This window comes from Haemaphysalis longicornis, unplaced genomic scaffold, assembly GCF_048455015.1.
Source record: "Haemaphysalis longicornis isolate Haplotype H1 unplaced genomic scaffold, Haemaphysalis longicornis Haplotype H1 scaffold_20, whole genome shotgun sequence".
Lineage (NCBI taxonomy): Eukaryota > Metazoa > Arthropoda > Arachnida > Ixodida > Ixodidae > Haemaphysalis > Haemaphysalis longicornis.
In genome coordinates this window covers 2,237,248-2,309,336 of record NW_027526296.1, presented here as the reverse complement: position 1 = coordinate 2,309,336, position 72,089 = coordinate 2,237,248, and the positions used below count along the sequence as shown (strand labels likewise).

General features: G+C 47.7%; 1 protein-coding gene across 1 annotated transcript; it reads left to right on the top strand.

Annotated features, from left to right (window-relative positions):
- The first annotated feature begins 15,754 nt into the window (after positions 1 to 15,754).
- On the top strand, positions 15,755 to 33,522 carry LOC144172356 (facilitated trehalose transporter Tret1-like). Its single transcript, XM_077701111.1, has 5 exons — positions 15,755 to 16,025; positions 18,784 to 19,007; positions 23,860 to 24,137; positions 25,356 to 25,628; positions 33,174 to 33,522. The coding sequence occupies exons 1-5, from the start codon at positions 15,755 to 15,757 to the stop codon at positions 33,520 to 33,522; spliced, it is 1,395 nt and encodes a 464-aa protein (XP_077557237.1).
- Positions 33,523 to 72,089: the final 38,567 nt, after the last annotated feature.

Sequence of the window (72,089 nt, the reverse complement as noted above, 5' to 3'; positions counted from 1 at the left end):
ATTGATCAGATCATTTCCTTTGCGTTTTCTGACATTTCACATTTACGATTGATTGGTTGATTTATTGATACTTATACCTCCTTTGTAAAGGGGTGCGTGCATGCGTACAGGAACCTAATCAAATAACTGATACTGTTTTAACTTGAACACTGCAATAGTGGCAGGCTCAACCTAACTTTTTCCATTCGGGTGAAAGAGGCAAATAGTAGCCTGTAGAAGACCCCTAGCTGACCAAGAAACCAGAAGTAGCACGGAGACTACTCGAATACAGGCCTCTAGACACATATTGTCAACTAGAAATTTTATATGGTTTGTGCAAACGCACTGCTCCCAGCTTGCACGTTTGGCACACATGCTCTAGGAATGCCCTACTATACAAATGAGAGACTTGAGCATTGCAAACGGCACATTTATTATCACCAGCAAAGAGTAATGGGAGACTGTGCTACAGCTTCTTAGTGAGGACCCAACATCCAGCACTGGGCCGTTCAGAGGGCCGAAGGCGCATCACTAGGTGCCAATACATTTTGGACGTCGTCTAAAGCACACTGGGCCAATTAGATCCCTTGGATACCATAAATTACTTCCTCCTCCTCTGGTACAGGTTCTAGCTGCCCTAAGCTATATTCCCCTTTATATTAGTTTATTCTTTTTCCTTCGGCATCCAATCTTTATTCAGTCATTTCTTCAGCTTCGCTTCGTAATTGACTGTGTCAACGCTACATTTAGATTCTAGGCTTCGTGAAGGCGCGCATTGCCCTCGTATGAATTTCATCGGGCAATGAAAGTTGACTCTGCCACACGGAAAGCCCTTGTGGGTTTGCTTTTCTGCAGGACACCACAGCTGTGCAAGAAAGCCTAATGCGTGCATGCCTTGTGCCAGGGTCGTTCAATTTGTGCACACGCAAAGCAAATGTGTTCTGACAAGGTGGTGTGTGACAGCCTAAATAAACCGGAACTCATGCGAAATTTATAATCTGAAAACGATATTCGGTCAACATAGTTGTATGGATTACGAATCAAGAGTTATCAGCAATGATAGCAGTAATTGTACTGGTCATACCAGCCATCATGTCTAGCCTCTTTTAATTGACTTATATATCTAATATTTTACATTTTTAACACTTTGTCTACCAGTTTCTCATCAAGCGCTAGTAGATGAACACTCAGGTAAGTCCTGACTGCCTGAGTTACCATTTTTTCTTTGTTTAACGAGCTATGTATACACACTAAAGGAAAGGTATCGGTACTTGAAAATATTCAATTCAATTCATTGCTTTTAATATTCGTGTTTAAGGATATTGATTTGGTTCACAGTCAATTTTTACTGTCCGCATTCGATTTGTGGTGCCACAGTTTGTGTTTCGTACTAAAAGTACATTGCGCTCATACCAGCCTCTCCAGGCGATTGGGGACGGCCGGACTCCGAAGCAACGGCTCGTCGCCGCTAGCCGATCTCGGAGGCCACGTACACCACGCACTTTGTGCACTAGTTCACAAAAGTGTCGTGCAAGTGCAGCCGGACACTAGCGCTTTTCGTGCAGCGGCCGAATCGAGGGCAAAAGTGCACAAATGTCGTCTGCTGCGGTCCGTGTTTGCGCGCTCTCGTTGTTTTTCTTTTTTCGAAATGACATCACCCTGCACTCACCTTGTGTTTGGTACACAAATGCACGATCTTATTACACGTGACGACCAGTCTCGTCTAAAACGGGAAACGCTGTCGTTTCTACTCAGTTTACTGACACAAGTATCATGCGGGAGTCGTCTGCTACAATGTGCACCAAAAAACGCGCCAAAGCACGCTGCACCAGTGCAGAAGTGTAGAACTCGTGCAGCACAGTCGCACAGTTGTTCTATTCGATTCAGCCTGCACCCCTTGAACCAGTTCACAGCGGTACAAAGCGGGTTCGCCATCGGCGGAACCAGACCTGCACTTTTTTCATCTGCTTCTGCACCTCTTCGGCAGGGAGTGCAGACAAAGCCATGAACCCGTCCTGCACCCTTCGGCACCCCCGGTGGATCGAACGGCGCGGTTCAGGTGCCGCGAGCTGCACCGCTGAAACGAACAGCGAAGTGCGGCACCGCCTAAACTGGTTCACGCGGTGCAGGTGAAACGAATAGACGCAGTGTCAAATCGAGGACCGAAGTGCAGGTGGCGCTAGCTGAACTGGCAAATCGAGTGCGAGAGTGCTGCACCGCCTCAACTGGTGCAGAAAGTGTCGCCAAATCGAAAAGACCAAAACTCTGTTCAGCCACGGCTACCGCGTGCTACATTTGGTTTTCCCGCTTACCTACGCTAACTGCTCTTGTCCGCGCACCACTACCAAATATACAGACCCCTGCTTGTAAACAATTATCTCTCTCATCGTTCACATTCGGCTACCGGACGGTAAAGATCTGATTGCGGCGTCGGTTTACTACCGTCCGGTTAGTGGTTCTCAAACGCATGTTCCGCATAATTGGCTGCAACACCTGGTGTCTCAGTTTCCTTGAACTCCATTGCTCATAGGTGGCGACTTCAACGCCCGCAGCACCACTTGGGGCTACGCTTCTGCGGATGGCCGGGGAACTCGGCTGGAAACCATGGTTGACGATTGTAGGCTTCAAATTCTTAACGACCCTACTCTGGTTACCCGCATTGGCCCCCATCCTTCCCAGCGGAACACCTCCACTAATCTCACCATTGCGTCTCACGGCATCGTTCGCGAATGGGCCCCCTACTTCACAACGTGGGGTAGTGATCATTTCCCAAAACTCATTACATTACACGGCAAACGCTTTCACACGCGCCAACGGCTCACACGTACGGACTGGGGGGCTTTCCGCGCACAGGCTGTTCTCGCAGGTCCGATAACCCTCTCGACGCTCATCAATGCCATTCAAACGGCTCGGGATAGTACCCTTGAAGATATTGAATGTGACTCCTCAACACCACCCTCAACGCTCATATGGCCAACCTATGGAAACGGGCGCATGCACTCACTGCTGGTTATGCCCACAACGGGAAACGCCATTCAGACCTTCTAAAGCTACGGCGCCAGTACAAGTTGATCCGGGAATACCAGCGGGTACTATCAAATGAGCATTGGCACAGCCTCTGCGACAAGCTAGGGCAAGAAAGAGGGCTATATAAATTGTGTGGCCTTTATCGGGCCCCTTCTAATAAAAGGAAACAGAAATCTTCCCTGTTTGCCTCTCTTCCCTCAAAGATCCACCAACAACGATCGAGCATCAGCTCATCACGACTTTCTTCCCTAACGCCTCCCTCGATCAGCATCCGCCTTTACCACTAATCACCATCCCAGCCCCCTCCGCGGACTTTGACTCGCCCTTTACTCTTGCCGAACTTCAGGCTGCGCTCTTCCAGGGTAAACAACGCTCGGCCCCGGGACATGATGGCATCACGTGGGAACACCTTCGTAATCTAGATGACTCCACCATTACCGCACTCTTGGACCTTGTTAACGATTACTGGGACATTGGGGAAGTTCCAGAACAACTCAAACTTACGCATATTCATCCAATACCAAAACTGAACAAAGACTCCACTAATATATCTAATCTCTGACCGATCTCCTTAACCCCGGTGCTTTTGTAAACTCATAGAACGCCTCATTAATAAACACCTTCAACATCATCTGGAGTATGTCTCACCATGGTTGCATCCGCCGCAGACGGCCTTTCGTCCAAATATGAGTACCCATGACTATCTTTGGCTGCTACGCCGAGTCTTCAATCACACCACTCGGGCGGTTAACCCTGACTACGTCATTGTAATCGACTTACGCAAAGCATTCGATCGTGTTAGTTAGGCTGCTATTCTCGAAGAGCTAGCTCATGCATTCCTTAGTCAGAGGGCCCAAAAATGGGTACGCAATTTTCTTGAGAACCGGCCCATTCGTCTTAGCAGCACGTATCCGCAATGGAGCCCCAGGACCTACTACTTGGATAAGGGCGTGCCCCAGGGCTCTATCCTGGGGCCTGTGGTTTTCAACCTAGCCATGGCCCGGGTTGCTCGTACGCTCAAACGGGACTCTAGCGCTCGGCTTGCTATATACGCTGATGATCTCACGGTTTGGGTAGAAGCCGCTGACTTTTCCAACCCGGATCACATGTTGGACGAACTTCAAGGTGCCGCTAACAGCCTCAATGAAATCCTTCCGAAACTAGGACTTGGGATTGCCCCGGAAAAGACGGAATTTCCCCTTGTTCATGGTCGCCATCAGCTCCCACCGGATAACGCAAGGTCATCTACCTCGGCGACACGCCAGTCTCCCCTGAAAAAACAAATTCGTATTTTAGATGTCCCGTTGGCCAGCAACAATAGCGCTAAGTGTTGGATCAGCTAGCTTAAGCGCAACTGGAAACCCATGCTTCGACTTGTTTCGCGCATGTCGAACAAGTATGGCGGAGCATGCCAGTCAGCCTGCCTTACGCTTACTCGAGCAGTGGCAATGAGTCGACTTACGTATGGTGCACCTGTCTATAAGCTGAACAAAGTGCATATGCAACATCTTTACTTTCTTCATCGGGCCGTTCTTCGCACCATTACCGGACTTCCGCGCCATACCCGCACGGAAGCCCTGAATCAATCAGCCCCGGTACCCCCGCTCGAACTGCTCCTCGAGGAAACCCGACAACTGCACGAAGATCACTGTTCCTTGACCTGGCAGGGTGCGGCTCTTACAGCTTGGGACTCGCAAATGGTGCTCCACCAGACCCTTCCGCAGCCTCCTCCTCCTCCATAGAAACGGCCATTAGGGGTTGACAATCTGCAACGCATAGGCATCCACAGATTCCCTTCCATAGTTCACCATCATGCTGTTTCTCGCACTCTGGCGGCTAAACTCCCTGATGAACGAGACATTTACACAGATGCGGGCGTGTCTGCTAGCCGTATGGCATTGGCTTGGCGAGGTCCAGGTATACCTAGTTTATATGGCGCTCGCACTCGACAAATATCGACAAACTTCTATAATGGACGCTGAGCTACATGCCATCCTCGCAGCCCTCGACCACTTGACCTACGAGACGTCTGCCCCATTACCACTCCGCATTCGGTTCCTGAGCGACTACCAAATGGCGCTACGTGAGCTCCAGAAACCCGTCTCCGATCACCCTTTGGTTCATCAGATTCAACATATGATTAGTCTGCTTTCTCACAATGGTACCTCTGTACATGTTGCGTCGATAGCGGGACACATGGCTCAGGGTTCCGGCAACCAGGCTGCCCATGAGGCAGAGCAGGAGAGTCTTCAGGTAACTCCTCCACTGGTTGACAGCCCTGCTCCCCCGCTCTCCCTCAGGCAACCGCTGGATCACGCTCGCCAGGTTAAGCACAACCACGACCAACTTTACTTGGTCGTGGGCACAACCTCCTTGCCGCTGCCACTCCTGTAGGTTTCCTGCATAACGCCCCATCCCTAACTCGTCCTGCCGAAGTTTTAAGTGCGATGCACTTCTTAAGCGACCCTGAACCTGCGTCCATGTCCGCATAGCATACCCACGTGGGGCATTGGCCAGGAATCTCCTCGTCTTCCTTTGCAAGGGGGGGAGATGGGGATTGGCCACGAATCTCCTCCTCGTCTTCCTTGACAACGGGGGGAGATGGGCGCGCGCTGCCTGGCCGCTGACGGGGGATTGGCCAGGAATCGGGCAGGAGAAGGGCTAATGCACCCGCTTAAAGGAGTACTGACACGAAATTTCAAAGCTGAGATCCGCTCTAGCAATCAAGTACAACGACAACACAAATAGGTGTCTGTGAATAAATGCATCTTTCTTTCTTTGTAGTTGTGTGTGTGTGTGTGATCTCTCTTTCGCGAACATTACCGAACCGCGCAAATTCAACTCGTGCATTCGCACTTTCACATTCTTCCCCTCGGGGAAATGCGGGGAATTTTTTTATTAACAAATTTCGCGCGAACGCTGCATTGACTCCCCACACCACACGCAAATGGCATCACCCGACCGGCGATCCTCCGCCCTACTGCCCATATTGCAACACAGCTACAACAGCAAACCTGACCCACCTTATTTGGTACTGCTCTGCGTACCAATCTTTCCGCCCCATCCTGTTGAATGCCCTACCCATTCCAAGCGAGATACCCCCCCCGACACTCAGCGACCCCGATTTCCTTGCTGCCCTTGGGCGCTTCGCTCTCAAGAGTGGACTCGCAAAAGTAGTTTAGCCGTGGTCTACCGTAACCCCTATGTGTGCATTCAGGAACTGACTATTCCTCTCCAGTATCTTCAAATGAACATCACCTCGTGACCACCTCGCCCTCCTCTTTCCCCCTTCTCCCCCTTCCGGCCCCTGGGCCATCGTTGTGTTAATAAAAGACTTTCGCTCACTCACTCCCGCCACAGCTTTGACGGTAGCGTCTGCTACTGCTTGGTACGCCATTCTGCCTCCGCGCTAAATTTTTTTTCTTCGTATTTCATGTGTTTCTCGTTCCGCTTACTTATATTTCGCACTGTTCTTGTTTATAATGGTACTATTAATTCACTTTAGTGTATTTTAGCTTTACATTTCGTGTGCATAAACCCATTGAGCTTTTGCGCGTTTCAAAGTCACGGGGCAGCCGCTTGAAAGTGAGCTCGCGTAAAGTGAGTGGAAAATGAAGACGCGAGTGGAAGACGGGAGCTGCATAACCGAATACGTCAAATGTGTCGACACAGGACATTGTTTCACCTTCGGTTGCTCCGAAGGGCGAAGCTCTCCGTTACCGTCGACGTCTGCACTAACGCAAGCGAGCTCGCCCCTGCACGTGGCTGGACCTAGTTCGTGCGCAAACCGAATTGACAATGTTTTCCACAGAAAAAGAATTGGTGTAGCGCGAAGCTGTTGCCGATAACGTGAATACCTCCTCGGTGGACAAGCCTGCTACTTCGCGAAAGATTGATTTGCTCAACGTCAGTCTTACAACCGACGACGGCGATCGTGGTATACCGAGTTTGTCATCATGAATATGGAAGTTCTCCGCAATCGTTTGCGTCTCCAAGGTGCAGAAAGTCAGGGACAGCGTTTTCAACACTTTTGAAGTTCGAAGAGAGGCAGTATGGTCTTGTGCTGAAGCTTATTCTGTGAACGTTGGAGAGAGAGAGAAATGACTTTATTGAGATTCCTGCAATCGGGGACGGATCAGGCCGCGCAGGGCTTCACCGTCCGGTAGTCTTCTCCGCTCACCGCGGCGTCGGGCCGACCCCGAGGACTGCGTCCGGTCGGCGCGGGCTACTCGGAGTGCCACCGCGATCGCCCCTAGTTCTCGCTCCCGCGGGAGGAGGCCGAGAGGAGTGCGGGTTCCCCTTTCGCCGTTGCTTGCTCAGGGCAGCCTCGAGCCGCTGTATGGCCCTCAGCTGGCTTTCGCGCTCCGAGGAGCGGATCGAGTTCGTAACGTCCGGAGGGAGGATCGGCCTCCCGTCACTCGGGTCGTGCTCGTCGCATCCCCACATCAAGTGGGCCAAGTCCGCATTCACACGCGCACAAACACAGCACACCGCGTCTTCGTACATGTCCGGGCACACGTGGCGCGCGAGCGCCGGCGTTAGCACCGTCCCGGTTTGCAACTGTCGTAGAAGTACTGCCTCCCTCCTCACGAGCCCCGGGTGGGGCGGAGGGTAGGCCTGCCTCTCTGTCCTGTACCAGCACAGCGTCGCACCGTACGTAGTCAGGGGTTCTGCGTCGTTGTCCTCTTCGTCGTTGTTCGAGTCTTCGTCGTCGTCGGCGTCCGTCGCTGGCGCGGCCCGGCACGCGGCGAGATCACGGGCCGCAGCGTCGGCTGCCTCGTTGACGTTTCGGTGGCCGTTGCGGAGCTCCCGTCCCATGTGGGCCGGGAACCACCATACGGTCGTTGCGATGTTCGTGCGAGCTCCCTCCCCGATGCCGGAAAGGATGCGCATCGTCGTCCTGCACACCGTGCCCCTGGCGAAGTTGGCGATGGCCGACTTGGAGTCGCTGAACACCGTCCTTGTCCCGGGGTGGAGCAGGGCCAGCGCGATCGCCACCTCCTCCGCCTGTCTGGCGGACTTGGCGCGCACGCTGCCCGAGCTCAGCAGTTCTCCCGTGGCGGCACGCACCGCCGCCACCGCGTAGGCGTCTTCCTTGTCGCGACGTTTGGAAGCGTCCACGTACACGGCGTCGCTCCTCTCGTTGTACTCTTTGGCGAGCGCGCACGCCCGCGCCATTCTCCGTTCCGGGTTCCGTCCCGGCGCGACGTTCTTCGGGAGCGGCGGCACCACCAAGCTGTTGGCGATATCGTCGCGCAGCGGGACCACCTTGTCCTCCTCGTTGAAGGGGCAGCTCAGTCCCACGCGCTGCAGCAGCCTTCTGCCCGTCCGGGTCGACCCCAAGCGTTCCAGTTGCGACGTTCTCTGCGCCTCGCTGATCTCCGAGAGCGTGTTGTGCACTCCCAGAGACGCGAGGGCCGCGTTGCTCGTGCTGTTGAGTAGGCCCAGGGCCGCCCGGTACGACTTGCGGATCGCCGCGTCGATCTTGGCTCGCTCCTGGGTCCGCCAGTCGTGGAATGCTCCCACGTAGGCCACCTGGCTTACCACGAACGTCTGCAGCAGGCGCAGCAGGCTCGCCTCTCTCATGCCGCGCGCGCGCGTTGCGAGTCGCTTGACGAGGCGCGTGGTGATGCCCATCTTCGTTACCAGTCGTTCTACCGTGGTGTTGTTGAAGCGGCGGCTCGCGTCGACGTGCATGCCGAGGACGCGGATGCTCGTCGCTTCGCGAATCGCCGTGCCGTCGCTCCCTCGCACCACGATGCTGCGCTCCGCTTCGGCCGACGTCTTCTTGCGGTAACGTCCCGTTGGGGGCAGGATCAGGAGCTGCGACTTTTGCGGGGCGCACCGGAGACCTGTGCCGCGCAGGCTCTCCTCAATGCCGTCCACCGCCTCCTGCAGCGCCGACTCGATGTGGCCGTCGCTGCCTCCCGGCACCCACAGCGTGATGTCGTCGGCGTAGACGGTGTAGCGCACATCGGGCAGCTCGTCCAGGCGACGGGCCACGCCGATCATTACCAAGTTGAATAGCAGCGGCGAGATCACCGAGCCCTGCGGCGTGCCGACGCTGCCCAGCTCTCGCTCCTCGAGGTGAGTTTGGCCCACCTCCAGCCGGGCCGTGCGACCGGTCAGGAAGGTCCGGATGTAATTGTAGGAACGCTGTCCCAGGCCGAGCTGGGACACTTGGGCCAGGATCGCCGAGTGCTTCACCTTGTCGAAGGCGCTCTGCAGGTCCAGGCCCAGGATGGCGCGGTTGTCCGAGGTCGGTCTCGTCGGCGGAGCCAGCACCTCGCGCTGCAGCAGCAACATCGCGTCCTGCGTTCCCAGCCGCGAGCGGAAGCCCAGCATCGGGTCCGGTTACAGGCCGTTGGTCTCGAGATACCGCTGCCACCGGTCGTTGAGGACGTGCTCCAGCACCTTCCCCACGCACGACGTGAGGGAGATGGGGCGCTGGCTCTCTATGCCCGGCGGCTTGTTGGGCTTGGGTATGAGTATTGTCTTGGCCGTCTTCCACTGCCGCGGGAGGCTGCCGGCTCGCCAGTGCTCGTTGAAGTACTTCGTGAGCGATGTTATGGCCGCGTCGCTCAGGTTGCGCAGCGCCTTGTTCGTGACGCGGTCCGGGCCCGCCGCCGACCGGCAGTTGAGGGCCTGGGTGGCGCGCCGGACCTCCCACTCCTCGATGTCGCGGTCGAGCGAGGGGTTGGGCGGGCCGGCGTACTCTCCGTGCTATTCTCTCGCGGTCTCGGGAAGGTAGCGCTCGTTGAGGCGTTTGTGCTCTTCCCGCTCCCCGAGCTCTTTCGTCGCCGCGTACATGATCTGCGCGAGCCGGTGTTGTTGGTATTCCTTGCTTTGGCTTTAGTCCATGAGGTGGCGGAGGAGTTTCCACGTGCCCCCTCGGTGGAGCTGGCCGTCGGCCTCGTTGCACAGCTCGAACCACTGCTGCGCGCACAGCTGGCGGCTGTACTTCTCGATCTCTCGGCCGAGCGTAGCGATTCGCTTGCGGAGGGCGCGGTTGTGCCGCTGCCGCTTCCACCGTCGCTGTAGCGAGCTTCGAGCCTCCAGCATGTGCGCGAGCCGGGGGTCCATGCGCGTGGTCTCCTCGGACGTCTCCGTAACGGACGTCGCCTTCTCCGCGGCCGCGACGATATTGCGCGACCACTCCTCGATGTCCTTAATCTCGCCCAGGTCTTCGGTGCGAAACTCGTGCCAATTTGTGAGTCGGTGCTTGATGCGCCCGTCTCCGGCGTCGCCGCCGTCCCTGCCGTTGGGTCGGAGCGGGACGACGACTTCGACGATGTAGTGGTCGCTACCCAGGTTCACTCCCGTGTTCCTCCAGCTCGCCGACCGGTCGTCGGGCAGGTGAAGAAACGCCAGGTCCGGAGTGGTGTCTTTGACGACGGATGTGCCGATGCGCGTGGGATGTGCCGGGTCCGTTAGGAGAACGTAGTCCGCCTCGGCGGCGTCCTCCAGCAGTTCTCGGCCCTTGACCGTCGTGGCCGAGTTCCTTGTGTCGTGCGTTGAAGTCCCCGCACGCGACGACGATGGCGCCGTCGCTTGCGGAGACCGCCCCGCGTGCTCTGTGCAGTAACGTCTTGAACCTTTGTTGGTTGTGCTGCGGATTACTGTACACGTTGACCACCATCACGGTCGTACTCGTGCTCTTGTCCTTGTGCTTGCCCGTGGCCACGGTCAGCTCGGTCGCGCACAGTTCGATCGCGCTGCCGCGGCTGCCCATGAGCGAGTCGTGTTTGATGAACGCGATGCCCTTCCGGACGAAGGTGCACACGCCCTGCGCCGCTCCGCGCCCGCAGGTGCGAGCGCTCGGCGGGCTGGCGTGCGACCTGTAGCCCGGCAGGGACACCGCGCCGGTGTCTTCGGCGTGTGTCTCCTGCACCATGATGACGTCGGGTTGTTCCGCCGGCGTCAGGGTGCGAAGGTGTTGCTGCAGGACCGTCCTCCGGCACCGAAAGCCGTTGGCTTTCCAGTGCCAGATGCGTAGCGAAGTGCGGTGGCGGGTCGTCGTCATCATGGTGGCGATACAGTGACGGTGACTTGGCTGCCGTGCTCTTGTACGACTCCTCTCGTGGGCGCCGTCAGTAAACTGAGTTGTTGTTGTATGGCTTGTTGGAAGACTTGCTGCTGCTGCTGCTGGAAGGCTTGCACCTGCCGCTGCATGACTTGCATCAGCCTGTTAGTGAGTCGTTTCTCCATAACCTCGAGGTCTCTCCCCCAACGGTTCATCTGGCTTTCGAGTTTGCGGTAGCGGTTGTTCAGGCCGGCGTAGCCCACCGACTTGCTGCGGTCGCCGTCGATGTCCTCGACGCACTCGTCTTCGGCGTCGTGTTCGTGTGCCGGGGATTCCCGGCGCTCCGCCACCTGCTTCGGCGGCGGTGCTGGGCGTTCCGTCAGCTTGACGGTGGCCGTCTCTGCGGGCGCAGGCTTGGACCACGTGGTCGCTCTCGGTCCCCACAGTTCTTCGAGCTTTAGGGTTAGCTGTTCGATGGTTACTCGCTGAGCGTGCACGGTGGCCTGCAGCTCTTTCACCATTTTCCTCAGTTCCACGGTCTCCGGGGAGGCACTCGCTTGCTTCGTGTCGTTGTTGCTGCGTCGCGGCGGCGGGCGGCTCGCGCTTCTCCGTCTGGATTCTGAGCGCTCGCGGCGAGCGGACTTTGAGCGCCGGCGACTTGGCGCGGCAGCTGCTCCGCCAGCTGCGCCGGTCGTGATCGCCGCCCAGGAGGCGGGGCCTCTCGACGTGGCGCGACGACCGCGCGATGCGCTCCTGCTCTGCGCGTCCCCTCGCGACGCACTCCTCCGCGCCACGCTCCGGCGCGACGCGCTCCTGCCGCGGCTGCTGCCGCGTGGCGAGGCGAGTTTGGGGAATTAGTGATGCATCGTTGTGGAGTGACTTTTTCCATTTTTTGTTCACGCGCAACTGGTGTACAATAGTTTTCGTCATGTTCGAATAAGCCCGTTTTAGTGAACTTGGTGCCAATGTATTGAGGGAAAAGTGAGCTTCATGATAAAGATTTTGTTACTTGTTGGCTTTGTAAATAAAAGTGGCATTCCTGTCTAAACTTTAATGTCCTTTTTCTCAGCTTCGTGTTTTTCATGCAGTTGCATAGCCTTGCAGGGGTTTTGCGGATGCTATTATGAACGGATTCTGACAAGGTTAGTGTGGTTCTTTTCAGAAATACCTTAATTAAATGCTAAAACTGTTCTTTTCCTGATAATTATGATATTTGAATAATTATGAGAGGTGTCGTCTAGTTGCTGTTGGTTGTTCTGTCTCTTCCCAACTTTCATAATTATTTCTGATCAATAAAATATATATACAAGGATTTGCTGAGTTTCAGCCTGTGCAGGGAACCTTTAGCAAGCATGGCACGCCTTAAGAAATTATCTTACTTAATAACAAAAGTTTTCACAAATCCCCGTAAGAAATTGCACATTTAAACATTTCACGAACATACTGAGTTGCGCAAATACACAACACACAAGAAAGAGGACACGGACAGACGCTACACTTCCAACAGTTTAATAGCAACGACAGAAACGTACAGCCGGTAAAACGCTTGTCTATAACAGCGATTTCAACTTCAACTAGCTACATCTGAAAACTGCCGAAACATACTCGTTCCAAACATGTCGGAGGCAAAAGCGAATGGCTAAGACTTCAGAATTCCGCAGTAGTTTTATTCAAATCCCACTCCGGTGGGGCAGGATACGGCTGAGAGTACGAACGCTGTGTTATAGACAAGCCTTTTACCGGCTGTACATTTATAGATACATCAGGACATGCGCATATAGGCGTGCCCGCAGCTTCAGCGCAAGAATTTATTAAAAACCGCCCGTCAGCTTTGAAGCTGAGGGCCAGAGCGCAATCTTCATTCCACCACGGGCTATTGCCATCTTTTTGGGAAGAGGTAATGAATTGAGAAGACTTAACAGTATCCGAAACGATGGACGTAACTTGAACTGCCCTTCGCTCCTCGTTTCCGGGTGGAAGTGACTGAAGTGCTACCTTTACTTTGTTTAGGCATACGGTGCGAATTGGTATGGCGAATCATATGAGCACGTGGGGACCTAGAAAGGCACATTTTCTCAAATACAATAGGAACGTGGTCACTTCTTTTAGCGTGATCCAAAGTAGACCACGAAGAGATATTGCTGAAGTTTGAAAAAGTCAAGTCTAAGACTGAAGTATTCTTCCAGCGAAAAAATGTTGGTGAAACAGAGTTTTAACAATGCATATTGCTATCATTATTCCAACCACTTAGCCGCCTACCACATGAATCTGTGCGGAGCCCTAAAGAGACATGGTGTGAATTAAAATCACCGCAAATAATAACGTGCTTCCCACACGATGACAAAACACCATCGAGAGGCGAGGCGCAAATGACGCTTTCCGGAAAATGGAAGTTAACCAGAGCAAATACAAAACAGCCTGGCAAGCTAAATGTAACTGCTAGAATTTCACAATCTACAGACATGAATTCAAATGACTTATGGGCTTTATGGCAAAATTGCGATGATACTACAATTAACAAACCACCTCCTCTAGTTAGTCGATCTAAGAAGAATATCCGATAATTCTGGAAATAAAATGGCCGACGCGTAGTCAGCCAAGTTTCCTGCTGTACAACAATGTCTGGTTGTTCTTTGGAGACTATGAAGTCAAGGTCTGTGAGAGCTGACATGACAGAGCGGCAATTCCATTTCCGGGTCATTTCACTGCTCAAGCGGTCGTATGTGGTGGTTGCCCGTTTAAAATATTTCGTTTGAAGAAGAAAGACATATAGCCGCTCATTTATGTTATAAATACTACTGATTCATCGGTATCGAACTTTTTAGCGCTCGTACGTTCGTTTTGGTAGAAGCTATTTTCTAGATGTGCTGACTGAATTTGGTAAAAAAAGACCACCGTCGCCGCTCGTGCCATGCCGAACTGAAAGCCCAACGAAGAAGAAGAAGAAAAAGACAGCGATTCCTGGTGATGCGACGCCCCTCTCTCAGCTGGCTTCGAAAATCAGTACCCAGTAAGCCTCCTCACTTTGCAGTCCTTGGTGAGGATGAATAATAGCGCTTGTTGAGAGAACGCCGATGCTTGTAAGCTTTTGAGGTTGCAGCTGTAACTTTTTCAGCAGTAGATAAACGCGTCTATAGCCGCGCTTCAGTGACTTGCAAGTCTCGTGGTCGTAGCGCCAAACGCGTGAACTGCGTAAGCTCGTAATGTCTCCATCAATTTCCACAGTGTATCAGGAAGAAATTTAGGTATACCTACCACTCAAGCGAGAATTGCAAAAGACAAGGGATGCGTATCTCCCGCGTCTTTTCTGATGCGCTGTGTTACGCAATGCCCGCATTCTATCAGGAACAAAAATGAATGAATTCGCTTTCATAAAATTAAATAATGTTTTGCTGTATTCAAAAAACAAAGTTGCCTGCGCCAACTTCGCTGGACCCATTCAGTTCTGTATATTCTATGCGACTTTCTTCTTCCCGTTCAGATCCTGTGAAACCTTACCATGGCAGGATTTGCCGTTTTAGTGCGTATTTTAAAGCGTAACTTTCTGTCTCTAGCAGCGAACCGTTCTTTCGTGGCGTGCAGGACAACAAATTCCCAACGCGGCGGACGCTGCGGGAAGGGGGAGAAGAAGTCGGAGAGTTTCACTTACAGGGCACAGTGTAGATGGCGCAGCGCATTTACCCAGCTTTGCCCGCGCGGAATTTCCTGCTCCTCAGTGGTGGCGTTGGTGCTACGGCTTTGTCGTCTGCTTTAGCGACGGTTGTTTTGAGCCTGTTTTGGCGCAGCTTCGGGTCTACTGCGCACTGTTTTCGCGCGGCTTGATTAACTTCTTCGACAGCACCACTCGGGTAACCAGCACCCGATGGAAGTAGGTGGTCGTACAACAAACATACGTTAAGGTTTGGTTTGCAGAACGGGAGAACAAAATTAACACACCACATACAGACATCTAGCCGCTAGAAATGCTACTTTTTGCGCACTGCCTGCCACGAATGGGACTCCGTTTTCTAAATTGGTGAAAACCAGTATGGTTGTGTTTTAACAGGCATTACGAAAGGCGAAAGTAGCAACTTGTTCTGATAAAAACGAGTATAAATGGTTCCCCAGCTTCTTTCTCAAACTTACTAAACTAACTAGTTTAAAACGGTATAAATGGGAATCACAAGGCTCACATGCCGAGTAGTTTCGGTGTCTGCACTTGTGTCACATGGGGGTATAGCCCCAAGCTAGCACATCAGCATGGCTAGGTTCCGCTGTCTCACCCTTCGAAAGACGCTCCTCTCCGATTTCTCTCTCCCGATTCCCGTCCGGGCACCAGCGGTGAAGGCCGTCTATCTAGCCCAGCCGTGGCCGAGGCTGCTGCTGCGTTCGGGAGGCCGCCCCCGCGAATTCCGGGTAACGGCTGGCAAAGTCTGTGGTTTTACTCTTTGCAGAGCCACGTGTGCGAGTTCAAGTGATGTCGCATGGGAAACTATTGTTGGTGTCGTTTAAAGCTTTGCTTTTCAACCACCTTCGCTGCGTGGATTGGAGCCACTTTTTTTTACTCTCGCGGTTTCGTAGGACGGAAGCAGAACACCCGAACCCGCCCAAATTCGCAACCAGTCTTCAGGGTAGCCTTATGACATGGAAGCTCGTACGACGCATGAAGGTGTTGAAGTGTTCGGAAAGTTACACTTAGAGGTGAGCCCCGCCCCGGTGACTCCGTCGCCCGCAAACAACGCCGCCATGACCATGCTGCGTCTGTGGCGCCCACGGGTCAAAGGCGGATCGCCGGTCAACGACGTGGAGGGGCCACCAGCCGAGGGACAGCACGTGCACGCCATGCTGGTCGCCTGTCTGGGCTCGTGCGTGGCGGGCACCACGCTTGGTTATGCGTCCGCCGCCATGCCTTCCATCGAGAAAGAGCCCTGGTACACCTTGGCGAAGACTGCGCCCGGAAATCACTTTCCTGCCGACATCGTGCTACTCGCTGCTGCTTTCGGGGCTCTCTGCTCGGGTGAGCTTTTACAGCGAAGATTTATGTTGCTAGGGTTCCGTGCACTGGTCATGCGAGTCAGAAAACGTGCGGCAAAGCCAACTTTATCGCGAGTGCCCAACAGAAAACAGCTGCATCTCTTGCTTGATTAAAACCTTACTCCAAAGATTATATGACCACTGGAAGCAAAGCGACTATACTATTACCAGTTTTATTTACTTGTGTTCATTGGTTAGTTCACACTAAAGTTGTAAATGTAAGAGAATTTTTCCCCGTAAAGGCTGCAACTCTTGTTCATCAAAACTTTGCCAACAAAATTGTGAATAATTTCGCCTTCAATTTTCGGTCTAGGTAGATAGTGCAACAATAAAAACCTTCTTTTCGAGAGAACAGAACACATGTTGCATATTGTGTTACTGCTTCCTTAGCCTCGATATAGATATATAATGAAACTTTACTCCAAAGATTCGCAATCGCATATCAGCCTGATCTCATTTATCCGCTGCACGTTTTTCTTGTGCAACACGGATTTACTGGTTTGGTTCCGAAAATGTCGGGAAATTTTTCGGTATAGGGATTTCTATAAACGTTGTAGCTAAATCGTCAGAAGGGTTACTTTCTTTCAATGATAGTCACACCTGGTATACAGGGCTGACATCGCTTCCCCCTCTTGTGTTGCAGAATTCCGTATGGAACACTTTGGGGTCTCTGTGACATAGCCTTGGTTTCCGTTTTTGTTGTGGAGCAGAGAATCTTTTGAAAGTGCTGGTTTTCTAGTCCCAGAAGAAGGCGAGTGCTAGTTTCCTTGCAATTGCGAGCCCCCCACCCCATTTTTTTATTGTTCAACCTTGCTATGCAGTGCATTTGGAAAGCATGGAACAAGCATAGCCGCACCAAGGTAGCATTCGAATACAGAAATAGAATGACTCGGGCTGCTGAGATGCTCTTTTAAACCCAGCCGCTCCTTCGGGCTGCACTCTGAAAGAGCGGCTGGGTACAATGGAGCTACTGATGAAGCATTAACAAAAAGGAAAAACAAATATCGATTGCAACAAAGGCAGAGACCCTATCGAGAACAATCCAGGGGTGGTATTCTCGTAACTGTCCCTTTTGAAAACGTCCCTTTTGCGTCCCTTTCATCGCGAAGTACTTCCGGTTAAGCAGTAAGCGTTGGCAGTAGGTTTGCCGCGCTTGCTTTACGTCACTTACGGTTGTTTGCTTTTAGCCAATCAGGGCTCGCCAAAAGGGACACTTTTGAAAGGGACGCAAAAGGTACAAAACTCGAAAATACCGCCCCAGGAGCACGACACTCCACCGCGCAAGTGAGAAGTTGTACATGACCGTGCAGAACGGCAAGGTCTTTAGCACGGAGTGATAATCAGAGCACGCTGAAAGAGACCTCCTTAGCTTGACACGTGTACCAGGCCTCTGCTGTGCACATTTGTTTTGCCTTTCATGTTTTGCAAAAGTTTTGTGCTGTCGGTTAGTGTGTCTAACTGAAATTTTCAGTGCGAATGCACTTTAAAGCGATCCTGAATTCCGTTGACCGCCGTCCGTCCACATAGCAACAGCTGCGGGTGCGCGCGCTCCTCGTCTTCCTTGGCAACGGGGGGAGATGGGCGCGCGCTGCCTGGCCGCTGACATGGCACATACCCACGTGGGGGATTGGCCAGGAATCTCCTCGTCTTCCTTAGCAACGGGGGGAGATGGGCGCGCGCTACCTGGCCGCTGACATGGCACATACCCACGTGGGGGATTGGCCAGGAATCGGGCGTGAGAAGGGCTAATGCACCCGCTTAAAGGAGTACTGACACGAAATTTCAAAGCTGAGATCCGCTCTAGCAATCAAGTACAACGACAACACAAATAGGTGTCTGTGAATAAATGCATCTTTCTTTCTTTGTAGTTATGTGTGTGTGTGTGTGATCTCTCTTTCGCAAACATTACCGAACCGCGCAAATTCAACTCTTGCATTCGCACTTTCACATTCTTCCCCTCGGGGAAATGCGGGGAAATTTTTTTCAGTGGTGTGGAATGTGTTCCAGACGCAGGTAATTTCTCTCCCTCTCGGATGCTATTTAAAGAAACCATGAAGGCAAAATACATCTTTGTTTCATTTGAAAAAAAAATCTTGTTTGGCGACTCACTCAGCTCCTTTCCAGCCTCAAACGAAGTTTTTTGACCTGTGATAGTCTTTTGACCGGGGATCTGTTTTGACCGTGGTTGAGAGCGCTGAGCAAGAGGCTATAGCAGTTTGAAGCGCGAGAGCGAATTGATCAACAACTTGGACGTGAAGCTTCCCTTTCGAGCTCTATGGCCGCCTTTCAGGGGCATGTGTAATTTTCCTTCGCAACAGGTTAGCTTGTTAGCTCTGGTTATAGCCAGCTATGAAATTGAAAAGAAAACACAAAACTCACGTCATTTTGTTGCTTTTGCCCCTGGCGCTGCGCAACACAGGTTGTGAACCTGCCGGCGCAATTCTCCTTTCCAAAACTAATTATAAACATGTTATCGTGGAAAATAAGCGCTTGGAATAATTTGTGCAACTAAAGGATGAAGTAGAACGAAACATTCACCAAACTTGTGTTTATGAGGAATGCGATAAATGCTCCAGTTTTGGCGTACGAAAAACAGTGAGATGCTGGTGCACCGTCGGAGATGAATATGATGACTATTAAGGTGAAATCAAGAAAGCACCGTTCTCAGCTCCGTTGCTTGAGATGCGCCAACACCGAGCGCCATTTTGTCTGCTCATGGCCTCTCTAAATTCGCATTTCAGGGCTTCTGCTTTACTTGGTGGGCCATCGACGAACTTTCATCGTGTGCGTCCTCGGTCTCCTCGGTGCTTGGATTGGCATCATTTTTTCCGACACCGTCTGGATGTTCATGCTAAACAGGGCCGCCTCGGGCGTTTGGCTGGGCATCATGACGAACTGCGCGAGCCTCTACGTCACCGATGTTGCTCCGCCCGAGAAGAGGGCATTCTACGGAAGCCTGACGGAGGCAAGTACCACGCTGCAGATAGGCTACTTTTTGCAGACGATGGTAGAAGGCCTACAAAAGCAGCTGAGCAGAGAGTGATCGTTCTTCGATGTGCTCACTAGGCGCATGATTGATGGGCTACGCAGGACGTCCTCAAGGTCATTGAAGGGATGCCGCCACGCTCATTAGGGGAGGGTAGCGTCACTAAAATGCTTTTAGAGTATCGGCACTCTTTTCTCTCATTGTTATGTCCCGCCAGGATTTTCATTGGTCGGTCGCCATCACGTGATATTTGTTTCCATACGGGCGCAGCCATTTTGTTTCTGGGCGCCTCTCCTCTCCACCCCTCTCTGCTGCGCGGACGCTACAGCGGCCGGTCGCACTCTTCCCGTCAGAACTGGCGGCGGTTTCGTTGAGAGAGATGGCAACACTGGAAGCCTTAAACAAAATGGCCCCCAGACGCTTCCGGGTGCACAAAGTGGCGGTACTCTTAACCGTAGCTTATTTAGTGACGCTAGGGGAGGGCTTAGCGGGGGCCCTTAGCCCTGTGCTGTTGCAAAGAGCGGTTTACGGCTTTGTTTTTCTTTGAGCGCAGACGCCAGGGCATTGCTGTGGGTTTTTGAACCTGTAGTATGTGGGACGACTTTCATCCTTATGCCGATCTGGCAAATACAAGAGCAACAAGAGCAACGCTCCACCTATACACCAATTATTACAAATAATTGCACCAACTCCGTGTAATTACTAATTCTAAGCATTCTATGGTTGCTAATCCGGGTTTCAAGTACACTGCTTTCTGGTCTCTTACGAGAAAGGCGATGGACTACCTCGCTCCAGATGAAAGAAAGTGAAATAAGCCCCATTCCCATAAATAGATGAATGCGGACATACCTGCTGGTCGACCTGGCACCCACAATCCAACCCTCACATTGGCTCGAATTCATTAAATAATGTATTTAAAAAAGGATAAAGGGACCGTTACCTGTTGATTCCAAAAATAAATGAATGAAACAAACAATAAATGATTCAGTGATTAAATTACCCAAAGAGCAGAGAAAATCAATTATCCTGAGTTAAACATCCAATAATAAATCATAATATTACGTGGTATTCGCTTTAATCGGTTCTAATGAATCACAAAAGGATCCCATTGAGATCGACGTTTGTATTCCAACTGAGAAAGGTGTGCTTGCATTGTGCAACGTAAATGTGTTACCGCCTCATGATTGACCTATGATATTTATTGGCATCAAATAACAAATTACAGGATGCCGGAGGCCGGGAGAAAAATCTGTCTCAAAGGACGATTTGACCAACCTGCGGGTCCCCGAGTGCAGGCAGCCCAACACAACGCCTGGAGTATCCAATGTTCCGCATTACGTCAGCAAGGAAATAAACTTAACAGCCGCACAGAAAGAGCATTGGCATGGTGTCAGTTTGCCGAAATAATAGGTGCAAAACAAAAGAGATGTACCACTCAATACTCCCCCAAAAAGAGAAGGATAAGCCTGTTTTAAATCGCCATGTCCGGCGCGATAAATGTGCGGCGCCAGAAAACCAGCCGGGCAGTTTGTTAGAGCAACACAGATAGGGTATTCGATACACGCCAACATGGATATAAAAAAAAGAACGAAAATGCTGACAGTTACCGAAAGTGATTATCTAAAATTCGACACTTACTATTGGTATCGCTAAGATGATATCAGTGGAAAAAGATATTTTAAGAAGTAAAAAACTGAAGTGACGAATATTGAACTCCCTAATGCGAAATTAGTACCCGGCGCGAACTGCAGTATACTCGGTCTGGGCGCATAGCTGCTGCGTCTCTGGAAGTGATCGCGCGATCAGCAAACTCACGGCGGCGTGCGCTACTGTGCTGTTATATCGCATCGCGTAGCCGCAGCTTGCAAGCATGTTGTTGCAAATCCCGTTTGAACTTCCCGCGCAAATGTCACATGGTTCGTATGAGACGTACACGGAGGAGAAGCGCATTGCGAGAGTTTCAGGGGGAGACAGTGAGGGAGAGGGCGCCATATTAGCGCGTGCCGCCCTCCCCCTCACACTTTTGTCACACTTTCCTCAACGGTTTCTTTTCTGTCTTCGCTCACTCGGTTACAACGCCGAGGTCGAGGCCGTCGCCGTCGCAGCCGCCAAACCAGTATGGCCGCCGTCAAAGTTCTGGCGCACTGAAAAAGATCACCAGTGAAATGTGTTTGATAGCCGGAGAAGGCAGGTGGGGTTTCGCTTACTCTGCTGTTTTCTTTAGTAAACTCAGGCGTAATTGACATGTAACGACAAAGAATAGAAGCAAAACACCCAGCTTCGGCACGTCAGTTAGGTGTAAAATATAGAGGGATAAGGTTGGCAGAAATACTATTCTGTCGAACGTACCTCAAAGGGAAAAAGATAAATTGTGTCTTGCCTATGCCCAGATGACACTTCTTTTCTGTTGGTTTAGTTGCCCTAACTTCTGCTTCATTCCTCGCTTGTACTACTGTAATCAAGTAATTAAGTGTGCGATTATAAGTACGGCTTGAGAACACCCGCGTCACATCCTGAGGTGACTCGAGTTCTTAGGCGAAATTGCGCCAACCTGCTCTTCCTAACACCTTACTGCGGGTTCATGAGCAGTCTGTGCGTGTGTAGGCAATGAATTCAGTGCAACTAAAAGTTACACAAGTTAGACTACATAATTTGTTCCTTAACGCATCTAGCATAGAACAACCTTCGAGAAGTCATATCTTTTTTCGTGTTCATTTCAAGTGCAATTTACTAGAAGAACAGCGGTATAGACGGCAATAAATTGCTTGCTACTCAGGTAAGCAAGCATTCGGTAAACTGAGGTTTGTAGTTCTATCGGTCAGCACCAGACAAAATGTGACACATCAGGGTCCACTCAATTCACATCTGGTGTTTCTAAACAAATTTTTAGCAACCATTTTTTCACCAACACTTGTATTTATGCGCACTCGATATCACGGGTTTGTCGTAAGAACAAGCGGATACTCGTTAACTTATTTTTTTTTAGATAATATATGTGTCGTTCTATTTTTGTGCGAGGGGAGTTCGCCCTCAAGAAGGGCACGCATTTGATGGACATGTTATCTCGAAACATTTTCATTGTGAGTTTCACCCGCTTTAGGAAGTAGAGACGGCGGTTACTTTTGAGCCTCCTTGGGCATTATTAGCACCTTCTAAGCGAATTAGGGGACCATAAGAATTAGCTAGGAATTTGTTAAAGTCGACACTGCACGCAATTTCCCGCCGCAACACGAATAACACCAACAGAACCGATCACTTATTTGTATTGCTTCACACGGAACAATGATGGAATATCACCGACAAATGCAAGGACATAACCCAGACTTCGTGGGAAATGTTAAGAGTAAATGCGCATTTAATGCAAGAGAGGGAGAAACAACGTCTTTATTTGGCCTGGGGAAACCTCGGGGGGTACCTACTATCGCCGGCCTCCATAGGGGGGAGGTGACAAGTTCGGCCGCTGGCGATCGATGGCCGCTAGCGCGAGCTGCGCAGCCATCTTCTGTAGTTCATAGTCCGCACTGGTCACCGCACTCCTCTCCAAGCGCGGCGGCAGCGGATCCGCAGTGGTTGAGTCCGTTTGCTGGCAGTCCCTGAGCATGTGCTGCATGGTAGCGCGACCGTCACCACACATCACACACTTATCTGTCTGGAATATTTCGGGGCACACGTGTTTGGGTAGCAGTAAAGACAGAATTTTTGAGCAAGCCTTTTAAATGGGTTTTTCTTACATATCATCGTTTAACTGCCCTCCTAAAGGACCGCCGCCACCGGTATACGCTAACACAATATCACTACGGGCTGGAGCCGCAAGCCCGCACATTGCCCCTGCTCTTCAATTCCCCAACCGAAAGCTGTTTTTAATGTTGGGCTGATTATGCAACGTTACGTACGCTTTAAGTTCAGCTAACTACAAGAGCTGCAAAGTCACTCACTATACGTCAAGCCGCGGCTGCCAGTGGAAGTTTGGTGTCAAAGCATGAAGTTAGGCCTAACGCCTAACGACGTCTTTACGCTTCCAAGCAGGACGTTACAGCAAATGCTTGCTGCGCGAGTAGGTCGGCTGGCTATTACTCCCCTTCCCATGCTAGCTCCCTTTGTGGACGCTGTTGTGGACGGGAAAGTACTGTAGGTGTGAGACAGACAACCATGCAGTACACTTTGCAGGTTAGTAGTGCTTCTGCCCTAAAATAGTATTTGGCAGTTATGCACTACCATTTGTGGGCTTCCTTCTGCAAGCCGAGCGACAAGAAAATAAATGAAGCCAGCGGTCGCTTATTGAAGGTGTTACGTCTCAGTAGGACAGACATCAGATGAAACATGAGGCGGGATGAAGTGATCCGTTTACTTTTTTTACATAGCAGCAATAACAGAGCTCGTAGCTGCGCCCCCCACATCTTTCTCTTCGTCGTCAGCGTAAATTGATTGTGGGCCATGGCGCTATGGCGATTGACCGCAGCGTCCCGTGAGAAAGGCATGGCAAAATGGCCAATTTCAAAGAAACTTGATATCATTTTAAAGCCACCTAATTATGTATACGTCGTTTTACAACATTTGTGTCGAGGAATTTGAGCACTATTTATAAGCGAGGACACCATTCACCACCGCCGGTATAACCGGATTGGTACACAAACAGGTGATTCCAAAGAAGAATGAAGGGGAAAAAATAAAATAATTACTCCCACTTCATTATGGTGTGCTTATATCATCAAACAATTTTTTAGTTTATGGCATTACGGTGGCTGTCTTATTCGGAGATACACCTTGGTTACCAGCTCCGACAATTGTCAAATGATCTTGACATTGTGATCTGCTCCGATGATCCGCGCAGGCGGCCACCAGCGCCGGTGCCCTGATCACCTACACAGTTAGCGGACTCTCCTGGGGCATGCAGGCCAGCACATGCGCCATCCTGTGCGTAGCAGCCTTGTCGCTGCAGTACTACGTGGTCGAGAGTCCGCACTGGTACCTGGCGTACGGATGCCGCAAGGACGTCAACGTCGCCACAGCGCGTCTTTACGGCGTTGTTCCGCAGCCCGAGTACCGGTCGAAGGAGGCCGAAGATGCCTGGCAGCTGGTCCATCCGACTAGCGCGCACAAGGAGGCACGGTGAGGCATCGACTGGTTCCTGCTGTTCTTGGAGGTTTCACAAGACCATTGAAGGTCACTGAATCATCGTAATCATCGTTATGATTATGGTCGTCGTCGTCATCGTCATTATTATCGTCATGACTATCCCCTTTGTTCCCACTGCAGAACACAGGCTTCTCCCAATGATTTCCGGCGCCTGCTATCTTGTGTACGTGGAGCTGAATATTTCCTGCAAATTTTCGTAGTTTATCTCTCCAGCCATCCCTACGCCTACTTCTATTCGAACATCGGCACGTTGATGCCGCCTTGTTGAACAACCGGACTCTAAGGGAACCAATAGGGCAACATAAACCTTCGCCTAATACAAGAGATCGGGCAGCTCATCATTAACTTCGGTTTTCTTCAACGTTGAAGTTTCTTCCTTTGCCAAAAACATTTTTAGCTTTATGGGCTGACACAACATCAAATGCTTCTGCCTTATCATATGATCTACAATTGTGTCTGGTGCTTACGCCGCGAATCAGGCCAAGCAGTGGCTCAATGCAGTACCCTGTTGCTTTAAGCCTGTAGCAAAATTGCCTTTAATCGGCTTAATTGAGCCCACCTGAAACCAGGGTGGCCATCGGCGAACATGAATACCGTTATTGATCTAAAGTTACAAAAACGTAATGCTTTTGGAGAGCCACTCAGGGGTAGTGCATATGATGAGGCCCTTGCATAGTCGGCCTCCTAGTTAGGGCGATTTGCGCTCGTTTTTTTAGATTCTAATGCAAGTGCTTCGCTATGGGGCTTTGGTGAAAAATAGAGGGATTTTACTTCCTAGCGAAATGAGCTCTGATGGTGAGTGTAGAACACAGGCCTTATTCACGGTTTTTTTTTTTTTTTTGTTGGCGCAACCAGGCCACCTAAGCTTGCCTTGCTACTATTCCAACAGTAAAGTGTGAAGAAGTAGCTCTTCGGGTACCAACAACTACCTATTTTCTCGTTTGCTTCTCTTACTTTCTCAGCAGATTCAATAAAGGCTACCTTAAAAGTGGTGAGGACGTTCTATTGGCTACTTATTCTGCCAACGCCGCGCAGTTCTATGTGGTCTTCGTGTTCACTTTAAACATTAAAGTGACACCGTGCGAGCACACCACGAAGATAATTCGTAGCCTTGCACGACAACGGTGGGGGAAATTCTATGCTGTTCCGAAAGCAATTAAAATCCTCCCACGCTATCATCCTTTCCCGCAGAATGATGTGCGTCTGCCTGCTACTGCACCTGGCGCACAACATGTCGTGCGCCCCGCTGTTCACGATGCGGGCAATCCAAGTCATGGTGACGCTCTTTGGAGGAGGCTACGCAGGAGTGGCGGCCTTTTTGTTGCTCGCCGCCCACGTGATCGTCACGGCCAGCTTTTCGGCCCTCACCAGCCTAGTCGGTCGTCGTCGACTCTTGTGCGCTTCTGCTCTCCTAGTCGCAGGAACCCTGTTCGCCTTGAGGCCTCTGGATCATCTGGTTGTGAGGTAAGGTACCAGGAACAAGTATTTTTTTAATGCGTAACATTGTTTGCGCGATTAACCCTACAGCTAAAATTGTGACAAGCCGTGAGTTTTACACAAACTGCATATTTGGCAAAGTTAACGCAACATTTCACCGTTATAATAGTGTTTGGAGGTTATTAAAAATACAGGGAAACATGTATAATGACAAAATCAAACAAATGTACCATATACACCACCCTTACAGAACAAAAGTGTATTATAAAAGGCCTTAAAATCAACCAAAAAACAAACGAAACCCGTGAAAGGGTGGCAACTTGTAATGCCGTTTATTTACTTTAACATGAATACTTGTGTATTCAGCTAATTTAGGAAATTTATGCGTTACATTAGCGTAAACCGATATTTTTTAGCGTTGTTAGTGGTGTCGTTATTATGTGTCTGAGAACGCCAGGGCCACCAGTAAAGGTTTCTTCGTTTGCACAGATCCGTGTTCATGGTTCGGAATCCGCCGAGGCGGCAGGTCTGGTTGATTTCAATTGCGGTTGAGCAGGGTGACAGGGCAGTTTTAAATGATGGGGCAGAATTAGGGAGCTAGAGACGCTATTCTGCTACACAGTGAAAACTATAAAAATATTTGCAGTCTTTAATCCATTTTAATGCACGAAGCCTAAAGAAGAACCTCGACACAATCAATAGTTTCATAGCCTCACTAAACCATTCTTTCTAGTTATGAACCATTCTTTCTAGTTATGCATACCAGAAATTTGGCTTTCTGATTCTGACAGGAATATGCGGAGTTTTTATATTATATCAATCAGAGTATTGTGATCTAGCTTGAGATAGCTATGGAGGAACAGCTGTTTTCATATCGCCTAACATCTCGTACAGACCTAGGCAAGATCTGTCCTTCAATACAAATCTTTGCGAATCAGTGTGGATAGAAACAGATAGGTCACTACTTCCATATAACAATAAAAAGGTCTTCATTAGTTGCATCTATCGTTCCGCTTCATCTTCTCTCAGTGAATTCCTGCTTAACCTTGATACTATTGTTAACCAGCTAGCTTTTGAAAATAAGGACGTTCTATTATTTGCTGACCTCAACAGTAATTTACTTGACACCGAATCTAACTCGTCTACAACTTACACAGATTGCTTTACTGGGGATTTGGATTCGAACCTCTGAAAAATTCACCCACTAGACGCGTGCGCAAATGTCCATGCGCGTTATTAAACCATGCGCTATTTAACCTATCGCCCCAACCTTTCCCAGCCGTTATTGACGCAGATATCACCTATAAGTTGCCTATTTTTCTTATTTTTGACGCGGACGTGCCTGAAAAATGCAGTTCTCACTTTACATCCGTATTTGATTCAGACATTTAGAGAAGCTATCAGGGCGACTGTATGGTGTACCGTTATTTCTATGGATGATGTAAAAGTAGCACTGCAGCCCTTTTCTTCCGCATTTTTACGATTTGTGTCATCTAGCACTACTACTGTAAAATGTAAAAAGATTCAGTTGCATAAATATTCCCTGGATTACTAAATGACTACTACAAAGCATGCGAAAGAAAGATAACCTCTACAAGAAAACCGAAAGGCAGCCCTTCAATTCAAATTTAGCCAAGAGATACAAGAAATACTGCTCGCTCCTAAACATTTTTTTAAAACAGGCAAAAAATGTGTTATTATGAGTATAAATTCGCTAAACACGAAAATGACCCCCAAAACGATGGAATCTGTTTAATACCTTTCTTAACACGACTACAGCTAATGCCTCAATACGAAAAATTACCTGAAATGGAACAAACCTAAATAAAGCAACTGACATTGCCGAAGCTTTTTGCGATTATTTTCCCTCTGTCTATAATAATACCCCTCAGTCTCTGAATGCGCAACTCTGTATGCTCCGTGCTAGCCAATCTTTCTTTTTATGCCCGGTTACACCAGACGAAGTGCGGTCTACTCTTGGTACACTAAAAAGCAGGAGCCCAGTAGTAGACAACATTTCTATTCGCCATTTGAAGTTAGTTGTAGATTTAATCGGAAATACACTTACCCATAAAATAAATTTTATATTTAGGTCTGGAACGTTCCCATCCTCTCTAAAGAAAGCAAAAGTTATGCCCATTTTCAAAAAAAAGCGATCGATTATTACTATCGAACTACCGCCGCATTTCCATTCTCTCCTGTTTAAGTAAACTAATTGAGCAGTTATTTTCCAAACGTCTTAATAGCTACCTAACTAAGTTTAATGTACTAAACCCTTGCCAATTCGCTATCCGGTTTAGACGTTCCACTAACCTAGCTTTGCTTTCATTAACTGATTTTATCAAGAAATCAACAGACTCTGGACATTTTGTGGGGTCAGTTTTTTTATACTTTACTAAAGCATCTGATACCATTATTCACGAAATCTTGTTTAACAAATTAGAAACTTTTGGCATAACTGGACCGGCATTACTATTTTTTAAAAGTTACCTACTAAACAGACAATACACTGTATATATTGCCGATACTATCTCTTAAACGTAAACATTTAATCATGGCGATCCCCAGGGATCAATCTTAGGTCCTCTACTTTTTCTTTTATATATTGATGACCTTCCAGACTGCGTTAATCTCGCTCACTGCGTCTTGTGTGCAGACGATACCACAGTATTGTTATCTAATAAATCAATAATTTGCCTTATTTCGAACTTGAATGCAGTGCTGAGCAACGTTTAAACTGGTGCCATTAGAATTACGAACTATCAACCCGGAAAAAAACTAAATTTATGGCATTCAGGTCATATCAAAAAACTATCCTTTTTTTTCGAAATAAAACTTGAGCCTTATTTAATTGCACCATGTGACCGCGTTAGATACCTTCGCATTCATCTCGACCCTAACCTTACATATAAATCGCACTTTTCCAATCTTAAGCAAAAAACTGCTTTTGGTATACGAGCTCGGCGTTTATTTTTCTCTCATCATGCTTTGTTGTCTTTATATTTTACTTTTGTTCACAGTCATTTCCATTATGCCATTGTTTCATGGGCGAACGCGTACTCTTCTCACGTTTCATCGGTTCAACAAAAATAAAAATCAATGTATTCGAATTATAAAGTTTAGTTCATGTCTTTCCTCTGCCTCAGGCCTACTACGTCAGAATAACACAGTATCAATTAATGCACTATTTCACTACAACTTGGGAATATTTTTAGGGGCGAAGCTCCTTAGGGCGTGGGTCTGTTCATCCTCGAAGTATGTATGTAGCCACCTCTAGTTTAGTTCTTGGATTGTTTACTAGATGGCGTGGCTACATCTAGTTTAGTTCTTGGATTGTTTACTAGATGGCGGTACTTGTATATGATGAAAAGATGCGCTTGGATTGTTTACTAGATGGCGTGGCTACCTCTAGTTTAGTTCTTGGATTGTTTACTAGATGGCGGGGAGCGTTGTAATAAAATCCGTTCGCTTTTGGCGCGCGCTCGGAGTCGCCCGATGGATAAGGCTGCAGATGTGCGAGCCCGCGAGGCAGAAGCGCTCCGTGAAGCTGTGCGACGCCGCCGCCAAGATCCTACCGTACGAGAGCGGGAGGCCGAAGCGTGTCGTCTGGCTGCGCGACGACGCCGCCAAGATCCCAGCGTTCGAGAACGAGAGGCCCAAGCGTCACGGCAACGGCGCGAGGACCCTGCCGTACGCGAAGCGGCACGGCTGCGGCGCGAAGAGGATCTCCAAAACGTCAGAGAATGGGAAGCGGCGAGAAAGCGCGCGTATCGGCAGGCAGACCCCGATGCAGTGAGAGCTCGTGAGGCGTCTGCAAAACGCATCAGGCGAGCTCAGCCCCAAGGTGCCGACGCGCGGTTTAAGCGAGACTTTCTAGACGTTACGTTCTGACACAGATGTAGTGGGCCAACTTTCACTGAAGAGTCACGGTTTTACCGATGATTTCCCCTCAGGAGCTTCGCCCACTCATCATCATTCACCCCGTGGATATGCTGCGAAATTTTTTTTACAAATTATTGCACTGTTACCACTGTTATAATTTCATTAATCCTGTTGGTTTACGAAGCAATAGCTTCAAGAGATTTTGAAGTAATATTAATTTATTACCAACTGTTCGTACTAATTACGGTAAGAAAACATCTTGTTTGGCAGCTGTCACATTGTGGAATAATTTGCCTGTTACGGTCAAATCATCGTCGTCTGTTACATGCTGAAAAAAAAACCTTAGAGAGTTTCTTCTGGTTTAATTACGATCCTGCTTTTGTGCGTATTTATGATTGGTATTCGTGTTTGCTTGTGCCGTTATTTCCTTCGTGTCACTTCACATTGTTTGTATACCTTCTTGTCAAATCTTGTTTGTATATCTTCTTGTCTATGTTAGGCTTACTGTTGAGTGCATGTACATTACAGATTAACTTCACTTGTCCTTTTACTATAATGATGAGATGTCACGCCCATTTGCTTCTTTCATAAATTTGTTTGCGTATTGATAATTGAGGGTCCCCTTGCAGTCTGTTGACTATGGGACCCTCGTCTGAATAATATTACGTTTGTCTTCGTTTTTATGAAATAACCTTTCACTTAAAAATACTAAAAATACTACTGAGCACCTTATGATGACCAGGAACAATTCCGTTGGAGCCACCTAGCTTTGTGGGTGCGTAATTATCAGAACAGAACAATTATATCGCTGTGGTTGCATGGAAGTTTTAAGCCACGTGTTCATCTCCTCCGGAAACGTCCCCTCATCACCTCTACCTCGAGTGCCCGCATAGAGCATGGCCTAAACATCTTCCGAGAAAGCTGTCAATAATGTTCCCTTACCAGCCAATTGTCCGCCATGGAGCAGGCAGTGTGAAAGGTCGGGGAGATACCGCCATCAGCGCGACGGCCTTTTGTGCCCGTCTCCAAAGCGAAACGTGGCGGTCCATTTCCCAGTATAAAGCGGTTCCGTCGCGTTAGGGTTCGCCCCTTTAGAATGCACGACTGTCGTGAGACTTGCAGCAACGATCAGATCTTTCTCACCGCGCTCTCTCATTCGTGCAAACTGGAGGGTGAGGCGCGAGGACCGCTACAAAACATTCGCTTGGGTGTTTAACTCTTTCTCGACGTTTGGGCGTCTCGCGAGGCCATGACCGATTGATCCCGTGGCTCTGTAGCTTCAGCTGCATCGCTCGTTCAGAAAAAAAAAATGGCAATGGCTTAGCTCTGCTATGCCAGGATATACGTAGCGTGAGCTACGGTCGAGAAATCCAGTTCAATCCAGTCCGGTCCAATCGAGTCCAGTCCGGTCCAGTCCAGTACAGTCCAGTCATTGCTCCTCGCGCATGCGCAGAACGGCTCTCCAGGAACCACGCGAAACGGCTATCAAGCGGCTTCGGCTCAGCTTCAGACTTGGCTACTGCGGAACTGGGCACTCTGGGCACTCGCTGGGCACTCGCCGGCACCAGTGCGTCTGCCGGGGCTATGACGTCACTCCTCTGGAATGCGCAGACCGGGGAATGATCCAACCCAATTCTCTAAACACCCGTACTCCAATTGGATTGGATTAGAACAATCTAATTTAATCCGATACAATCCAATCCAATCCAATGCTTCTCGCGCTTGCGCAGCATGGCCCTTCAGGGTCCACGCGAAACTGCTCGACCTTGCCCAGTGCAGCTTACGCTACAAAAACGCTGGCTTTTCCCCTTTCACACGCCAGGCATACGATTTCACCCAATAGCCTTCCGAGTGACGTTGCAGCTAGCTTTCTTCGCAAAAGGGTTGCTTGAAATCTTGCTTAAGTAAACCATCGAAGAAGGTCATTAGGCTTGGTTGCACTGCTTTACAAAAAAATTAGGAAGAATCAGTATTACCGGAAATTTGGGCCAATAGGCAGCTCTGGGCATCTGCGATCCGTTCCAGGAGTAGGCACTTGCACAAAAACAAATGCCTCGCTAAAACCACGCAAGGAGAGAACGCTTCAGCAAATCCCAGAATCAAAAGTGATACCGCTCTACTGCACAGGGTACGTGTAAAACGAAATGCGTCTCTTGATAACTGAACGGAAGCAGTACTGTAGCGGAGAGTGCAAACCAATAAATGAAGTTTGCCGAGCATCTCCTTGTTTTGCTGCAAATGGCGCCGAAAGACGACAGTTCTGTGCCACACCTGCACATAATTCCCCATTCTCTATTCCTCCTCGCCATCTTCCTTCACTGTATCACTTCCCCAAGCATGTGAAGTTAGATTCACATGCACTACTTGGTTTTTAATAACGCGGTAGGTTTGTTTAGAGCCCACTATTGAGAGCATTATACTTGTTGAATTAGTTATTACTTGAATTGGTAGAAACTACCCCGTTATAAGCATCCAGACCAACCTTGTATATATTGATGTTCATTGTAAAAGCGAAAATTTGAGAAAAATATTTTGTTTTTTTACGGGCCGAGATGGTAGGTTTAAAAATCGCTGTATTAGGAATTCCACTGTACTGTTTTACCAGTCTCGTACTCGTATTCTATTTACATAACGGGGTTAAACTGCAGAGTTAGGTTTTCTCTGTTTCATGCTAAATAAAAAACAAAAGCGTAAATTTAAACGAAAATACCTGTGAACTAATGTCGGACATGTCATATCATGGTTTTTAGGTGTTTGGCTCAGGGTTTTGTTTCCTTGATTCGGAATGGTGGTTCATACTTTTTAACTGATGTCCCGTTTATAGGGGTTGTGTGGTTCTGTAGTAAAAATGCTAAGTAGCTAAATGCTAAATAGCTTGCTTGGATAACAACCAACGTCTTTCCAAATTTCTCTACAGTGCCGTAACGTTGCAGAACCTCAGTAGTTGTGCTCATCCTATTTGTTCGTCTTGTGGCTTATGGAGTGGTTAAGTTTTGCTCTGTGTTTTATGATTCTGCGTACCACCGTGTTAAACACTCGATGGTTTGATACCTTTAGAAGGGTATCGTAGCACTGTACTGTATGTAACACCTACGGGAGAGAGAGAGAGAGAGAGAGAGAGAGAGAGAGAGAGAGAGAGAGAGAGAGAGAGAGAGAGAGAGAGAGAACCTTCAATATTCGGAAGATGTCATCCCCACAACGATGGGGCTTGCTAGTTCAGATGGGTGTTAATACACAGAGAACAAAGAGCGAAAACATCTCCGGAGTAAAACATCCCTTGTACGATGTTCTGAGCGAGCTTCAGTAACCTTTAAATAGATCTGTTGTTAAGTTTGCACCCCTTTGAACGCAACCGGCGAAATTGAAACGGTACTGCACGCTGTCCTCTGCACAACCATACACGCCAATTTCGGCTTTACAGAAGGTGAGGGGAAATGTGGATTATAGACCCAAATCTCAACGTGCTACGGTATTTCAGCGTTGATAAAAAAAATCTGCTCAGGTTCTGTTATTGTTCAGTGTCAAGTGGCCAAAGCTTGGTTCCCCCCAATGTTCCACGAACACCGGTAGCAGCCGAATTTAAATGTTAGTTTTAGGTAACACTAACCTATTACCAAACGATTAGTTAATTAATACCATTGAAGAAATTATTCACATGAATTTAGACGAAGTGTTTTTTTTTGGCCGCAGTCAGTGGTCACCCGAGAAGCAGGACGGACCTGTCGACTGGCGGGCCGTGCTTTCCGTCTGTGTTCTGGTGCTGGGCTACTCAGTGGGTCTTTGCCACCTGCCGACCTTGCTCACCGGCGAGCTGATACCCCTGCGCCTGCGCTTCTGCGGCTCGTCGTTCGTTTGGGCGTCGCGCTGGTTGATCACCTCATTAATGGTGCACTTCGACGCACAGGTGGTTGCAGTGTTCGGACGTAAGGACACGTTCGTCATGTACGGCACGGGACTCGGACTTCTCGTCGGCGCGGTGGCGCTCCTTATACCGGACACGGAGAGCCGTCCGCTACATGATATTGACCTTGCTAGTTGAGATTAACCAGCAAGTTCTATCGCCATTAGCTGGCAGCGATATTATTTACTTCAGGTCGTTTTTCACAATGCGCTCTTTTAAAGGATAATCGACTTTTTCCGTCTGACTGTCCGGAATGTAGTGCTTTGAACTTATACAGTCTGTTATATTTGAATTGATGAATAATGTTTCCGTTCACAAATAACCTCACCGCATGCTAGACAGTGATATGGAACTTTTATGAATATATTTCTACCGCAATCTAGCGGAGAGATAAACGTGTTATGCTCTGTAATTAAAAATTACCTTCCAAGTAGTTTTGTGATAGGAAGTGAATGCTTTTTTTGTGAGAGTCTCCAAATCGGCACATAAAGGCCTAAAATCTAGTGAATTTTATCGACTAACCGATGACCAGGACAAAAGCGATGCTTTATAGTTTAACGCTGTCATTTTTATTTTATTTTTTTTTGTTTTTTCACTTGTAAGTACTGCCGTTTATCTCGAGTCTTTTTATGGTGGGTACAGGTAAGTAAATACAGAGTAGACTTTCGATAAACAAAACTTAAAGGGAGCGAAAAAATAAGTATCATTGAACAGGAGTTTCGTTTACTAAGAGATGCGGAAAAGGGCAAATTTATGTGCGTCCACACCCTTGGTACCATATCATGGAACTCTAAGCACTAGAAGGTAAATGTAGTTAGCTTTTCAGAAACCAAGAAATCTACAAGAGGTTCAGGTACAGCATTCACAAATTTTATTTGGCAACAATAGTCACTGCGCACTAAAAAATGCATCGGTTTTCGTTCTTGCAAATTGCATCGTCATGATCGCTTTTTCTACGGCACCGAAGCTTTAGTCAAACGTTTCAGATCCTAGTTCTTTGTGAAAAAAAATTCTTGCGTTGAAGTTGGGTATCTTCTACGGTAGGTGTCTCTTCAGATTCGTCTTTGATCTCATCCTTCTTTTTCTCCTCTTCATGGCACACCCCAGCAACAATGCTCTCCCATGTGTTCTTAGTGCAAGCCACAACATTACTATCGATGTGCACATATTCATCAAAGCCCAGTGGCCTTTACTTTAAAGCCCAATGCTCTGTTACCTCCTGCCTCTGAATAGCATCTTCCCTGTCACATTCAGGAAAATACTGAAAGTCGGATGACCGGTCGCCTGAAAAAAATGCGCATGCTTGAAGCAATTTACTATAGTGTTAGCCGTCAGCTGCCTCCAGACATCGGCAATAAGATGAATGGCGCAAAGAATCTCCCTGTTGTGTAGAATCCTCGTTAAGTTGCTTTTCGGGATACCATGCTTCGTAGTGAGCGCCGTCTTCGGGTAAGAGAGGCTTTCGAAGTGAAGAATGATGTCTATCTTGTTTTCTAGCGTAAGCGAATAGTGTGCATGCTTATGTGCCGCCATTGAAAGAACGGAGGCTGGACGTGTCAACTTCGCGAGTGCTTCGAGCCACCCAATTTAGAAGGCGGTGACGCGGAAATGTCGCGCGAATAACACTACGATGGCACGAGCGAGGCGGCAGAAGCTGCTTCCTGTAACCTCGGCGACTTAAATCGATACGCGAAACACTAGAACGAGAACTGCGATGTTACATTGGTGGCGCTAACACGGCTGACTACTATACCGAGACGGGGCTTATCAGCCAACGAAGCTAAAAAACAAACGAAACAGCCGGAAGCGGAGAAAGCTGATGCTCATGACAATGGGCCTGACAAAAAGTTCTTGTTTCAGTTCTACTTACACGGTGACGTGGAATTTTTTGGCCGATACGGAAATGTTTTTTTTACGTTATCTGCAAACCAACCAGCTTACAGGCTACTGTTCCGTGCCAGCGGCAATTCCGTTTTAAGCGATTTCTGTATATCGAGATCCTACTGGGCATACAAACAAGGCTAGCAATCAATAGAAAATAAACTGGCCAACTATAAAAAAACATAAATTATTACAAACGCGTTTCAAATGAAGACAATGGCTGCTGGTTAACCGCTCCGTTAGTGAGATTCTCCGATTCAACAATGATTCGATAAAAAAACGGAATGTTTGTAACAATTATTTCGAGCGTTCAGAGGGGTTGTAGAAAACACGTGGCGGCGTCTTGTATTATAATCGGATGAATATGTTAAAATACGAGACGTGTAAATGACGTAATGTTATCTAATTAATTGAAAGAAGAACTTTAGCCGGCAAATACCGGCAACTTCTGGCGGAAAGTATTGTGAAAACTCGATATTTTGAGCAAAAAATAGGTGTTGCCCACAGTTTTTCTCCAGGTAAACTGCCACGGCAAAGGAGTTAAAATGCCTGGTTCAAGCAACGCGGTCGATAAATTTCGATAACGTTCAGAAAACAAGTTCTGGTGCGGATATGGTTTCAGCAGAATGATGTGTCAATCTAGTGGGATGTATTGAAGCGTTGAGCAACAGAATTCTCTGCTCCATGCAACAAATGCTTTGCTTCGCCACGAAAATCACATTGCATTGACCGGGCACAAAGTTACCACACGTAAGTGGCCGCACTATAACGGTAGATTTGGATTTGCCACGTGGGGTCTTATCAGCAGGCTGTTAGTATACAATTATTGCAGACAGTTACTCTAACGGTTCTGGGCCCAGGTGAAGGCATCTATTTGGCGCATTAACGAAAGCTAAAGGATCGTTCCTCTCTGCAATCTTCCAAGGAGTACAAGGCAAAACTATGGGTCAGGCTAGACCAGTGCTAGCGCGGAACATTTTTACAAGTTCGCTATGGTTTCAGTGTTTTTAACTGTTCCCTATAAGCAACCAAGGAGCGCCAAGAACACAAATCTGACCTTTAACCCAGGAGGATTTTGGGAATGGACTGGTGTTTACTAAACACGAGAGGGATATCCAACGGAGAAGGAGATGGGGGCAGGGAATTTAGGCTCAACACAGATGGTCGTAACGCCTCTATAGGTGCCTTATAAGCGCCGAGCATCCGCACCTGAACAAACTGCTCCTTCACGATGCTTGGGGTCATTATGCTGCTCACACAGCTGAAGACACAACCGTCGCACAAAAAGGAGCAGAAAACTGCACACGTGAACCATGAGCCATTCAACGTGTATAGAAAGTGCTGTCGTTCTAGAGCATCGTCGAAAGGTTTTAGGTAGTGTCTATTATCCCGGCAACCGGGAGAATTACCGTCAGAAATTTCTCACGGCAGTCGCTTCTTATTGGCTAAGCACGCTACGTGGAGATTCAATCTGATAAATATCCCCTAAAAAGCCCTGTTTGCAGCTGCCCCTGTAGCGCCTGGTATAGGAGGCTGAGGTTCGAGTCCGACTTTCGGATGTTTTTTTTATAGCTTTTGGAATTTTTTTAGCCATCGTTATTTTGTTAGTGCTTTTTTTACTGTGGTTTTTACTATATCAAGAGAACGACGCACAGGACTTCTAGAATTGGTTGAACTACGTTTAATACAGATTGTGTTCTGTGTCGTTGGGCTGGGTTAGATTGGGTTTGTTGCAGTTTGGCAGGATTTGGGTAGGTTATGATGCGTTGGGTTAGGTTAGGTAAGGTTCGGTCATGTTATGTTACGTTAGGTTACGTTGGGACGTAGTATTATTCAGCAAATGTTCGGCCAACCAGCTTTTATGAAACTGCCGTGAGAATTTCCCGGAGCTAATTCTCACGGCTGCCGTGAGATTAGACGCAGCCAAGGTTTTAAGCACCCAAGCAGCACCGAGCGGCTGAAGCTTCCGCCGTCCAAAAAATAGCCGAATTCTATAGACCACAATTTCGCCAAGTCAGCCATTATGCTGAAACCGGTGCGCCATCTGGCGGACATTTCTTGGTGACTGTGTTGCGAGTAGACGACGCCGCTATCACAAGCTGTTGTTCCGTGCCGTGCGTGCATATCAGAAGCCACAGCGGCATCAAAAATTGGTAAGTGTCATTTATTCTGTATGTCAGCAGCGCGAAGTTTAACAGTGCTTTAAGGAGAACGTTCAAAGCGTCCGAGAGCTGTCAGGTTAGCCCATGAATTCCGTTCTCAACCCGCTAAGGTGGCGTGCCACCCTACGCAGGCTTTGTCCTTACGTGGGTTGCCTGTGAGGCTATGTTTCGCCGCGCCAGCAGGACGCCCGACTTTTTATCATAAATTGATGTTTATTTTCTTAATTCTTGGCAGATTTCTGTCATTGCCTTTATTTTCGATGTAAAGAATTTACTCATCCGGGCGTCATTCCGCCGTTGTTGGATACAACAACAATCAGCTAACCGCAAAGTGCTCATACAAAAAACGTGCGAAGTGGATCACGACAAAAGTGCCTGCATGCGCGGAGTCTATTCGTGGCACAAATTTCAGAGTCCCAAGAGTGCCGCCGCGAATGAGTCGTCGCATGAATCGGAAAGGATTCGAACCTAGCAAATTTGCGAGGGGAAGTACGGTCGTGCGCTGATTTTGGAAGCGCTGTTTATTCACCCTCATGCTAAATCCTTAAAGGGGCCCTGAAAGGCTTTTTGAGCACACTAAATTGACTAGCGCAATCGTTAGATTGGGTCTTCAACATCATCTGTGCCACGTATTACTCTTTTACGCGCAGCGCAAAGCTCACACTTTTGTTGCAAAGTTTGTCGCTTTTTTCTCACCCTTTCCTTCGTGTTTTTGGACGCCGCCATCTTCACATGTCTACATCATCGATTCCCAGATGTTCGTCATGAGCTAGACATCCTGCTATTGGGCGGCTTTTTCACGCACTTCCGGCAAAGAGATGAGTCGTCTGCTCAGCGTCGGCTCGCCGGCTGATCTGCCAGCGGAGTGCCGGAGTGCTTGCACATTTTACGACAAACGAAACAAGTGCAAACAAACGCTTAACCGTTTGTATTGAATGCAACAGGGCCATAACACGACATGAATATTCTCTTACTTGAGTACGTTCCATGAAGAAAGCGTTGAAGCCCCGTGGCACTTCTTTCTTGCAATCGCCGAGAACGCCCTGAGCCGAATGCCCGGGTTTGACGCATACATTTTATTCAACTTCCAAACAATCCAGAGATGCGTTTCGAACGAACACAACGTCACAACATGCGTTGCAAGTCCGAACCGCGATTGACAGACGATGGGTTGCCTCCTCCTGCCCCTCGTAAATTCGGCACTCACCTCGCGCGCGGTTTGCGGGGACGAGCAGCAAGTCACTTAACTCTGGCGCACAAGCCGAGATGGTTTTTAGCCACGCACACTGCACATACGCCATGCGAGGTTGAGTCGTACGCCGCTTGAGAAAGATAATCCAGACCATGGGAAGCACTATCCACCCGCAGAAGCACAACGTCGCATTTCATCGCGAAACAAAGGCGTCCACAACACACGAACCATCGCCTCCTGTAATGCCAAGCGCATCTCGCACTTCCAAATGGGAGTGAGTAGTATGCCTGCAGTGCCCATATGCCGCGAAGTGAGGCCCCAAGCTGAACCGAGATCACGCAACCGTAACTGACTTCTAGAGCGGTTTGTGCCTTGTTTCCAGGGCAACCGATGTTTGATATTGTCAAAGAAATGGTGCTCGCTCCAGCGCTAGAAAGCTCAGAGCCGCGGAGGAGCATGTTTTGCCAACGTTGCCGCTCTCCACCACGCGTCGCCCCAAGCTGAACTGGCGTTTTGTGCACGGGTTCTGTATCGGTTTAAAATGTCTTTTTCACATGCCGCCGCCAGGAATTACTACCGCCCCAAAATAAGACCCGGCACCAGCGGGGCCACATCTGATACGGCGCTTTTTGGATAAACAGTGCGCTGTGCATCCAAGGGAGCGAGCGCAGGATCCTCTCCGTGCGGCTGTGAGTTCGCCGCCGATAAAGAGTCGCGTGCCGCCGATAGCAAAGTTCTGCAGCAACGTACACCGCGAAAGGGCAAGGCCAGGCCGCCGCACACATGCGGCCAGATTTTTCGTTCGCTTTTCCAGCCTTGAGAGGAGAGCGGGATTCATGGTGTCAACAAAGCTTGCCCGTAGCAGATGGCTGTGTGAGCAGCGCAATAGAGGAAGTACGTCACCGCCGAGGAGCGCAGCATCATGGGAGGGAAGGCTCGCTCGCCGTCAACAGCGGAGAGTAAGTTGAAAGGAGGAGGAAACGCGGCGCGACGATAATACGCGGTTTTTGATTTACGATTTCTCAGCTAATACTCATCGCTTCAACAAAATTCTTGCGGGAGGAGATTGCTAATACATTGCTTTATTTGGTTACATGTACATCCACGCATCGGTGGAAGGTATTTCAGGACCCCTTTAAAGCACATTTCTGTGCTTTGGGGGCATTCTCTGTTCATTTTACTGTCCGGAAGCCAACAAAAATCAACCCGACACATATGTGCTGCAGCACGGGCACGCGAAGTAGTGGGCGTCGCGGTTGCGGGGCACGCCCGGTCGTGTCGGCAATTAAATTGCTGTTGGCGGTTCCCACCCGCTGCTGAAACACAAAAGGTCTTTTGAGCATGTTATACATGTTACGGATGTTTGCAAGCACGTTCGGCGGCGGCAGATATTGTTCTGTGATGCGGCGGCTGATATTCTTAAAACTTATTTTATTTTTATGAGCATGTAACGTCTACGACCTGCACAGGCAAATTGAATATATCATGGCCTGGTTTAAGAACCTACTCACGTTCGCGCACTGGCAGCACGATGCCATGCTTATAAATTTACCCTACCGCGCGATCAGAGGCATTGGCTGAATGTACCAAAACACTGACTTCTGAGCGGGCGTAGCAGGCATTCGCAGGAGACATATTTGCCGCCGCATAACACTATTTCCTTCTACAAACACAGGAGCAACGTATTGGGCACCTCAAGATTTCACGGCCGTTGGCTTGCTCAAAAGAACTTTTGCGTTTCAGCAGCGGGTGGGAACCGCCAACAGCAATTTAATTACCGACACCAACGGGCATGCTCCGCCACCGCGACGCTACTATTTCGCTTTTAGCTCGCCTTTTTCGCGTGCCGTGCTGCAGCATATCTGTGTCGGGTTGATTTTTGTTCGCTTCCCGTCAATAAAATGAACAGAGAATGCCCTGCTGGCGCGGCAAAACGTAGCCTCGCAGGCAACCCCCGTAAGGACAAAGCGTGCGCACGCCACCTTAGCGTGTTGACAACGGAATTTATGGGCAAAGCTGACAGCTCTCGGACGCTTTGAACGTTCTCCTTAAAGCACTGTTAAACTTCGCACTGCTGACATACCGAACAAATGACACTTACCGATTTTCGATGCCGCTGGGACGTCTGATATGCACGCACGACACGGAACAACAGCGTGTGACTGCGGCGTCGTCTGCTCGCAGCGCAGTCCCCGAGATATGCCCGCCAGATGGCGCATCACTCGTTAAAAAATGGCGGCGCCCACTTCACAGTGGAAATTCTTGTCTATATGCCGGCGGAACGCCATCTAGAGAAGCACTGCCCAACGACATGTAAAGGACCTTAAGTCGCACCTGCGACCGACCCTCGATTTCCTCGGATGTCTACCCAATCTTATTCGTAGTTGCGGTCTCGTACGAAACGAAAAATGCTTCGCATTAAGTCGCTCTCAAATGTACTTGTGCTTGATTTACTTTGCATGAAGTAATAAAGAAGCTGCGTATTTCGGATGCCACGCAAGGCCGGAAGCTTTTACAAACATCAATGGCCTTACAGTAAACGCCACTTTTGTTAAGAATTCGCGAGCTGCCGCGCGAGTGTGTCTACTCCCTAAGGTTGTGTTATAAACTCACCTACCACATTTTTTTATGCGGCCAGCCTCAGCTAGCGGTGTGGGTAAGCCATGTGATTGCTACCGCACGTTCCTTCTTCCGTGTCACGATTTTAGGGGCGAAGCTCCTTAAGGCGTGGGTCTGTCCATCCTCGACGTATGTATGTAGCCACCTCTAGTTTAATTCTTTGATTGTTTACTAGATGGCGTGGCTACCTCTAGTTTAGTTCTTGGATTGTTTACTAGATGGCGGTACTTGTATATGATGAAAAGATGCGCTTGGATTGTTTACTAGATGGCGGGGAGCGTTGTAATAAAATCCGTTCGCTGTTGGCGCGCGCTCGGAGTCGCCCGATGGATAAGGCTGCAGATGTGCGAGCCCGCGAGGCAGAAACGCGCCGTGAAGCTGCGCGACGCCGCCGCCAAGATCCTGCCGTACGAGAGCGGGAGGCCGAAGCGTGTCGTCTGGCTGCGCGACGACGCCGCCAAGATCCCAGCGTTCGAGAACGAGAGGCCCAAGCGTCACGGCAACGGCGCGAGGACCCTGCCGTACGCGAAGCGGCACGGCTGCGGCGCGAAGAGGATCTCCAAAACGTCAGAGAACGGGAAGCGGCGAGAAAGCGCGCGTATCGGCAGGCAGACCCCGATGCAGTGAGAGCTCGTGAGGCGTCTGCAAAACGCATCAGGCGAGCTCAGCCCCAAGGTGCCGACGCGCGGTTTAAGCGAGACTTTCTAGACGTTACGTTCGGACACAGATGTAGTGGGCGAACTTTCACTCAAGAGTCACGGTTTTACCGATGATTTCCCCTCAGGAGCTTCGCCCACTCATCATCATTCACCCCGTGGATATGCTGTGAATTTTTTAGAGTAGACATTTGCGACACGTTTGATATTTACGTTCGACGTTGTAACATGGGGCTTTTCGTTTCAAGACAACTATAATGCATTTACATGAGTGAACTACCCACTCTCTCTCCAAGCGAGTAGTTCCTGTTGAATTTAGGGACAGACTTGCACTTTTCCCATAAGCAAACTTAATCACGTTCTGCTAATCAATTTTTTGCTTTCTGTAATTACTCTCCGTGCGTGTACCTTTATAAGGTATTTCCAACCGATGGGAGAAGTATTCATGACGCCGACAATGAAGAAATCAGTAGATGTTTTTTTTTTTCAAGCGCCATAAGATTGCATTCACTTTTTGTGAAATTCTATGATTTCCAAACATTTTTCGCCCAGTACCACAAAGCGACGAGTGTACTCAGAATATCTACCCTCTATAATATTGCAAATTGCATTCATTGTAATAACAAATAAAACAACGCAGAAATATAGAACCATCGAAATAACAATTTGGGTAATCATCATCATCATCATCGACTTGGTTGTGTCCACTGTAGGACGAAGGGCTCTCCCAGAGATTTCCAGCGACGTCAATCGAGTGACCGCTGAGTCGACCTCACTAGGGTGTTGATTCGGGTATTGATAGCCAAATATGGCATTTTGTGTATTCATAGGTAAATGTGGAAATTTGGCTCTTGATAGCCACAAGTGCGTTGAGTAAGTAATAAAAACGGACAAAATTTTCAGTGGAAGTAACGATATCGCAAAGGTTTACTCAACCGAACGCCCTCACCTGATTAAGAATGAAAAGGTCTTGATGATCATAAGGACTTCATTTTATCCAAAACTGGGTTAAAGGAGGAAGCGGAAGTGGGAGCCTTCGTGATTTCTTCTCGCTCAGATGGCTGCACGCAGCCCTAGGGCGCGAGCGGCCTCTTCGGACAGTTGGACGACATTGATCAGTATTTCGGGGTCAGAGCTCAGCAAACAGGTCTCCCACTGCTCCGAACTGGTAACTCATAAGCATGCTCGTAGAGTTGGTGGCTGGGTATCACAAGCCCAAATCGCGTGAGTGTGTGTGGCTTGCTGAGTGCACCACTTGCATTGATCATTGTAAAGGTCAGGATAAATGTGCCTCGGTACTGCAGGATTGGGGAATGCATTAGCCTGCAGCTGACGCCTGGCTACAGATTGACGTTTTTTGAGCGTGGTATGCGCTGCGGGATATTTCTGGCGCTCCATGGGATAGTGTTGAGTGATATCCCGGGAAAGTCACCGGCCTGTGCCTAGCCCCCCGGTCCGAGTCAGAAGCGTCGTCAGGGCAATCCCCGAAGCTCCAACATGGGGCAGCCTCATGTGCTATCTCGTTGCCTTGGAGAGATGCACGGGCCGGTGCCCAGATTATTTGCATGTAGCGCATACGAGTGTCTTGGACGGAGCGTAAAACGCGTAGGGCTGTATTAGAGACCCTGCGAATTTCGTAATTCCGTAGAGCTCTTTTAGAGTCGCTAACGATGGTTCTTGCCGTTGTGGAGGCGACGGCAAGCGCAATAGCGGCCTCTTCTCTTTCATCAGCGTGACTAGCGTAAATAGAGGCGAATGCCTGAGAGTTGCCTTTAGCATCTATTGCCACGATGACCATGGCGCGCTTAGGGCGGTGGTCAGCGGCGTGAACATAGCATACATTAGGGTCATCTCTGAAACGCTGGTGCAGGGCAGACGCTGGGGCATGACGGCGATCTTGGTGGCGCACCGGGTGCATGTTTCTGGGTATGGGGGAGACGTAGATGATCTTTTGAAAGTGAGAAGGTAGCGAAGTCTTGGACCCGTCTTGGCTGGCGTACGGAATGCTTAGTTTCTGCAGTAGAAGTTTAAAACGAAATTCCACAAAAAGCAAAAAAAGAAAGTAACAAAATCACAGCTGCATCTAATGCAGCGCACGTATGTGTATTCTATAAGCAATAATTAACCTGATAAAAACACTTGGAGGCACGAAGGCCTATCTGACCCAGTGCCAACACGTAATTAATTAAAAAAATTAGTAGCAAAGAAAACGCGTTGTTTGGGTTGGCGTGTTACTTCAGCGCAACTGGAGATATGTATGGGCGGTGAAACGAGCATACGGTGTTAGAGTTCTTACGCATTCTTAAGCAATTTACCGAGCTTCTACTGGTGTTTCGCTAGTGTCGACCAATGTTAAGTTTATAATTCGTGATCAGAAAAGTCACTGACTGCCAGGCGACCAAGTCAGACCACGGACTGCGATCATTCCGGAGTCGGGTTAACACGTCATGTAAGTTGTGTCCTCCTCTTGTCAGCATTAGCATTTAAGACGTGACCCTGCGACCTCCAAGTGAATTTCCGCCTATGCTCCAATGGGAGATTTTATGTCAAGCTCCTCACCGATGACTCTGCTTGTGCTGTTCGACAAGGCGCAGGTGGCCATGACGTCATGTGGACTTCAGTGAACAAGGAGCCATTTCAAACGGGCCACACCTCCTTACTTTGGACGCTCAATAAACGTATTTTCTCTCTCTCTCTCTCTCTCTCTTGAACACTTCGATGGGGATGAAGTTTGAACTCTGCGAACTCCTTCACCACAACACCTTGTTTCATATGTATACAACGCTATACTAGAAGGACTGTCAGTTCTGCGTAACATTTCGTGTGGCAGCACGGCTGTGTTGAGCCGGAATCGGCAGACCAGTGAATGAGGAAGTGTCTGAAGAACAAAGAGGTGGCCTGCTGAGCAGCGTGGGCCAGGGGGGCCAGCCAAGGCTCATAGACAGAACTAAATGGTCAGACGAAGATAATGGCATCCTGAACTGGGGAAGCCACCCACCTGAGATTAACATAGCCAAGATCACTGGCTCCATTTTCTCGAATAACGTTTATTTATTCCCGAGAATGTTGTTTGTCATTATTGGGCGGCCGTTCGTTGTAATATATTGTTGTCAATCCCGGCATAATTATCCTCATTGCCGGCCATCCTCTTCACATCAGGTTTCCCAAAGACCAGGTACTGCGTCGATTCTTCCCGAAAGAAAGGAGCTAGGCCGGCCGGTCGCGGATAAGTTGAGGAGATCGAAGTCCAAGTGGTGGACGCAAGCTGGGTCATTGGTTGCGTGTTCGAGGCTGAGGCTGACCTGCCGCCCTAGACTCGACCGACCTCAATGCCGCCACGGTGGCCACTGCGGTGATGAGGATGCCAAAGATGGCGGTGGCAGGCATTGCCGGCTTCTGGCGGTCAAGGCGGTTCCGCATGAATGACGACCGGGAAAAGCCTCGTTGGGGAGGACGTGTAGTGGGGAAGATCTTCGTCCATGTCAAAGCGCTGACATCCGAGGACCGAGCCGCGATCTTCTTTCTTCCCTTCTCAGGCGTGGACATTCACGCAGAATAGGTGGATTGGCACGGGGTGGAAGAATGGTTGATGAAGAATTAAACAACGGGTGCAGGAAAAGCAAATACAATACGCATGGGCGAGAAGCAAATAAAGTGGGTACGAAGGGACCTCTGTTGGCCTATAGAATTATGCAGGGGGACAAAATTTTCTTTTTTATTGTTGTTGGTGCTTCCGGTTCTAAAGGCAGACCGATAGTACAGCTAGCGGAGAAGAGGACGCCTGATAGCAGCCACATTCGTACCTGCGTACGTGCTGGGGGGGGGGGGGGGGGGGTATAGTTTCGACCGATAATGTTAGACGAAACCATGCTGTGTGTTAGCAAATCAGTCCGTAGAACCGAAAAGAATAACGGCTCGATTTGGGTTCGCGTTCGGGAGAATTTCTTTCACTCCGGTTCAGTTCTGGTTCGACTAAATCACAACCCGAACCGTTTCCCGATCCGTTTCGGTGAGGTGTAACTTGGCGAATGATTAAAAACTGCTTCCCAGTTTAAAGCGACCATAACAAAGTAAATATAAAATGGGCGCACTTAAAATACTGCTTTTTCTCAAAAGAACTGTGTAATTTTAATGAAGGCAGTAATAAATTAGACCATATATTAAAAAGAGCAGGTGAAGTAGTAAACATTTACCAGCTGCTTTCCCGCGTATCCCATAAATGTTGTCGTAGGGGCTATGCTTAAACCAACCACAAAAAGTCATAACTGTCTCTTGGAAACACTTCCTCCCGCCTCCTTTCTTTGTTGATGTTCTTTAAAGCGCCGTCTTCCCTCTGGAATTGCCCATCACCCTGAAAGTTGGGCCGTTAGACCCAGGCCTGCGTACCGGCTACTCACCCCGTACATTAGCCAAGGAAGTGTTTGAATACCAGCTGTGAACTCTTTTTTATCAGTTGTAGCATAAACATTCTGCCACGTAAATGCTACCGACGAATTCGCTTGTTTCAAACCTAGGATAATTTGTTAGCCATCACCTTATCAAGGGCGCGAGCCAAAATTTTGTTGAAAGAACGCTTTAGTTAACGCACTGCCACTCATTTCTCGGATGGCTGGAATGGATATTGCGATAGCTATTACGGATGTTTGTGTCTGTCTCCTTGAATAATGTCCGTTCTGCCTGACCACCGCCCTGGCTCGGTCCGCCATGTTGCAGGATTATAATAGCAGATTATGCGGTTACAAACTGAGATGTGATCGGACCCGTGAAGCACAAGATGGACCTCTTTCGTGAAGGGGTTCTTTAATTTGTTGACGGCACGAGTCCCCCTCTGAAACCAGTAGCAGCAGCAGCAGCAAAGTATACCGAGTTAGACTAGTCAGTAAAAGGGCATCTCGTAGCCTTCAAAGAGGCAAAACACCGAACAAATGCAAATAATAAGCGCTGGGCCAATTGGATAGTGCGGGACCGGCCTTCCTGTCTGCATGTGACATCTACTTCTTTAGCGCTGTTTTCGTCCAACACGAGATACGTAGCGCCCGCAAGACCATGAAAAATACAGCATCTACCAAACCGAGAAAGTGCGTGCCACACGCTAACAGCTTCCTATGTTATAGCTATTAGCATTACTTCGATATGTTAAGAAAACTCGAAGTTGTCGCCCCTACTAGTCATGAAAAACTGACTTACACCAGGTTCCACCGTGTTTGCCGCTTCCGAAGTTAGGATATGTTTGGATATATTAAAGGGAAGCCAAAGGAAAGGATATTTATAAATCGCATTCTACTTTTTTTTGCTACTTTCATGGCTGAGGCCAGCAGTCAAGAGCTGTTATGTTCGGGTAGGAATTCAGTGCGGAATAATTTAAAATGACGTGCTGTGCCTTTTTTGTTGTTTTTTTCTTGAGAACACCCTGCTAAAATACATTGGAGGGTTTGATGCCCGAAGCAACTGCAAACCCAATATACTGCAGGCCAGCGGATAAATTTAAACTCCCTGGGAATCTTCAACGTGCATCGAAATCTCAACCCATAGAAGTTTTCGTTTTTGTCTTCATTCTACATCTGAATAATGCCGCTGGATTTGGCGGTCCAACCTGAATCGTTGTGGTAAGAAGCAAACAGCTCCGCCACAGAGCAGCTTTGATGGTCCCACTAGTGTCACTTAATAAGGTTACAGAATATCGGCACTCTTTGCCCTATTGTTCCGTGCCACCGCCGTGATCATTGGTCTGTTCGCATTACAGCACATTTGGTTAATCTGCGACTGTTCATGAGTGCCGTCATTTTGTTGTTTATACCCGCCGCGGTGGATCAGTGGCTAAGGCGTTGCGCTGCTGAGCACGAGGTCACGTGTTCGATTCCCGGCCGCCGCGTCCGCTTTGCTGATGGAGGCTAAAAGCAAAAACGCCCGTGTGTACGACATTTCGGCGCACGTAAAGATCCCCAGGTGATCAAAATTAATCCGGTTCCCCCCACTAAGGCGCGCCTCATCGCCTGCGTTGCGTCGATGCGTTAAACCCTGCAATCAATCAATCAAATCAATTTTGTTGTTTATGCATTTGAAGTCGGTCAAGCCAGGTAGGCTTAGCTTATCCTCCCTGCTCTGCGGCTGTGCGCGACTGACGTCTTTCTATACGCGAAGCTAACTCGTGTAGTAGAATTTCAGCAGCAGTACACGTGTCCGAATATGCCGTTTTGCTGCATCTTCAGCCATGTTGTTAACAAATGACCCGGTCAGACTTTGCGGCGAGGCCGTGGATGCGGCAATCTAATCTCGAAATTTGATAAACATCAAAATGTCCACCTTTGGTGACTTGCATGCCTCAGTGGGGATACTCTCATACCTAATGTAATTATTTTTTGTAAGCCAACAATTTGATGTTGGGTGGAGAGTGCTTTAGTTTATGTTTTACGAGCCCCAGTTTCCTTCTAGCCGAAGCGCAAATATTAACTACATGAGTCGACCAGGATAGGTTGCCAGTAATGGTCACACCGAGGTATTTAAAGCCATTTGTTAAGCAGCTCCTGGCATAGAGCGAAGGCTCTCTTCTCTGCTCACCTCATGGATTCCCGGAATGGGGAAGCACTCCCACTTTAGAAACCTCAAATAAACGTCTCTCCCTCTCTTTCCCTCCCTTAAGCTAAGAGGGCGTCGTTAATTGCGCCTTTAGTCGTACTCTCCTCCTCCGCTTACCTGCCCGCTCTGTCTTCGGTGGCCTCTTCGTCCTCTCAGTTATCGCGTAGCGCGTAGCCTCCGGAGAGCATGTCCCTCGCAGTCTCAGCACACCGCCCTCACCCTCGCTATTTCTCCATTCATTGGTGATCCGCTATCCTGGTTGTTCTACATCCTCCGTCTTCGTTTTACCCTTCGCTGGATCGTTCGCAACGAGGAACAACGGCGCCGTGAAACCACACGAGCGGGTGCTTGGGTGATGCGCAATAAAGTGGCATATATGGTTCCCGCTCGCGCGAGCTCAAGGCAAATAGAAAGCGAACAGAGCTCGCAAGCAGGTGGTGTTCAACAAAGAAACAGAAACAAAAATGTGAAAGAAAAAATGATTAAACATATCCGCCTCGCGATGGGCACGATCAAATGCAGAGCATTTCTGCGGTGGGGCGCGCCTGCAAGTCGTATGGATTACGTATTGGTTGTTGTTGTTGTAATTGTTGTCTTCCAGCGTAGACATTGTCGATGAAGTCGATGGTGAAACGTGCCGTGAACCCCCTGCCGCGGCTATGACGCAACGTGGAGCGGCTATGACGCAACGTGGCGCGGCTATGACGCAACACAATCCACTTTAATCCAATCCAATCCAAATCCAAGCCAATCCAAGCCAATCCAATCGAATCCAATCCAATGCCCCTCGCGAGAGAGTGTTATAGCGCCGAAATCGCCACCACGCGAACGCGTGATGCTGACGTCACGATCACGCCACAGATGTTAGCGACCGCAGCGCGCGAACGAGTTTAAGCGCGAACCGACCGCGGCGAGAGAGCGCGAGATGCGAGCGCCCCCACCTGTTCTTGCGCGCGAACCTAACGCGGCGAGAGAGGGTGTTGCGCACGTCCCCACCTGTTGTGCGCCCGAACCGAACGCGGCGAGAGAGGGCGTTGCGAGCGGAGAGAAGGCGAGGAGGACGCGGGGGAGAGGGCGCACCTCTGGCCGACGGTTGAATGAGACAAGGATATAAGGCACGTTCGTAACCTTCCGTTTTGTGTCCGCTTTGTGGCTCAGTTGGTAGAGTACCGTGCACCTTGCGTTCCGCCCGCAGAGTCGTAGGATCGAAACCTGGCGCCGGCAAGTATTATTTTTTTATATAGTGTAGGGGGAGCGATGCGGGCGCGGACTACGAACGCCAACGCGGGTGACATCGTGAATTACTGAAATGCTCTGCATTTAAAAAAGATGAGCCCTGTCTCAACAGATGCCTCGCAGGAAGTGCGAAGATGGGACAATTGAACTGAATTCAGTAAGCATCCATTCAGTTCGTCACTAGGAGCGAGGGGAGTGGGGAAGACCCTGAGTGTTTAGGAGAGGAAATTTCCGGAGGGGGGATTCGCCGGGGGAGCAAAGAACTAGCGTCTTTTGACAACATTTTTCGAGAAAAAGGCACATGCGCGGATAATATTAAATTTCGAGGGCATCAGTCCTCCTTGGGCTCCCTAAAATAAAAAAAAAGTTCCGTTTATATATCTGTGTGACGGTCCTTCACTCAATTTAGCCAGCTAGCCAAACGATAAAAATTGCAAAAAGAGAAGTATACATTGACTAAATACCTTTGTACGCCACTTATACTGGTACCGTACTTCTTACTCCCCAACATTGTGGACCAAATTAAACATGGGGCATAATTTGGCAAACATCATTAATATCTGGTACTGGGCGTGCTGTTTTATTTGAAAATAGGTACTCCCATATTATATGCGGTAGCAAATAAAGATTACGCATTCAAAACAATAATCTGACCCAAAAATGCAAAGAAACTCGTACTGCGGTAGTGCCTCGTGGCGAAATTCCATGTCCAATATTACCTAATAACTGCAGTACATAACGCGCAAGCAGTGGAAAAGCGGCCGAATTGAACTGACCAGAGCAAACTTTCACTCTGCTCACCGTGGGAAGAGTGATACCGCACGCGTAAGGCGGGAGGGGTGGGAGGGAATAGAAGAGACGCGTCCACGTGTGGGAAGATGATCGTCGTTCGAGGCATACGAAGCGAATCAGCAGATACGCGGCGAATTATCGAAGAATATATTCCTTCTTGGGCTACCTAACGAGCTAATTGTAATCTTTTAATCGGAAAGTATGTCTATTTGTCCCTCTTTTAAGCTTTCCGGGCAAATTAGAAAAAAGTGTGACAAGAGATTTGTAGCTGCAGGACGTTTTTTGAAACAACTAAATATGGAAACAATTTATACGTGTCAACGCTGTTCAGAAAAAAATATATAGGTATAATTAATGAACAAAATCAATACGCATTACATATGTGGAGCGTTTTTAAATAATTATATATGACTTCTGGATTTTCTACGGCCAAGCCCCTTAGGGGCTGGGGCTGTTGCCGTTTCCGGTCGCCATCATAGTTGTAATCGTCATCGTAATCGTCGGGTCATGTAGCCACGGTACCAAAACACCGGAAAACTCGTTTACGCATCGCACTAGAACGTAACATGTACTAAAAAAACATCGGGACACTCGTTCACACCTCACGCTGGAGCGCTTAGCAACGCGTACTGAAAATACACCGGGACATGCGTTTATTCCTGGCGGTAAAGAGCTTCGTGCTTCACAGACGGCAACGCTGTATACCTGTACCCCCAACGGTTTCATCTTCGTTGGGAAAATGCCAAGGCGCCAAGAATACACTTATACACTGCATGCTTCGTCCCTCCCCATGTTTCACGTTAGTAGAGATGGCCCAGGATTTCTTGATATACAAAAGGTTTACGCGCTGAAAGCGATCTTTGATTCAGATACACTAAAATTACCCGCTCTGCGGCGTGTTCTTGTGGCGGCATTGGAAGGAGCATGGCCTCCGCGATCGGCTGCCGGCGGAGCAACGGCGCGCCACCGGCAGCAAATTGCGGAGGCCACGGGAAGGAGTTTTAAAGTAACCGAAGGTTCCAGTAGATGGGGCGAGCTGTCGAACGCGGCTAAATTAAATCGGCTGTTGCAAACCTACATCGTGTTTACATTGCGAGTAACGAGGCTGGAGTGTAAAACCGCAGCAGTTGGTGGGGCAGACAAGTGAGTCATTTGCGTGGGAGCGGTGGCACAGGGTTACAGTCTTTCGGCGACAATTGCAGTGAAATAAGCATAAAAGGGGGGAAATTTAAAAAAAAACAGTAGTCTTCTTTTGGAATTTCAAACCCGAAAAGTTAGGTCCTGATCTCGGTATGTGTGTTTGTCTATCAGTCTCTGTGTCACTGTCAATTGTTAAAACCCGTACGGAGAAAAGTGAGGGGGTTGTTCACCAAAACGTTTATGTAGCAAACACTACTACAAGCAATTACATGTGGAAATATGATTCATAGTTGTCCCAATGCTGTGGAAAAAGAAAACATTAGGAAGAGTAGAGACGAAACATCAATGTACAATTGGTATCAGCGGTGTTCTTATAACTGAAAATAAATGTGTGCTTCATATTCGCGACAGCAAAAAAGTACTTGGTAAAAACAATATTTTCGCTTCAAGACAAAAAACAGCTTGCGTGAAGCTCGACTTCGTGGGCAGGTTCTAAGCTAAATAGATACAAAGGTATACCTTTTATATTCTTTAAATTCTGTCCGCAGAAAAAAGCTCTGGTGGTGGTAACAGGACAATACCTTTAAGAAAATATGCCAAAGAATTGTCGCATTTGCTATGAGAGGAATAGCGTCAGTGAAGGAAATTACCTTACGCTTATTCTGGAGCTTGAACACACGTGGGCGGTTTTACAATTTTTCACAGAGCAATCCCAATGAGAATAATCAGCGTCATCACAACTTTGAACGCAGCTCAAGCCGTTCGCTAATTTGAAACGGAAGTGAGAGCAGGACACACCCTCTTACTTTGGAACGGGCAGTCATACATCACTGTTTCCTTTGTTTGTTGTTGTTGTTGGAGTCAAATGCTGTAATCTGTGCTTTGTAGCACTTTTCAGTTCCCTTGTCGGATCCGTTCTAATGTTCATTCAGTGAGCATCCACTTTTTTTCTGTGACGTTTTAAAGCCAGAAGAAATATCTACTACTGTATACGTAATAGCGTCTGTGACGTCAAGGGTTTGTTTTAGGAGATATTGCGCGCACCGTCAACCAACATGTGTAGTCACAAAATTTGGCTGCTGTTTTGCCGCTTCGTTGAAGCACCAAAACACACCGTAATTTCCGCTACCTTTCTTAACTGTGCTGTACTCACTGATTTTGCTGTCGCCTCCTCAGACCCGCTAATAGTCCTTCTTGATTGCGCTCCTTGCATCATGGATAGAAGCCGCCCTTCTCTTCGTACGTAACTAACTTTTACTTCATCACTTGCGCGAATACGGATGATGATTGCTTTCGTGGATCTTTAGTGTGACCATGATGTATGTTCGCAGGCATTGTGCGGCTAAAAGACCAAAATAAATTCCCCGAGCACCTAACCCTTCTTACGGGATTTGAAGACGAAAACCTCGCTACATTTATTCAAGCGAAGCTTGCTACTTTTAACTCGTGGCGTATGCCGCGCCAAGAACGCCCGCAGGAAAGCCAACTCTCTTTTGGTAATTAAAGTCCTCAGGCCACTCGTACGAAGACCGAAAGAGAGACAACACGGCGATTTTTCTTTGTACGTCAGCTCTCTGAAAGCGCTGTGAGCACCAGTAGGCCCAGCTAGAAGCTGGCATAATTGCCCTTTCCAACTCTCTCTGATGGTCACGATGATAGTGGGTGAAGTAAAATATAAAAAAGTAAGCACCCCTCCGTCTGACTGTGATGGTGGTTCAACGCGAAGCTTTCTCGTGGTGGGATATTTGGTTGGCCAATCCCGCACGGAGAGTATGCGCTCCTCTGGAGCTACGCCTCGCTTTTCTTGAATACCCACAGCAACTCTCGGGTGTGCAAAAGCGTAGGCGTAGCTTTTCGGTTTGGGGTGTACGGTTTGACTCTTTACCTGCTTCTTGGCGTTTGCCTCGTCCATATTAAAATGGATCAGTCGATTAGACGGTGGAATCATAACGCGAGGGGCCCAGCTTCGATTAGAGCATTCGGGCATCGTTTGTTTCGTTCACTTCACCCCTGATCATTTATCATCATCTTCAGAGAAAGTTGCCTTTTCTGCTGGCTGTATTGACGTATAACGGCACCAGTTATGACACTAAACCTTCGCTGTAAAACGCTCCCGTGATCGGAATTCATAGAAACCAGGTCCCTTGTAGTGAAGCCGACGTCCATCTTATTTCAACATTCGGAAGTGTTCATAACAGTTGGAATTGAAAGGGGGTGCGCGGACTGTAAAAACAGGCAGTTTTGCCCCCTTCTGTCTAACGACTACGACGCTTGTTCGCGAAGCGTTCTTCGCATGGAATCAAACAGCGAAGGGTCAGTAAAAGAAGCTGCGATAAAAAGTACGAACTGTGTGCGAGCAAAAGTCCGAACCACCTGTGAGAAAGGATTCAACGGCAGTGGACAACAAGGAAATCCCTCACGAAAAGATTCGTCCCCGATCACAGCCACCGTTAAACGGAGGGTTGCATGATAATTAACCATTTTTCTTCTACATCGTCGTTTTTTTTTTGGCACGAATGACTAAGACCGGCTTTTCTGCAACACCCTGTCTTTATGGTCTGTTTTTTTCTTCTATTCATTTGTATTGCTGAGACAACTCTTTCAGTAAGCAGACTAGTCTTTTTCCCGGATGCACTGGAATCACGGTTTTGAGATGGTGGTGTCAACGTTTTGCACTTGCGCGCCATATCATTGAACTGTCACGCAGCGTGCATTACTACTGCGAAGCAGTAAATGTCTCACCCCACCGGTTTTCATTCTGGTGAAGCCGATTTACCCGATGCCACCTGGCGGCTTTTCCTCGCCACCGCCAACCCGTCTTTCACAACGAATATCACAAGGGTTATTCACCTCGCCACTGTCGATGACTGTTTCACAAGTTGCAAAGTCGTCTGACAGCGGCCAGCGTCGTGCCGTCATGACGTGATTGCGCAGAATTAACAGCAGCGCGAACGGGTTTAAAACCACCCGAAGCCGCCGCCACCGCCACCGCCGAGAATGTAGCCGCTGCCGCTGCCGCCTCAAATTCCCCCTCGCCCACCATGTGCAGCCCTTGCCTGTTGAAAGCAACTTGCTCCGTTGGAATGCCGCAGTGAACACATAATTCTTCTTTAGGATGAAAGCCATTCCGTGCGACATTAGCGAGTTTTAGGTGACAGTTTTTCACGTTCCGCTCCGCTCCGATAACAAGCGGTAGCGCCATTGCGCATGCGTGGCGTGCCTGGCCGCGAACGGCACTGGCACCGGTTTCGCTGAGCGCGCCACCGGTACTGGAGCGGACCGTCGAAAACGGTCAGCTAAAACCCATTGTCGCATTGGGTGCCCTCGTTGACCAGCTGGTCTTAGTTCTTCTGGCGGAAGAATAATAATAGATCTTAGTCCGGCCCCATATAGGGTCTTTTAAGTGCGAATGCACTTTATAAGCGACCCTGAATTCCGGCGACCGCCGTCCGTCCACATAGCAACAGCTGCGGGTGCGCGCGCTCCTCGTCTTCCTTGGCAACGGGGGGAGATGGGCGGGTGCTGCCTGGCCGCTGACATGGCACATACCCACGTGGGGGATTGGCCAGGAATCTCCTTGTCTTCCTTGGCAACGGGGGAGGATGGGCGCGCGCTGCCTGGCCGCTGACATGGCACATACCCACGTGGGGGATTGGCCAGGAATCGGGCGTGAGAAGGGCTGATGCACCCGCTTAAAAGAGTACTGACACGAACTTTCAAAGCTGAGATCCGCTCTAGCAATCAAGTACAACGACAACACAAATAGGTGACTGTGCATGGCACATACCCACGTGGGGGATTGGCCAGGAATTGGGCGTGAGAAGGGCTAATGCACCCGCTTAAAGGAGTACTGACACGAAATTTCAAAGCTGAGATCCGCTCTAGCAATCAAGTACAACGACAACACAAATAGGTGTCTGTGAATAAATGCATCTTTCTTTCTTTGTAGTTGTGTGTGCATGTGTGATCTCTCTTTCACGAACATTACCGAACCGCGCAAATTCAACTCGTGCATTCGCACTTTCACATTCTTCCATTCTTCCCCTCGGGGAAATGCGGGGAATTTTTTTTTGCTCCCTCCGCCGGTGTATTTCACGCCTAATTATGCGACTATCCCTGGTCGCCGATTTAAGCGTGCACCGGTTGGTGGTGGAGGGAAGGGGCATGCGTGCACGACAGGGCTTAACGCCGCTGCCGATGACATACCCGCTGTGATGGCGGGAGATATAAACGTACGAGTCTCATGGCAAAAGCCGCCCTGCCAGCTGTCCTCCGCAACTGAGCCGTTTATGTGTGGGTTGGTGTGTTGCACAGACAATAGGATGCCTACGAATCGGCAGCAAAAGGGACGCCCTCATGTGTATCCACTAGAATAAAGGTCGAAGACTTCGCTATTAGACGAGAAAAACACATGTTATTATTATGGAGGAGGAGGAGCGGAAACTGAAGAACCGCCATCCCAAACAGAAGGGAGGATTGGCGCGAAAACAACGAAAAACTGCTGCCGCCGCCGGTGCGCCTCAAGGTCCTGCTGGTCGAGAAGCTGTGAATCCCTCCTGGATGAATGAACAGCCACTGGCTCGCTCGGAACGCCGACGTGGGGTAATACCACTTGTTCGGCTCAAAAGGCTGAACAAGGGCGACAAATGGAACGTCAAGTTAAACACGGACAAAACTGCCTACATGCGAGTAAGTAACAAAAACCTATTTTACCATTCACGTATAAATCTGGTACCCTGTAAGTGGCTGAAGTTGTTGAGTTCAAGTACCTCGGTGTCACCTTAACCAACAACCCAAGCTGGAATTAGCACATTTGTAATGTTTGCTCTTCACCCTTTCACAAACTTGTCTTTTTAAGACACAAACTAAAGCATCCTCCTCCTACTGTAACAATCTAGCTGTTACGACTGGCATACTAACCACGTTTAAATATCCGTCTATATATTCTATAACCCATACACTAAAAGAAATATCGAGGCACTCGATATGATTCAACGCAAATAGGTTCGTTTTATATACTCCAAGTATCGAACACATAATTCCACGCTAACCTTATATAAGAATACATTATTCTCACACTTGAAAAACGCCAAAAATTCAGACTCAAATTTATTTCCTTTTAATAATAACCAGATGCCAATAAACCGTGAGTAGTATCTAAAACCGCTTACGACAAGACAAGCACGGTATCGGCAGATTCATTAGTTAGCACCGTATTTCGCCACGACTAACCGTTCCAAATACTGATACTTTTCTCCAGCAATAACCGACTAGAACGGCCTACCTCAGTCGTTGATCGGCACGGTAGAATAACTCGATTCTTTGGAACATGTCCCATGGTTTTGTATTTATGTATTTTCAAGTATTGTTCATGCTGGTATATTATTATGTGTAGTGCTAAATTCATGCCCCTTCGGCTGGAACCCTTGGATGGGCCTGCAGTTTTTGTGAATAAAGAGCTAAGTAAATGAATAAACGTTTCCAATACAAAACAAGATCTTTATGCTGCCATCTACTTGGCACAGTTGGCCACAAAATTTGTGAAAAAGTCTTTCACACGTACGCAGTTAAATATTCCGGCGTCAAATGAATACCATATGGCGCTATATTCACGCAATGCCCTACATAACCTGCCCAGCAAGATTTCGGGGGACTGATTAACTTGTCTGAAGTATTCGAGGCGGGAGAGGCTTTCACACGCATACCCCTCGCCCGTTTCAGAAAACTCTTCCTTCGTCATAGTCCTACGCATCATTTAACAAGGCTAGCGTAATAACCAACATTAACAACGGTAAGCTTTTTCGGATTTGCCGGGCACCAAGCACCAATCGAACCGCATTTGCTGTAATCAAGACGCTAAAGTACACTTCGCCGGCGCCGGAAGGTGTGTGGATACGGTACGATTTGTGCCGGCAAGTTACCGTTCATGGTAACTGCTCGTGCCAGCGTAGTAGACTTCCGCAATTGTGGTATACGCTAAAATGAACACGGCAACGGTGTGGTAAAGCTCCCTATAACTTAGACAAAAGTAAAAGAAACTCGCAGCACTAAAGCCGGTACATAAGATTTTTTTGTAATAGCCGAATATTCTCGTATGACAGCGTTAAGGCGATTGAGCATATCATGACTCAAGTCAAGGAAACGCTAAATAAATGTTATCCTTTACGCACAGTTTCTTTTTGAAATAGAACGAACACAAAAAAATACAAGAAAGCTGCGTCCATAGCCTGCTATTGGGGAATACAAGATATAGTAGCAATTTTAGCGCTCGATTGCACCATATATCGACATATAGTTCATTAAAATTGTACTGTTCATTTTACAGAGATTTTTGCTCTTGAATCAGCATGCAGTCACTGTCCTGGGCAGACGACGTGTATCGCCGCAGGATGAACTGGTGCAGTTGGCCCATGAGGCGGAGTCTTGCGTAGTCACCAGTCAGTGGCAACTGGGCGATGCATGGCGCGGCCATCGGGTCAAAATTGGCGTCGTAGACTGCCAGACCATAGAGGACATCTAACGAGGATCTCTTGGCGTTGCAGATCTGCAAAGACAACAACAGTTGAAGCAACAGCCTCCTGAAGACAACTACCGTAAAAGACCTTTCCAACTGTTTTAATAGCAAGGCCATTATGTGCCCCTTGAGACGAAAATCTCGGCGTTGCGAGCCGTAGGTGGCCACAAACTTCTGCTTACTTTCACCCAAAACAAAATAAAAAAGGGATCCATGCCATTCGTACAGAGGGATGACCAGACAACCTGTAACCTCTCGCTCCGCCCGCACCGCTGCCCTCCCCTACCGGCTATTGTCGCTTAAGTTGTGCTTCACGCTCTCACTGAGCGTTTGCGCTGTGATGCGAGAGGGTCTTTCGCTCCCTTCGATGCGCCGTTCCCACTTACCACTGTCAGTAGATGCGAAAGTGTAACAACGTCCTTTAAAAGCCCAGCCAACATCTACCCTTACTTCTTACATCTCTTCAACATGGATTTTTCGTGCATGCGCACGGAGATCCTCGGGAGAACTTTTCGCGTAACCGGGACGGCCGTATATTTTTTTGTTAGCGTATAGTCATCAGAATGTTTCGGCAAAGGCCATTTTGCTAGATATTGACATTATGTATAGGTCATCAGATCGAGTCTTTACACCATGCAAGTGGCCGTCACCATGGATTATAATGTGACGGGTCACCTGCGGACCCGTATATTTTGGCGGACATTCACGCCACAATATACAACCCAATATGCCGACACTGTCACAATCCAGCAACGCTGCCGTGTGGTTTGGGTATGACATTCAAACCCAGACCTTGCACCAATTCCTGATCCTACATACGAGCAAAGGAGAGCGAACTTGCCAGCTCGGACCTAAAGAAGCACGTTTGGCTCGCTGAAACGGCGAAGAGGGCAGGCCGCACCAACGCAGCCCCCGCACCAACGGGAAAGGACCCCGCCCACTTAACAGGTCGCTTTTAATGTTGAATAAAGTTTTCTCCTCGTTCTCACCCTCCTCTGGGAACAATCTCGCCAGCTGACCTCCAAATATTAATGCGGAGTCTCTGTTTTAGTCATCGTTCCTGAGACTCCTGATGCCGGAAAATATCGGGAATAGAAGGTTCAGCTTTATTTTGACACATTGCTTTACCGCTGGCATTGCTTTAAACACCAGAAGTATTTTGCATGAATCGCCAGTAAATGATCCTGAAAACAGTTGGCAAACTTTTTTAAACCTAAAAAAATAGACGTTGCAAATCAGGTATGGCCCCCAGAAATACAATATAAAGTAAGATCGTACTGAATAAACCTCAGTTCTTACGTACTTTTAGGGTACAGTATGTGAAAACGAAGACCCGCATATGGAGTGAAAGTTTGGCTCGATTATTTGAAGGGAAATTGATTGTTTGGTAAGGCACTTTGCATGAGGATTTCTGTTGATCAATTTGCTGTAAGTGACTCGGAGCCTAACGACGTACCAAACAACGTCACTAATTGTACCTCAAGCTTAGGGTGCCAGTTGACAAGCTCGAAGCGTAACGATAGCCATAATCACTCCATTGTTCAAAAACGTAAACAAATCATCTCCTCATAACCACTGACCCATATCGCTCACGAGTGTCCCAGTCAAAATTATGGAGCACATTTTACTTACCAACATCATTATTCACCTCGAACAGAAAGACTTCATTCACCAATCCCAACATGGTTTTCGTAAACTTATGTCCTGTAAACGCAACTTGCTGCCTTCGATCAAGACTTTCACACAAATTTTTACCGTGATATATATTCTGAAGCCATGTTTTTTACTTTGGAAAAAGGCTTTTGACGAAGTTCCTACCTATCGCCTTATGACAACACTTTCTTCGCTCGACCCCGAACCATTTGTTTTATCCTAAATTAATAACTTTCTCACTGACAGAAAAGCATCACTGGACCACAGTTCGTCGTCATAAATACTGCTCGATGCCAAATCTCTCCCGTTCTCCCCGGTGTTCCCCAAAGAAGGGAACTCGGCCCCCTACTTTTGCTTAGTTACTTCAAAGATCTCCCAGGCTGTATTACTAGCAGTATAAGAGTATTCCCCGAAGACTACGTTCTTTGCGCAAGAATCACTAGTCATGCAGATCAAATAGCTTTGCAAACAGACGTCACAGCCACTAAAAATTCGTGCCAGAAGTGGCAGATAGGTTTAAACATATCTAAATGTAGATCCATCTTTTCAAGGCGTACTAATCCGTTTTCGTGACACTACACACTACATAGCAGTTTTCTACGATCGACTAATTGTTATAAATACCTTGGCATACATATCTCACGTGACCTATCATGAACCCTTCACATCAATCACGTCATTACTGCAGCTAGCAGATCTTTAGGTTATGTTCAACGAGTGCGCTTGCAGCCACTTAAAAATGTTAGCTTTCACCACAATATTACGCCCCAAACTGGAGTATGCCGCAGTACCGTGGGACCCACACCACAAGTATCAGATCGAAGACCTACAAGCCATCGTAAACCGCACTTCCAGATACGCCTTTTCCGATTGCTCATCGTTCACCCGTATAACAGATTTGAAGAAACGCGACCCGCACATTCTCTCTTAACCGCCGCCAAAACGGTGCGCTACTCGCATTATTACAGAAATCCTATAACGCATCCCCACTGACATTTACGCTCCCCACGGCTCCATTTCTCTAATGGCTGTTGCAAAACTATGCAGGTACATTATCCTCGCCCCAAAACTACCCCAATTGCAGAATTGTTCTTTACTCGGACAGCTAAGGAGTCGAACGCACTACCCGATACTATTACTAGCATTGAGGACGCAGAAATCCTCAAAATTTCCCTTGCAAGCATCACTGGACCGCAATAAATTGCAAGGTAACTTTTGAACGTACGTAATCTTTTTTCTGTTGTGACAGCCCATGCTATTTCTTGTATAATGGTTCCTAATGTTATCTTCTTCATAGGGCGTGCATAGTTTCAATTATTCGTATTTGATAATATTTGTACCTCTGAAGTGGTGGTATTTTTTACAACCGCAAAATGACTTCTTCCACTGTCCTGAAACAACTGTACCTGTTCACCCTCGCCCTTCTTTTCTTCCTTTTTTTGTTGCTTCCGCTTCAGCTGTATCCAACAATTTTTATTGCTTTATTGTGTAGCACATCCTATTTTCCCTATGCCAATCTCTTGTGTATCCACCCCTTATGTAACTTCCCTTCTGTCAGGGACCCTTGAGGAAAAAAAAATTAACGTCAAGGTCCGCTCTTGCGCTGCTCGTGCGCCATACTGTGACGACCAGTGAAACAAATGGCGCACGAGCACTTCATGTTCCACTGGATGTCACAGTATAGCAGTGCTATGGTCACGCTGTCACACACCCTCGTTATTATTACCAAGCAAAGAAACAATTACTGAACGCTCATTTCTAGGTCTGAAATTAGCGTCCTGAAATTGATCAGATTGTTCCCAAGGCATGTATAACACGTGTTTTTAGGGCTAGCGGCACAACACATTCACTTTGTGCACCTTTGGTGAGCTGGAGGCATCGAGCTGTGGTGTCGGTGGAAATTCGTGCCTGGCTTGTACTACGGACACCATTTGGGTTTAATTTACAGCAATCCCTGTAGTACAAACAATTTTTTAAACTGTAAATTACTTTGACCCTGTTCACAGCGGCGACCGTCGTGTGTGCCATTTGTTGCTTACGGTGCAGGGTGCGTGAAATGCAGCCTACCAATTTTAGTTATAGTTTGTAAGTAATACTAAGAATAAAAGTGTTACGTCATTTGCATGCAGCCAATAAAAACAATACATTAAAAATCATTAAACAAAGCGCCCATAAATCAGGCACCTCCTGAATAGAATTACCCTAAAGCAAACTTGTTTTTTGCATACAGTCAATGATGTAAGTTCAGTAAATCCGGCTTTGTTTTAGGAAAAAATAAAACAAACATTAAAAGTCTCTGCAGATTTTCAAAAACGTTTTACAATACTTATCATAAAAGCTTGTTCTGAAATCTGCTGCTCCTAACTGGTTTGTTGGTAGTCGATTTAGCCGGCGTTGCTAATTCGTGTATCGGATTACAAGAAACGCGCCGTTTTTATAAAAATACATGTATTTACATACGAATTTTAACATTTACTATGATATTTTTTCTTTCTAGCGGTCCTTCAAAACCGTTTCTATCATTGATCCTCTTTTTTATTATATTGTTACCTTGCTGACAGCGATAGTTCTTGTATATCAATATCTTTTTCACTGATGTATTGAGATAAGAGGTTAGAAATCTCAGTGAAGTTTGTATATTGGAGGAAGTTGTTTGCGAAAGAGCTATGTAAACAGTTTTAGGTGCCTGGGAACTGACAGAACTATGCTGTGAACGCAGAACTAGCAAAGAAAATATCACACGAAGACCACGTGCGCAACAAAACTGCGCAAAACACTGCATGCCACGCATAAGAGTAATGTCGATGAAGGGACAGAATACACAAGGATGCCGCCTGTGTGCATTTCCTGGATTTCAAGAATTTTTCATAAGGGCCGTGTCGTATGTTTGATACAGCACAGCGACAAAGATTCGCGGCGATCGATTACCACGCTTTAAATTCATCCTGAGAACAGTCCGCTGCGCTAATGGAAGCGTAAAAACACTTTGCAGAAGCAAACCTTTGTTTGAAGTGCCCGCTTGCTGTCGAAGGTCAATGTCTGTAGTTCGATTGTGTCATACGTCAGGGAAGAGTTCAGCTTGTCGTTGAACCGATAATTTCCGGCCAGTCCTTTATCACATGCCTTCAAGAGTAATTGCGAGGAAAAACAACAACAGGTACTTAATCATTCAGTAGCACCCACGCTCAATAGCGTTCTTCCCGAAGTTCTCTTCTAAGCAAATCTCATTCAGGCGCTTAGTCAAAACCTAGTTGAGAGCGTATAGCAGAATAGACAACACTGGAATGTTCTCCTGTCCTACGGTACTTGCAACAACGCATGGAAGTGTGCCCTACGTTGCGTGTTCTTTCTTTCGTGCAATGGAAGTCTACCTTTAAAATGAGTTCTTTTCCTTTTGTGCTTCGCGTGTAGTGACATCGTAAACAAAACGCGAAACAGCCCTTGCAAAAAGGAAAACCATGTTTCTTAGTTTCCTATTTTGTTTTCTAACACTTGCCTCAATAGCATGTGCGGCGGCGCATCCGATGGTCAGAATTTGTTTTTAGCCTACCTCCACGGGACGCTTTCTTTCGTCTAGACAAGAAACATCGATGCGCCACTGCATTTCAAGATTGAATGACAAGTACAACCAGTCACGCAGCCTGGTTTCAATCCACGGATGTTGAGTAGTTTTTAATTATGATGGTGTTCCTTGGGCCACCGAATTCCTAAAATGTCGCTGTGTAAGTCTGTAAGCACGTATGTATGTCCGTCTGCCTGTCGGTCTCTGTAGTCAACCATCACTCCAAAAGTGAAAGAATCCTTGAACGATACCTATATAAAAACAAAACATTTCACAGCTAATACATATAGTAGCGGAATTCCTACTGGTCAACAATATTGAGTATCAAAAAACATTACGCATAGTTAAGGTCAGTCATCAATAAAGAACTGGAACTGGAAAAGGTTCTCTCATCTACAAAATACACGTCCGCGTAACTTTGGCAATAGCAATAAAAGAATTTAAAACAATTTATCAACCACAAAATGCAAGAAACGGCTCGCGCTTGAGTTTACAGCTTGTGGGTCGAGTATCAGGCCAAACATTAAGAATACGTCGCGAATGCGGGAAAATTGAATTGAATTCAGCAAACCCCAAAACAACCCTGCCCAATCTCAATGAGCGTGGCTAATAAAATTTCGAATGAACAGCTCGTGAGATTAACGCAGAATGGAAATCCAGATGCCAAGAACGCACAGAAGCCATAGTGGAAGTGGTTCGTCATTTTTACTGTTAAACAAGAATTTACGATATAGTTGACAGAAAGTAGACAGACACATGTTCCCGCACAGGACCGAAACCCACCACCTTCAGAATATCAGTCCCATGCCATACCAACTAGGCTACTGGGGAGGCTGTACTCGCTGCTCTCCTTCACCTCCTTCAGTATTTATGTCAATGTTGTTATTCGAGCAGCGCTGCCCACGCTCAAGCTTTGCATACGTGCATTTACATAAATACCAGATAATTGGAGGCGACCAGTGCGTCCCCGGAACACTAGTTGGTATGGCATCACATCAGTATTATGAAGGTCGCGGGTTTATGTCCCACACGGGGATCCTATTTCTCTCCAGTTGCGTTCTTTCAAACACCTAAGAAAATCTATATCTGCAGTCAAATGTATATACCCCCCGCTGTATTTGTCCCAATGTTCCACTTGTTGGGCCACCGAAAATAGTAATCACCTCCTCTGAAAATGCCCCCCCAACCTCTTCTCATGTAACAAAAAGATCAGCATTCCCCGCAGGATTCATTCTGCGATCTTCATACCCGCCCACAGTGCACTCTTGTGCTTTCTAATTTTAACAATTATGCAGGAACAGAAATGCACACAGATGTGTGTGACGTAGGCTCTCAGTGCATCATTGTCTAAGAGCAGAACGACTGCAAAAAAGTAATCACCCCCGCCAGCCGCTGTCTGTACAAAGACGACAGAATCTACTCGTCTTTTGAAAAATAGTATCTCGCCATGTGTGGCCTTTCTAAGTTTCGTGCTTACAGCTACGGAAGGCCGTTTAAGTTGCTAACACAACAAACCTTGTTGTGTTGCCTCGCAAACTTGAAGAACCGCTCTGGCCGCCTTAGGAGTGGAGTCTGCTCCTACGTGATTTCGATGTTACCATTGGCTGCGAATCCGGCAGAAAACATTCGGACGGCGACTGCAGATCACGCGCCCGTGTAGACCGGCTCCGGAAGACACCGATGAAAACAACGCGCTTTTCGGCATCGTAACAGAGGGCCACCTAGACTCCCAGCAGTGTAGTGACCTGATCTTAGAGCCTGGTGGGCTTCATTTTGAAGCCGAGGCAGCCTAATGAAGCCCGAGGCCGCTAAATGAGGTCTCAGCCCGCCCCGGGCACGTTAAACCTAGCCCATTCCCGGCCCGTGCCCGTGTGTCTATGAGTTAGACTGGCCCGGGGCGCGTCTCAAGCCGAGGGCAGGCCCAGGCCCGGTCATTGATTTTTAAGCCTAGGGAAGGCCCACGCGTGTTTGACGAGGCACGGGCTTCGAAGCTAAAAAATTTGGTTTATTGTATTTGTTTGAGTGTCTTCGCAGCGGGCAATCAGAGAGAGCATGTAGTCTGAACAAGCAACTCATGGACTTAAATGCAAAAAAAAATTAGGGTTGAGAAGTGTGCGTACAATAACTTACACCCGTGCCACACGTGTGTCTGAAAGGACGTTTGAGTCAACCTGCCTTCGAAATTTCAAATGCAATTCGAACTGGAAGGGGTTCCGGCAATCTACACGACAATTCTCGAAGGCATTTGAAAGTTTCCGCATTCGCCTGCCATGTATTGGTCTCGCCACTCCTGCCGAGTTTTGTTCCCGTAAAATCACAAACAATTACTTTACAGTTAAAACAGCCAGAAAAGCAGTTACTAGTGATCAAATTCTTCACTCTACACTCTATCAAACTCTATATTCTACATCCGAATGAAACATGCACAACGTAGGCAGTTTTATTGCCTTTTTTTGCGCAGCCGGTGTTGAGAGTACCAAGCTTCTTCGTAATCGCAGACAAAGTGAATGCAAACAAAAACAAAAGGAAAGTGAATCCAAGCGAGATTTTTTTAAAACCTAGCTTTAGTCATAAATAATTATTTTTGTAAATACGCCATGCAAAAACTCCGTGTCAGAGTACAAGCGTTCGCGTTTAGAATGCCTTCAACCAAATATCCTAAAAAAAACGTTGCGTAGAAAGCAGCTCAAATGTGGAATTTGAGTCAAACGACATTCTTTCAAGTGCATTCGAAACGCTCGTGTAGCACGAATATTACACCGTCTTCAGTCCATGTCCTATCGGCGAAATAATGGCTGGTATTCTTACACTAGAGACACCACCACTTTTGATGACCAGATTCTTTGGCACTTTTCGTGGTTGTCTCGGCCACAAGTTGTTATTGCTGAATTTTTGCTCTACGTTTGAATCCACGATGTCCGTTCATTGATGCATTACATGGATGCACGTACATAGTACGTGCATCGATGCGCGATGTACGTGCATCAAAATATGTTCCGTGCAGTGGTTGCTCAGCGGTGGTATTTCTCTAGCACTCGACTTTGATTCCCGGCAACGGCAGCTGCATTTCAGTGGCTTTGGCATGCAAAACACGTGTATATAGACGTCGGTGCTAAGCTCCAGTTTGTCTGAAATAATCCTTACCGCGCTAGGACATTCCTTGGAATCGTACCTTTAATATAAGATCCTTATAAATGCAGTACCCGAAATGCCATTAAAATTACGTTATCAGACCTAGTAAAACACATTTTAAAACAATGCGTACAACTGACACTAGGGAGCGCGTAAAAATAAGCTCAAAATGTTCCTTTTAATGTTACTCTCTACACTTCTAATCAGACCTTTTAACGGGCGGGCCCATAAATTCAAGCTCGAGCCCGGCCCGGCCCCGCGGCATCAAGCCCAGGTCCAGCCCAGGTCCGTCAATCGACTTCGGGCGGACCAGAATGAGCCGCGGCTTTCGGGCAAGCCAGAGCCTGTGAGGTGCTCTACGAGCCGAGTTTCTGGTCATAATCAACCACCTCGAAGGACACAAAGCCGTTGTGCCCAGGGCTTTCAAGCTAAACTTACCAGTATTGTGCCTGAAAAACTGCGTACCCCTCAAGAAAAGATTCAAACACGGAAAAAAAGCGATTATCTTTTCCTTATCCCCAAGACCTCCGTGATGAACTTATGGAAGTATGTGACGACGCATTTTCCAGGCACCTTGGCACAGCTCGCACACTTGGAAAAATCACAGCGAAATGCTCTTAGGCCTAAGTGATAACTTCTGACGTCATCCATTACGTCCGCAGCTACCTTGATTGCCAGCGAAGGAAAATGACGCGGAAGAGACCCGCCGGACTTCTGCAGCTCATTGCCGTACTATTAGCACCCTTCCAACAGATCAGAATGGACCTTCTGGGCCCGTCCGCTATGACGCGAGCCGGGAATACGTAAATTGCCCCAGCCACAAATTACATGACGCCCTCCCAGATACCGACCCTCTTGCCAAGGGTCGGCCCAAGAAGTAGTCAAATTCTTCATCCACCAACTTAAGCTGAGAAACTGAGCCCCTGAAGTCCTAATCACCGACCGGGGAACGGCCTTCACTGCAGACCTCATGCAAGGAGTCCTGAGCTACACCAAAACGGATCCGCGAAGAACCACGGCGTAAAAATTCCAAACGAATGAACTACTCAAACGCATACGACCATTGTTAACATGCTATGAGCGTCCAAGTGCAAAACAGCTATCCACGAAACCACGCAGACGACTCAGTCCAAGCTTGTCTACGGAATGCAGCCGTCTGCGATATCCGACGTCATGCTGCCGCACGGAAAGACGCTGACCTCAACAGCGACATCCAAGGCTACTTGCATCGGGGGTGGCCCGCTACATTGTTCGAGGGCGGACAAGTGATGAGTAGCTCGTGGATGCCGGACGATAAAATATCCGGCGCTGAGACCATAATTATCACCCAGGCAACCTTACATTGGTTTGGGCCAATATCTGACGACGCGGCCTCAACGAGAAGCTCCTTTGATGGCATTTTGGCACAAATAAAATTCATCGACGTGCACGCCAACCCGTTTCCGATAAATACTACGGCACATCACGACGGCTCAAGCGGCCTGAGGTCATCCGCGTGGCTCGCCTCAAGACTTACTACGCGAAATAATGTACTTACTATTCTTCAGACAATTGTTTTATTTTAGCACAGGGTCGATGCACTCTTCGAAGGGCTATAATTCGACGAAATATACTTTTTGACTGGCGTATTTCTTGTGTTACCAGCACCTCGCCACGCCCCGATTTCTTATCTTGTGCTCTAAGCAAAACGCGTATTTACTCGTCATTTTGTTTGCCGTCCCACCAATCTTGTTTTCATAGGGAAAGGGTGTTACTTTACGGTACGTTGGGTCCACTTTCAAAAACTGTTACTCTTGATTTTAAAATGCTCTCGATCTCAATCGATGCTTGTATAGTAACGAGAGCACTGTAGATAAGTAGATAATCGCATGCCAAAGAAATGCAGAACCATTTGGTTTGCGAGCGTTCCTCTGTGCTGTGGACTGCTTCTACGCAATTGTTGTGTTCTCTAAGTTTTTGAAGGAGCGCAAGTTCGCCCAAATAAACGTTCATTTATTCAAGGCCCTTGATTCCGTCTTCCCTGCGTAACAAAATTTTGTACGTTTTGTTCTTCATTCCTTTTCAATGCTACCTGTACATTTTGGTAATTCATATACTAATGCCTCCAACTGCTCTTTCGTTGAAATTTGTGCTTTAATCATATAACCCATTTTGTGGTGCCCCAGGAAAGGCGTTTAAGGTTAAATAATTGAGCATGATGTTAATTACGATGAGGATTTCTGACATCTTTAGCTGCACACGTTCGTGTTCTCCAAATTTTGTTGTGGACTGAAGCCTATATACGGTGTATGCTCTTATAATAGTCAGACCCATTCGTCTTGGAGCGCGCAACATTACACTGATAAATAAAACACATTTAAAATTGTAAATTTGTAGCTGCAGCGTTAATATATACAAAAAAAAAACAATAGCACAATGATGAACAAAAAAGCGAGTTATAAACTAGCAGCCTCATTTTCTGAAGTACGATTAAACTAAAACAGGCAGCTACGCCATTACCGCTGTGGGGTTCTCACCAGGTTGTGTGGAAGTGAGCACGAATTGATTTATATTTCTTAAACGCTACTCCAAGAAGTGTTACATTTGAAATAACTTGACATTACGTACTGAAGTACGTAATAAAAGCTGCAAGTATATTTTTGTTTTTTGGTGAGGCTATATTGCTAATAACGTTGAATTTGCGCTAATTACGCAATCATCATTTTGACACCATCAACAGCTTAATGAAGATTGTATTGACATATTGGTCAACCATGGGTTTAACAAAACAAAAACCACAAGCTTCTACAAAATTCTCAATATACTAAGGAGGCCAAGCTGCATCATTTAAAGATACCAAGTTTTATACTTTGACTCTAATGTAAATGAAACGAGAAATTCTTGAAAAGTGCACTTACTGAAGATGGCGCCACTATCTGGTAGGTGTACCCTCCAACGCAAGCCTTTAAAAAGTCGAAATTGCCAATTCCATACTTGTTATAAGGATCGGTGTTTCGTGGCCTGTACAGCCGACCGGCTAGTGAGAAGGAGATCGCTAAAAATGTGCTGGTGCTTATGTTCGCCACTTGAGTCAGCAGTTCAAGACCATTTTTCTGGAAGAATGAGCAGTGTAATATAACCAATCAACCAGCTGAAGCTGAAAAATGGTTTCACAGCGTTGTATTTGACAATAGACATGGAGTACTCAAGAGGCAGAAATAGTTTTTCTGATTGTATCCACATTTTCTCTTAGAACATTGCGGTATATATATTCCTGTTCCAAAACAAGAATAATACGAAAAGAAAGATGACCATTTAGGTGGATGTTGTCTTAATCTAGAATGTGAAAGGTTTTATATTTGATACCAACCAGTTGTCCCAAAATATAGTGACATATAAAAAAACAGTAAAGGTGAATGTGTGATAATAAATGCCAGTTAGCAAGAAATCAAGGGGAACGTATAAGAAACAAAGCCTCAACTGTCGTAGCTCATAGCATGTTCTTCAGAGAACTGCTTGTTTTCGGCGTTGTTACTTGCATTTCATCCTTTCCTTCTTAACTCCTTAGCAGACCGCAAACCATCCCAGACAGCGTGCTGAGAAATTTCTATTCTATGTTAGGTAGCTTCATGGTACGAGCATGACACAGACGGAATGTAGGAGTAACAAAGCCTTTGATATATCACCATGTAGTTCGTAAGTATCACCAAAACGCTCTCGTATTCAAGCCAAAACGTCGATTTCGAGGGCATCGAGAGTTACCGGGTAACAGCAGCAGGTGCAGAGTGTCGATACATTGACCAGGCTGATAAAGCCGAACGAGACCAGCTACTACAAGGGGTAGCCTCCCAACAAATACGTAACTGCTTTTCGAGTTAGCAAGCCTTGCTGTGAGCAGATCTATGAAACTTCGCAATATACTGAACATTCCCTGGTTATAACTAAAGAAGCAAGGTTCTGATTCGTTCGTGCAAAGTATAGTTGACAAGCCCGCTGGTGGGGGTGCGAGAAATATTTGGTGTGCTACCGTTCCAGGGCAGCTTAAAATCAAGCCAATGAAAAGGAATGCGGAGCAAAGGCGAAATGCAGGAACTGTGACAAAGTAGAAGACTTGCCTCTGCGTACTGGTCAAGATAAAAAGCAGAATATATAGCTAGCCGGAAGAGAAAGAATATGTCTAAAGTGGCTAACGCAGTTGCCCTTGGAGAACTAAGGGATGTTTCCTCACCCAACAATTTTTTTTCGCTACGCTGGCGGCTTCCGGGCATCAAGACTGAACTAATATTATAACGTTCAGCCTACTCGTCCATCCTGGGTCATCTGCCTGCCTGTTGAGTGAATCATCCTCATCAGCGTACTCAGATCCAGAGCAGGACAAACGCCTCTCCCAGTGACCTGAACCGCTCCTGTTTTGCGCTGCTCGAGTTTATAGTTTACCCCCGAATTTCTCTGTTTCTCCATCGAATTTCTCCAAATTTCTCCATCGCGTTCATGGTCTAGATCCATCTTCTAGATCCATCTTGTGGAGTCGACCCTGTAACACTAATTTTCCACCGGTAATCGGTTCGTCTCACTACATGGCGAGCCCAAGTTTATTCTTTTTCTTTATTTGAACAGTGATATCTTCTACTCTGGTTTGTTCTTTCATACAGGTAGCTTGTTTCCTCTCCTTGAGTGTTATTTCTAACATTATTTGTTACAGCGCCCGTTCAGCCGGGCTAAGTTTGGTTTCTAGTTGTTCAGTAAGGTTGCCAAGTTTCAGCTCCGTATGTCATCACCAGCAGAATGCACTGGTTGTAGATTTGTCTTTTCCGCGACAGAGGTAGCATACTTTTGATTACTTGGCAGTGCTGGAGGAGCACTCCCCAACCGATACTTATATTGCCCCGGATTTCTCTCTTGTGCTTGGGGTAAGCACTAACCATTTGTTCGAGGTAGTTATATTCTTCTACTACTTTTAGTGCTTCGTTTGTTAAAAAAAGAAGACGTTTTCGGTATGCTTATTTCTCGTTACTTTAGATTTTTTCTTTTTTATTTTTAGCACTACGGCCGTTATTTATTATTGTACTTCCTCAAGCATTGTTACCATGTGTTCTGCGGTCTCACCCATCAATACTATGTCGTCCGCAAACATCAAATGGCTCAAGTATTCCCCGTTCATCCTTAATCCTATGTTTTCCCAGTCAAGCTTTCTAAATATACCCTCCAGGCATGCTGTGAATAGTTTTTGAGAGATGGTATCCCCCTGTCTTACTCCCTTTCGGATCGGAAATTTATCCCTTTGATGGGCGAGGGCTATCCTGTCCATGAATTTTTTATAAATGTCTTCTAGAAGTCTTATGTAAGTTTCCTTTATTTCCTGGTCTTTTAGTGCTGGGAGCACGGCAGCGGTTACTACGGAGTCAAACGCGTTCTCAGAATCTATAAATGTCATGTAAAAGGGGTCTAGTTTACTCTGCGTGTTTTGCTATCACTTGATTGACGACCTGGATGTAATCCGTGGTTCAGTACCCTTTTCCTAAACCCAGCCTATTTTCTAGGTTGTTGGGAATCAATTCTGTCACCTATGCGGCTAACTATAATTTTGGTAAATCGCTTGTAAACACCAGAG

Excerpts from the sequence above, each read along its gene's own strand:
- LOC144172356 (XM_077701111.1), top strand. The coding sequence starts at position 15,755 with ATGACCATGCTGCGTCTGTGGCGCCCACGGGTCAAAGGCGGATCGCCG. Across the intron at positions 16,026-18,783 it reads TTTCGGGGCTCTCTGCTCGG|GGCTTCTGCTTTACTTGGTG; the intron begins GTGAGCTTTTAC and ends TTCGCATTTCAG. Across the intron at positions 24,138-25,355 it reads AGCGCGCACAAGGAGGCACG|AATGATGTGCGTCTGCCTGC; the intron begins GTGAGGCATCGA and ends CCTTTCCCGCAG.